We start from the raw sequence: 72089 nt of genomic DNA, 5'->3' as shown, positions 1-72089 counted from the left end.
GGATCAACTTCATGTACATGTAATGTTTGTGGACTATGAAAAGCCTGATAGGTAAGATTTTCGAGTCATAGGCACTGAACAATACATAATTTTTTGGTGCTGTCTATAAGCCTGTTCAAATCCCATTTGCCTTAAATATTGATCCACCAAATGAGTTCTGTAAGGTTTTGTTGTTTTCCTTCTTTTTTTCCACGAAATTTTATCTTGCACTACTTAATGTTTTTTTGCCAGATGGAGACGAGGAGTATAGGCTTCCAAGGAGAGATAATCCAGTTGTCCAATGAGTGTTATAAAGCTTTGTTCAGGTGTGTTGAGATTATCAACATTATTTTGGGTTGAAATGCTGGCTGTTTATTTACGCCAAGTTTGGTGCTTTATTCAATGAAATGAAAGTATATATATGGCAAGCATGGTGCATTTATATAAAGGTTAGCAAGTTAGGGACCATGGAGCCCATCATGGGCTTCAAATATAAGGTTTATCCCTACTTATCCTTTGAAGATGAGCGTTTCTTTTTTTTTTTCAATTGTTTGGGATTAGAAAGTAAGAAAAAAAACACACCCATGCGTGCCATCGCTTTTGCAACAATGAGGACTTGCGACCTGTGATCTTGGGACTCTAGAGCAACACCTCTCTCTACTGCACTGATTTGTGATCGACAAATAAGAATACTCTTGCCCATTAGGAGCGGGCCACTAGTAAACCATAAAAAGGGCATTTAGCTAGTTGCCACCTTACAGCTGTCCAAAACGCCCAAAGGGAAAATAATAACTTTTGTTCCTAATATGATTAATTTTTCTTTTTTTGGAATATTTGGCATTTCCATTAGCTTGCATAGATAATATATCATAGCCTGGTCAAGCTCAACATTGAAGTGGTTTTGGACCACCTTTCGGCTCCTATGAGCAGCACAGTACATCTGTGCTAAGTGTAATCCCATCACTAAGTGCAAGTTCATATGACAAATGGAGGAGGCAGAGAGAGACCATTATTGAGGAGAATGACTCAGAGAGAAAGAATAGTGTTGCATTGAATGAAGATATTAATAGAACACCCCTTGACATTCCTAGAACAAGGGCACAAGTTGCACTACATAACAGTACATGATTACACTTTGCTAGACACATGTTCTCCTCTCTACTCTACCTAGTGAAATCATAGTTCATCCCTCATTCTATCACCTCCTCTGCTGCGTCCACTTTCTCTTCATCACTTGGGTACAACCGGTTAGCTTCTAAACTTTGATAACATAAAGACAAGACTACAACTCATGATATGATTCCGTGACAAGGTGAAAGGCAACAAGAAGGTATGAAATAAGAAATCACATGGGCTGACATAAGTAGTGTGGACACAGTCGCCTCTGAGGAGATCGAAATCTGATCTCTAAATGAGGACACGGGGGGTGAAGCGTAGAGAGCTTTGGCCGTTAGTGACAAGCAGGTGCTGGTGACTTTTTTTGAGCAGAGAGTTGAGTAGCTCATAGTAGTGAAGCTGGAGAACCAGAGTGACATCATCATGAACCTATTCCATGGGATGTACTTTGTTTCGAAGATATTACTCAAGCTGGTGGTGAAGACCGTGATGCTGCCATAAGGAGCTAGTGAGCATGTCAAGTGACCGTTGTCGAGACAATAAGCAATCTTTCTATATTCAAGCTGGTAAAGACCGTGAAGTTGCTCGCTACTGCAAACTCAAGGCTATGGTATCTATTGTGTAGGAAAGCATCAGTTGATGCCCATCTCATCTCCACCCATTATATGTGATGTGGCGACCCACTAAATCTGATCCTGAAGCATGATTATTTCATGATGTGTGTTTGCTATGATGAATGTGTGTGTGAAATTGCAAGATGTCTCTTCCAATTTGACCATTTTGGTTGTAGAGTTTTTTGTGGGTGTTGAGTTGTGGTGGATTGTGTGGTGTTGTGGTGGGGGGTATGTTCTCCTGATGTGATCATTCCCAACCATTGTACTTGGATTGGTGTGGGCCAGTAAGCCAAGGCCAATTTTTGGGAGTGTGGGGTTTGATAATTGTTGGAGTTGATGGGGTGTGTGATGTGTTGGGTTTGAGTCATTGTGCTATGCATGTGTTATCAGTGTGGAAGTAAGAGAAGAAAAGAAATTTTACATACAAGGTGGAGTTACATCCTACTTATTTTATCATTGACTTGTAACCCCACTGAAATCTCATATATTGTGTGGGTGTGTGAAAGTGACCAAAGTGTTTGTATCATGATCTTATCCCTTGTATTAGAGCCATGGATACAACATATCTCAAGAGAGGGTTTTCCACTAGATATTTTATGTTCCTTCCGCACGGATTATGAATGGTTCATCTTACTCCAACTACCAGCAGGGTTGAATGATGTACAAATTCCTTGGGATCTACTATAGAATGGGTAATTGATGTAGAGATAGTGCGAGAAGAAGACATGGACTATAATTGACTCATGTGAATACCAATCTTCCTTTTTGTATATAATCATGTATCAAGTATGTTGACATATTCAGAAGTGGTTTTTGTATAAAACTAGGTTCTTTTGTCACATATTAGTAGTGTTTTTCCTTGTGATGGTTATGTTTATGTGTTGGGTTTTTTTTGGGAACTCATATGTGAGGCTTAGTGCAGTGGGATTGATTTCCATTGAAGTGTATTAGTGGCTTTGCTTGTCAATTGGGTGTGTGTTAACCCAATATCTAGCAAGATTACCATATCAACTTCTTGGAATGGAAAGGTTATTATGGGAGTTTCTTTGGGAGCGTATATTGTTCAAACTGGGATTGTCATAATTGGTGTTTAGAAAAGAGTCATAGAGTGCTTCTTGAGAATATTTTAAGGGTTGGGAGTTTGACAGGGCCTAGCTATAGAGGTAAAGACTGATTGCTACTCGTCTCACTTCCCATCCTTTTAGTGCCCCCATTTTAGGCACCTTTAGTTTGGCCAATTGTGTTTATATGGCTCAAGATTTTTCACTTTTTCATGGCTTGCCACATGAAGATGCCAAAAAATTCATGTAGTAGTTGGAGATCACTTGTTTAATCAAAAACAGGTAAGAGCCTATCCTTCTACTAAGGATTCTTTGTTGTTGCTATAGGATAAGGCTCGACAATGGGTGAAGGGCTATGAAGCTTCTCTCTGAAAGCAAGAGATCCTCCACAAGATCTCACTTATGAAGCTACAAAGCAAGAGTTCCTGCAACCTCATCAGAAGTTTAAAGATCCTAATTAGGTGTGGCATGAAATTTTGGGATTAACTCAGAAAGATAGAGTGGACATCTATGTGCAGCAATTCACAAAAATGTGGAATAGGTAGTGTGTTGCTTTAGGAAGTGAAACCCCTCCTACCATGTTAAAAAAAGATAGGTTTGTTATTGGTTTAAGAGGGAACTTAAGGTTGAAAGTGGAATTAAAAAATATTCAAACTTTTGAGGAAGCTGTGGAGTTAGCTAGGGAGCAAGAATGGAAGATGAATAGGTTGGAGGAAAGGTATTGTCAGGGTGCACTCTTAGAGGAGCTTCCTAATATATGCCCAGTTATTGATGCCTGGAACAAAGGTCAAGGTATGGGTGAAGCATACATTGATGGGGGTGCACAGATATGTGTGATTACATAGTCTTGTGTGGAGAGTCTTGGGTTAGAGACAAGTGGGGTTTCACAGTTTAGGATTCTACTTGAAAATCATGCTAAAGAAAGGTGCTTAGGTATTCTCAAGAATCTTGATGTAAAAGTATTTAGTGTAAATGTAAAAGTGAATTGTCAGATTTTGCCTGTAGGGTTGGGTGCTTTTCCTTTGATTTTAGGAAGGCCATGGCTTAGGTTAGTGGGTGCAATTCAAGACTAGGAAAAGGGTATAATTACACTTAATGATTTAAAAAAAAAGAATGAGGAAAAAGTATAGTATGATTGACCAAAAATTGGATTTTTGGTAGGGGAAGAAGATGAAGAGGAAGGGAAAAACACTAAGAGTGAGGATGAGAGTAAAAGGGATAGTGATAAGGAGAGCACAAGTTCATATTTAAGCGATGCTGGTGCCCATACTTGCTTTGGAACCCATGAATGAAGGGAACATAGGACAAGTGATGGGTAATAAGAGGAGGTCTTTTGAAGAAATTGAGGAGTTTCTTAAACCCAAAAAAAGATGCAAAGGAAGACTTTGTTAACAAAATGTTAAGTACTGATCATACCTTTGTTGGAACGGTATCAATACAAAATCATGTTACAAGAGTTTCCTAATATTTTCATTACATCTTATGAAGAGATGGGCTTCAAAGAAGAGGCTCTTCATATTAAACTCAAAGAAGGTGTCAAACCACTATGCCAAAGGCTAAGGTATTTGGGAAAAGGTGCACTAAAGGAAGAAGTGTAGAAGTTGTTGAAGGCTAGCTTCATCTACCCAGTCACCACTTCTGAATAGGTCAGTCAAGTTTTTATTCGACCAAAGAAGGATGGAAGGTGGAGAATTTGTGTGAATTACAAGCCACTTAATGCATTCACAAATTATCATCTTCCTCCCTATATATATGAAGTCTTGGATTCAGTAGTAGCAGGTCATGAAAGATACAACATTTGTGATGGTTATTAAGGGTACTTCCAACAACTCTAGATTGCCCCTGAAGATCAAAAGAAAACCACGTTCATAACACCTTAAGGTTGCTTCTACTACAAAGTGTTACCTTTCGGCTTGACCAATGGGCCTTCTTCTTTTCAAAGGGATTAATATTATGTTTGCACCTTATCTTGGGGAGTTCATTAAGGTCTTCATCATTTATAGTAGTATACTTTTGCATTGTGAAAAATTAAAGCTTGCATTTGTAAGATTGGATACGGGTGGTGGCTTAACCCAAAAAATGTGTTTCCTTGCTCAACATAAAGTCAAATTTCTTGGACATATCATTTTAGAGAATGGTATTGAAGCACTTGATGACAAGGTGAAAGCTTTGGTGCTTTTACCTCCTCCCACACAAGGACACAAAGCAATTAAGGGTCAAATATATGGGCAGGTTTATTGTCTCCAACAAGTTGTCAAGCATGATGCTCTTATGACCTATGAATGTGAAGAGGTCTTCAACAAAGTTAAGTAATTGCTTTGTAGCCTTTCTTCTATGTAAGCTCCTGATTGGGACAAAGAATTTTATGTAAACCCTTCAATAGGTGTTGATGTTGTGGGTGCAATTTTGCTTCAACAAGGAAAGGGGAGTCTCTACATGAGGCCCATCTACTATGCTGCAAGCAAGGTGAAATATCTGTGGTGGAAAGAAACTACAGTGAAGCCAAGCAAGTGATGATTAGTGTAATCTTTTCTTGTAGGAGATTTCAACCTTCCAAAGCCTTTTATGTTCTGGACTAGCTATGCTTTACTTCCTCAACTTATAAACAATGTAATTTTATCAAAAATAATGATAAAGTGGGTTGTGGAGTTACAAGAATTTCAATATTCTTTTCTAGTTGAGGAGTCAACTAGACCTACCCTTGCAGATATACTCACTTATACGGAGGGCCTTATTTATTGTAAACAGGTACAATCAAAGATGGAAGAAGTTGAAGATGCAAAGATGGAAGATGCTTTTACCATGTTTTTTGTTAGTTCTTACAAGAAGGCTCACTTTTCATTAACACAAGGAGAACAACAATCATGATGCTCATGCAAGTTTTTGGGTTATGCATAGTAGAGTGGTTTGTGCATGGCATTCATTGTCTAAAATCTCTTGATATGTATTCTCCTACATTGTCTGACGTGAGAACCTTAATTCTTCTACCTGTCATTTTCTTAACCATAACATGAAACTCTTTAAAAATTCCAAATACTTCAGCTTAGGATTTCATGAAGAAAACCCAAGTATATCGAGAGTAATCATCAATGCAATGAAACATGGTATGTATTACCACCTAGTGAAGGAGTGTGTGCTGATTCACATACATATGTAGTATGGATGATATCAAGAAGTCCTCTTGCTCTACTTGTGCTTCTAGAAAGTAGGGCTCTAGAGTTCTTGCCAATGCAACATGCTTCACATAATTTACCTACTTTTTGTGAGGATGGTATCCCAAAACCATGCCTTTTGATCTTAGCATACACATGCTATTGAAATTCAAGTGACCATACCTTTTATGCCATAATTATGAGGGAGGTAAAGGAGGCTGATCTTTTAACTTACATCAGGTTGGGATGGCATATCCATAGAGTTTTTTATAGCCTTTTGGCCTTCTTTGAAGGACTTTGTGGGTGATAGTTGTAAGAGAGATTTAAATATAGGGATGATGGATAAAGACTTCAAAGAAGCTCTAGTGAAGCATAGCCTGTAACACGTTTTGGTCATTGGAGGCCCATCACATTGCTGACTGTGATTGACAAAATCTTGGCCAAAGTGATTGCTATGAGAGTTACTCCAGTATTGCAAGAAGTGGTGTCAAAAAAATAGCATGGCTAGGTAGGTCAATATATGATAATATATTTGCTACATTGTTGGGAAGAGATGTGGCTATTAAAACCCATCAAAAATACATTATGTTACAACTAGATCTAGAGAAATCATATGACAAAGTTCATTGGTCCTTTGTTGCAAGGGTGATGGAAAAACTTGGTTTTGGAACCAAGATAGCAACTTGCATTTACACTCTTTCTTGGGGAGGTTACTCTAAGGTGCTACTGAATGGAAGAGTGGTAGGTGGGTTTGAAATTAATAGATCTATAAGACGAGGCTGTCCTTTAGCGCCACTTTTGTTTGCTATTGCTTCTCATCCTCTAGTAATCTCCTTAGTTGTGGCCTGTAGAGATGGAAACATCATTGGGCTAAATCTTAAGCATAGTGAACAACTGGTTATTCAATGTTTTGCAAATGATTCCCTATTTTTTCTAAGGGCTAAGAACAATAATGTTAGACTGGCTTTAGAGATGGTACAGGAATTTGCCAATGCCTCTGGTTCCAAATGTAATATTCTAAAGTCCAAAATTATCAGTTTGACTGAGGACAATGATTTTGTATGCAAATATGGGGCTGTGAAGTAGTGCAAAGGGCAATATTGTCAGATTACTTGGAGTCCCCTTCAGAGTTGGGGTAACCAATAAACAATTGGCAGAGTGGGTAAAAACTAGGTGTTTGGGAAAATTTTAAAAAAATGGGAGGGTATCAAAGTTCCTTTTCATAGTAGAGTGGATATCTGCAATGCAGTGCTGAATGCTTATTTTATGTTTCTCTGTCCTATGTTTGATCTGGGCAAGTGCCATTGGAAGAAAATTATTGAACTTGTCAGAGACTTCCTATGGAGGAATGGCAATTAAAAAAAAGCTTCTGCTTGGCTAGCATGGGATAAATTGACAGTTCCTAAAGAAGAAGGGGGCATTGGTATTATTCATATGCCAATTCATTGTACTGCAAGAACTACTATGTGGCTCCCTAGATGCTTATCTCATAATTCTACCTGGTCATTAATGAGTGATGAGGGAATTGGTTGAACTCTTTGATGTGGTAGCTCTAACGGTAAATGGACTGACTTGAACTGCGGAAGGACAAGCTCTTTCAATTTGCTCCTCTGAAGGTTACTAGTTTTGCAGTTTGAAAAATTTTATGTAAGAGATGGAAAGCTTGCCTAGATTTCATTTCTAGGGATGGGGGTGTTAGAGTTACTAGCAATTCAATGTTCGGTGTAGGTATTTGGTGGACTCATAAATACAAACCTTCTCTAGCCTTATTTGATATCTCCTCTGCAAAGAAACTCAATAACAAAGCCCCACCAAAAGCCTCTTGCATTTGCTCAATTTTGCCCTCCAAAGTTTGCTAATCACTATTTTTCAGCACTAATCACTATCATTAGTGCATCATTAGCAAAAATTAGGCCAAATTAATGTTAAAATTGGATAATTAGAGTATTAATTCACTATGGGAAGTTCTCTCTTACATCAAAATTCATTACATCCTCTTGCATTACTCAATTGAAGATATTTTTTCATTACCATTCTTTTACTGGGACTAGACATTGGCCATGAATCATTATCACGTGTAAAGATCTTCGCTGCTAACAAAGCAAAATAAAAGCTTGTTAGTTAAGACCTTCTCAGTATGGAGCATGTTGAAGTTTTTTCAAAATTTAATGGTGATGGGTTTTATACATGGCAAAGCAAGACCATGTACTTGCTTAAGCGTAAGGGGCTCTGGAACCTCATTGAGGATGAACAAGTGGAGGTTGAGCCACTTCAAAACAACAAATCATTGGGCCTAATCGCTCAAAATCTTGGTGATGATGTGATTAGTCACATTGCTAGCATCAAGGATGCCAAGTTTGCATGGGAGTAACTCAATAAGATTTTCGGCACTGACTCAAAGAGCTCATGCATGAAAAATAGGATTCCATGCAACTGCTAATGCACTCTAACTATCAATGAAAATGGTTGTACAAGATAGCTATCTAATACCAAGATCTGCCCCGATAGATGGCGAAGCCATACACACTCCACAGTAGCTATGAATGTTGCCCTGTACTCAACCTCACAACTAGAAGTGGCCACTGCTGGGGATGCTTCTTGCTGAGCCATGAAATGCATGAACTTCCAAGAAGGAAATAGTTACCACCACTGATTGACACCCCACTATCAATTAGGCGTGCCTTGAAGGTAACAAAAGGCAAGCTTCACTGCTTGCCATTGTCGAGTTTCAAGGTAATTCATAAATCTATTGAATTATGATACTGCATCTGAATATCAAGATGAGTAGAGCATAGATATATAAGGCATCTGACAACTTGCTCATAAGTGGCAACATAAAAAGCATGATGCCCCCTTCAACTAGTATAACCTGGATACCCAAATAATAATGCAAAAGCCCCATTTCTGTAGCATCAAATGCATACTATAATTTAGCATTGAAAGCTAAAATTTACCCCTCATTAGGGCTAGCCACACAAGCAAATCATCCACATAAAGGTTCATTGAATTGACATCCAACTGATGCACATTCCAACCTTTATGTGCAGCTAATTTTATCAATGGAGGCCAACTCCGAACACAAGGCTATAACCCAATTATCATGCCCACCAATGCATTAAAAGGAGAAAGTTGCTCCTCATCTAATACGGAAGAAACAATGGTAGAATCAACAAAATGAGATGCATTTCGAGAGGCAGCATGTGGCACAAAGCTAGGAACTCTCTGTGAGTCACAAATGGCTGCATATCCTCTTCAATTAATGCATCACCCATGGAATCTTGATCAAAGTGTGGTAGATCTAGAGCAATATGGGAAGGTTGGGATGTTGAATATGTTGATTGTCAGCAGCAACACGGAAGGCTAATTTGGAGCCAAAGAAGGCTCAACGGATTCAACAAAATAAGCATGAAGATGTAAGCATTGTGGACAATGCGCTATAGTCACAATTCCCAATAGCAATGCATAATATGTCAAGGTCCAATGAATGCCAATACATCAAGAAAGGAACCTTAATCAATGGTCAAGCCAACAAGGTGATAATAAAAAATGGAAATAGGTTGATATAACAAATCTATCAAGTGGGGGCTGCAAGGCATACATCTAGCCATTACTATGAGAGGATAAGGCAGCAATCTCTTAGTAACACCATGCTTGGTGGTGTGTATGGAAAAATAAAAGAGATGTGTCATCCCACATAGATTGATGTAGAGAAACTCCTGAATTATGCATAGTGATAAGGAAACCAAGCTGAAGACAATGTAACATTTTAACACCATTAGCATCCATGTAAATGAGCTTCAAAGGGGAGGCAACTCAAACAAAGAGCTAGGAAAGAAAGAAATACATCTCAACAAGTAAACATCACATCATAAAGTTGTTTCCAAGACATAGCATAATTGAGAGGTCAAATTCATAAGTGACCAAACGACATCACCAATAGCAATACACAACATGTGCCCCCCTCAAATGCAATAGCCATAGAGAAAACTCAGTTGACAATAACTAGAAAGCATAATTATCAAAGTATGAATCATCACCAAAATCTATTACTGGCACAGTAACATCGTGCAATGAAGATGTAGTGACTAAGGCACAATCATGATGAGCCCAATTAGCATCTTCCACTACATTAGATGAACCGAATCTAGCTCGCAATTTTGCATCTCAATCAAAGTACCCATGCTGAGGTGTTGTCTTTTATATGCTTTTTGACTGTTTGTCATGCCTCGGCTTGTAAACATGTAAGCACATTCAAGGGTACCGTGGACAATTGCCCGTTTTGTACACTTAAGATGTTAAGACTTGTATTTTGTGAGACAAGTTGCATTGAAGCAACTTGTATTTTGTGAGACAAGTTGCATTGAAGCAACTCGTCTTGGGCAATCTTGGAACATGTGATTAATGCCACATCGTTCACAGGCGGAAGGTGTCAGCGACTATGGGCAGCATGGAAGTATTCCAAACTATGCTATCTGCTGCCACCTTGTGAGGTCCACGGCAATAGAAACACTGAAGTGTCTGATTTCTACCATTTGGATTGTTTGTGTTTGGTGCATGGGAGATGGAGGTTTTAAGTCCATTGTGGATGAAGCAGGACACTTTTTAGTATCATGGTCAAAGGTTTTAAAATATATGCAGTATAGAAGGACAGGTGCCTTGTATGCACAATGAGGATTGGGATGGTCGTAGTGATTGCATTCGAACACAAGGCATTTCGCTCATCACTATTAGAGGCATTAAGGATGTCTGGTTTTGAAGGTTTTTATCATGTCTTAGAGATGTTTGCTGTAAGGTTTTAAGCAAGCCTGCATAAAATTTGGGGAATGTCAATTCCGAGATCGATCTTTCTTTTGCATTGTTTCACTTGGTTTAGATGAGGAACACCTCATAGCATGATCATCTTCTAGCATGTTGTCATCTAAACGTATTGCTTCTTTGCAACATTGATCGAATGTTTTCGGATTGGATACAATGATCAAGTTGTGTAAGCTGTTATTCTTCAAGCCCATCATGAAACATCTCCTCAATTGAACATCATTTAATTTTTCCCATGACTCACAACGTGAGTCCAAGAGTTTTACCCAAAGGATAAAATCTCTAATGGATTCATTGGGTTGACGCTCAATTGAATAGAGTTCTCTTACTGCACTCCATTGATCACCTTGTAGGAAAAGCCATGTATAAAGGCTGATTTCAAGATTTTGAAGTTGGTCTTGATCGCCGGCATCAATGTGATGAACCATCGACTAGCTTTTCTCTCTAAAAGCATAAGTTTAACGCATGTACCTTAGTGGGGAAGTTGTGATTTCCAAAGGCTTCACATCTCTGTTCAAACACTTGAATGAATTGAACAGGGTCTGTTGTTTCGTCATATTTACCCATCCGTATGGTCGTATTTCTGTAGGAATCACTAAGGCCTTATGTGAGTGCTCTTGTTGGGAGAGACTTGGTGAGTCCTTATGCCACCCCCTTCCTAGTTAGTATGTCCAAGGTGTGGGTATCTAGGAAAGGATTAGTACTTTAGGATTTGCTGGAATGTTAGGCAAGGGGCCAAAGCCCGATGGAATTGAAGTGACAGGGTGTGTAAAACCCGATGACACGCTTGTTATAGGCATGGCTAATGGCATTGGGAGGTGAATTTGCGACATAGATCTCAATGGCTCGAAGATGTCAGCCATTGGGTTTAGTCGTTGTTTAATCCTTAGTAATCCCTCTATTGTGGCCATGTCAGAGTGCCTAAATGCTCCTTAATGAGCAATCATTGTTTTTTTTTCTTTTTATACTTTTCCACAATCCATTATAGCCTCAAGAAGCTTGGCGTACTCTTCGTTGGATCAAATGGGTGTCTGTTTGCCCTAATTAACTTAGGCGCTATACGCACGCGTAAATGACCTATAAGATATTTTTGCGAAAAAAGCATATGCTAGGAACTTCCCAGATGGAAGGAGAGGTCCTAAAACCTATTTTCCATCACTGTCTCATGAAAATTTTTCCCGAGAATTTTTTCCTTGTTTCGTAGCATGTTTTTGAGGGTGTTCCAAAAAGAATTTTGAAAAACTCAGTATGAGAAAATTGTAGTAATTTTGGAGTACTACAACTTTGTTTCCTTGAGTTGTCCGTGATTTTGTCGTTCAGACCCTCAAAAAGTAGCCTGAATATGGCTCGTCGTCGTTTTCGCACTGTTTTTGTGATTTTTCATGGTTTTTTTAACTCAAATTTCGAGTCAAATTTTGAGGCTATTGGTTGGATGCCAAAATGGTTAATTTTGACTTCGGACGATCGGATCCAAAGTCGAAGAGCTCGATGTCAGCTTTTTGATGAGCCCTAGAGCGCCTTCATCAGATATACGGTTTAAGAGATACATGCCTCCAAACAAGGGTGTTTTCCAACTGGTGTTTCACGCGTGAACCAGGACTTCATGTGAAAAATTAAATTTTGATTTTTTATTTTTTTGGCCGCGTGAAACTAGTGTTTCACGCGTGAACCAAACTTCACGTGGAAATTAAATTTTATTTTTTTAATTTTTATTCTTGGCCACGTGAAACTACTAGTTTCATGTGGAAATTAAATTTCAAAAAAAAAATTGGTCGCATGAACTAGTGTTTCATGCCGTGAAACGGTTTTCACGCGTGAATCCGCTTCACGCAGAAATTAAATTTTGATTTTTTTTTTGCTGCGTGAAACTAGTGTTTCACATTGTGAAACGGTTTTCACGTGTGACTTGGACTTCACGCGAAAATTAAATTTTGATTATTTATTTATTATTATTTTTTGGCTGTATGAACTAGTGTTTCACGCGGTGAATCGGACTTCACGTAGAAATTAAATTTCGTTTTCTTTTTTTTGGTCTAGTGGAAAATACAAATTTTTCTTTTTTAGGGAAATATTTTTTGAATTTAAAATGAAAGAGATATGGGCATTTTTCCAAAAAAGGTAAGTGGAACAAAAAAAAGTCAACCTTTTAATGACACCCCTTACATCCTTCATAAATGACCCCCCTAACATCCTTTTAATGACACTCCTTACATGTTGAACCCCAAAATGGACAAATTAACAACTCATGAGCATCTTCTCATTGAATGCTCATTAGCCTTAATGAGTTATGTAAAAAAGTGATTAAGGATTAACCTAAGATTAATTCTTTCACTAATCTTTACCTCTTTTATACTAATCAAGGACTCTAATTAACCATCAATCCCTAATTAATTTAAACAATTGAGTATATCATTGGATAGAGCAAGGAAAAACTAATCTTTGTGTATCAACAATTGTGTAAAATAATATAAATTAGGAGATTGATTAGACTCTTGATTAAAGTCTCCTCTTTAAGGTAAAATTAAGCAAAGAGAGTCAAATTTCTCCATTGATCAGAAGATTGATGTAATTAGGTGTTTTGATGCATCTAGATGCTCTCAAAATACTCAAAAACCTCAATTTTGACTACTCATACGATCAATTTAGACCCCAATTAATACATTTTCTAAATTTTTGGCCTCTTGAACAAGATTAATCACCCTTAATGACAAAAAACCAGTCCATTAAGAGAAATTAGTCAAATTCAAAGGTTTTTTGATGGTTTTAAGAATTTTTTTAAAAGATTAAGCTAATCCTAATGCTTGTTAACACTTTAATCCAAACAATTTCAACAAAAAACACATAATTAAACTAGAATTAATGATCTTAGATCTATGTTTAAACTAAAGAGAGCTAACATTCACTAAGAAAATTGCACTCTCTTACATTGTTTGATGTAATGGATGCAAACTAAGCCTAATACAACTATCTGCAAGCCCTAAGAACATGAAAAGCCACAAAAACAACAAATTAAGCAAAAAATTAAGCAAAAAGCATTCTTTTTCAAAAACAAAAAGAGAGCTATTCTACACCAAATCTCACACAAATCACCATCAAATCCACATCTTTTTCATGGAAAACCACTAATCAAGATAATAGACAATCGGTCATGCGTAGATTAGAGACAAAACGATGGAAAAAGACAAGGGATGGCTCCCCGGCAGTGGTGCCAAAAATGTTATGGCTCACCCTAACCCTCCTTGAAACACATCCAAAAAGAGATTACTTGGTGAACTGTAACTGTCGTGAGAATCTTTTCAATGACCGAGCTCGTAACCCTTGAGGTCTCCAAGCTCTACAACTCCTTGAGAAGCAATTCCACCGTGTCTCCGGTGCAAGTGTTGTCACACCGCCGCGTTGCACTGCAGGTCCTTGTCCCTCCTCTCACCTCACTTCGCTCACACACACTCACTAGCATGCATTAGGGAGATAGATTAGCAAGCGAATTAGCAAGATCAAGACTCAATTGCACAATGGGAGAGTATGTTGTATTATAAGAGAAATTCACTTATATACATGGCCATAAGTATTCACACTTACTTAAATTATGGCCAACCGGGCACTTTAGGCTCATAAGAGGCCTAATGCTATTACAATGACTACTCTCATAATATATCCATGAATTACATCACTTAGGACTTCATCCTAACTTGCTACCACACAATCTTGAAGCGGGAATCACCATAAATACTCCGTCACACCATTATGGACGCCTGTCCAAGTTGTAGCTTTGGACACTATTGCTTCATATCTTGAATGTATGACCCTTTGGTGTATCTATCATGACTCCTTGATGTAAGATAATGGCGGTAGCTCTTGTTAATCCTAGAATTGGATTAACAAAGGTCAACCTTGCACACCCTCACCTTAAAGTCTATGATAGTCTCTCACATAAAGACTTGCACTCTCTTACACCTTCTTATAACTTCTTCTACATGCACATGTGAAAAGTACTCAAATTAGATATTTTTTTAATAGAGTATCTAATGTTATGTATAAGACAATTAAAGAGGGATTAGTCTTGGAGCCAAAATTTTTATGTTTTAATCCCTTCTTTAATTAAACTACCAAGATTTCCAAATTTAGGGATTTATTCAAACTAAATAATTAAGGATCCTTAATCCTTACGCTAATTAACTTACAAACTATCCAAATTTTGAATTTAATAATCTCTCGAATAGAGTGGAGTTTTGCAAATGGGGTTTAGCGGCGTGATGCTTGGCAATGGGATTGCTAAGCCAAGGGTGATTAAAATAAATTAATCACATGAATATTTTTCTCTAATTGAGACATTTGAATAAAGAAAAAAATAGTACTAATCACTTTAATATGAGCTAATAGGAGGATTATGGGAGTTCCCATGGATCATAACTAGTCTAAAGCCTTCCCTAATCACTCCAGAATGTTCATTTAGTGTCCATTAAGCCCACTTTTTAATTGTTTTAATTTTTTAGCTTTCGTAATAGTTTACTAATCCTCCTAACCACATGATTAAGAGTAATTAGAAAATATTAAGAGATCGTTTTCTATTTTTAAAACATTTTCAATAGATTAGGATTTTGAAATTAAAAGCTAACTAAACTATGCAATCAAACAACAAAAAGAAAACACAAAACAAGAAAAATTTAAGGATTTTTATAAGTGGGTTACTTAAAACAGAAAGAACAACTTACCTCTTATGCTCCATTTTCTTGTCTTTGACGATCAACTCTCTCCAGGCTCCAAAGTTGATAAAAAAGCAACAAAGGATTTCTATCCAACTGGGCTACTTGAGACACACCACTCACTAGATAATGCGAGTCCTAAGCTAGAGTGCCTCCCCTCTAACAACGGCACCAAAGTTGTTCACCTTTCGAGAACTCTCTGGTGCCTTTCACAAGTGGAAAGAAGGGAAAATGCAAGAATTTGTGGGAATACACTTCTAGCCACTTCATGGAAGACCCTCTCTTGTGGAGAAGCTAGAGTTCTCAAACCTTGCCTCCTAATGTGTTACTTAATATGAGTCATAATGAGCAAGAAGGAAAGAGATATAGAAAGCTCAATCTCTACTCCATGCCTTTGGTGCTATGTAGAGAAAAGAGAAGAGAAAGGTACCTAAAGAGTGAAGAAGAGAAAGCATACACAAGGAAGCATACAAAGCAAGCACCTGCAATCCACAACACACATGCAATCAAGAAGAGGAAAGCAAGCAAGTATGCCATAATCTCAAGAGCTCACAAAGAAAGAGTGCTTCAAGTTCAATCAAGATCAAATGATATTTTCCCTTTTCTCGTTACTAAAAATTTCTTATATACATGGCCTCATTTTTACAAGTTCCTGGCCATCCAAGGTATGTCCGGGTGCCCAAAAGCTACTGAAGCTTATTCCTAGGCTATGTATATACATGATCCATTTAAGCTGGCATTTACACATTTTGTAGGCTTATTTAGATCCCATGATCCATTTTCATTAAGCGCAACATGTGCATCGTTACAAAAGGTGATTTGCAAAAAGTAACAAAAGGTGATTTGCAAAAACATGAAGGCGACCATGTGATTGGAAGTAATGTTAACCAATTGTGGTTAACAATAAGGGTTGGCAATGGAATAGACAATATTTGGGTGGCTAGCTTATGTTGGCTCATGAATGTGTGTGTGTGTGTGTGTGTGTGTGAGAGAGAGAGAGAGAGAGAGAGAGAGATTTCAGCATCCACAAAGGACCCAAAGCATCTATGATACCAAAAGTAATACATGTGATCTATGGGTAATTGTATGCCAACAAAACGTGAAAGGAGGAAAACAATATTCCTAAAGAAGAAGACCCATGTAATATTTGAGTCTTTCATGTATAATGTTAACCCAACAAGCCATGTGACATCTTCATCAAATAATAATACTAACATCCCCCATGATAGAGTGTAGGGATGTGATGAAGTCCACCTCTTGTGGTCCATGTTTTTGACTACATCCTAGAATTGGGTATAGGAGCAACACATAGATTCTTTGACTAATAACCTTTGAACCTTTGCTCGATCTAATGATGATGGGATGATTATTTGTTTCTTTCAATATCTTTGTCCCTTCGTGAGTTTACTCTTAGCCCTCTATATCTTATGCGAGAAAACTACAACAGACTCTTAAGTTGACAAAGAGGACTGTCCTTCATGAGAAAACAATGTAAAAAACCTTTGATTTCGTACTATTATGGTTATTGAAGGATAGCATGCTATTCAATCTCAACCTCGTACTTATTACATACCTTGTATATTGGTTCCTCTTGATGCTCTTGCAAGGGAGTCACCCGCTACTCATATTTAAACTACACATATTAATTAATTAACCAAGGCTTGCCGGCCTTGGTTAATTAATCAATAGCTTAGTGTTCTCTAAGGTTTTAGAACCTTAGAGAACACTAAAACGTATGCCTAAAATACCGGCAACACCCCCCCTCTCTCTCTCTCTGTAACTCTCTCTCTCTGTCTCTCTTGCATATAACATATGAATTTTGTCTACCTACAACCATCGTCTATATACAAGCTCTTTGGGAGGGGAGTGTCTCTAAACATATACATGTCATATGAGTATAAAATTGAAAAATCTTCTCTATGATGACTTCTTTAGTTCATGCCTTAGTTGGGGCTACCTAGGGAATTCAAAAGGTGGCGATGCATATACAAAAGAGAATCCATGCAGTGTTATCTTGTTGTCTCAATGTACTAGTAGCTCTTTATGCCCTATAATGATAGAAGTGTATGGATGAAGAAATGGGTAGCCAACAAACCATTGTTTGCCTTCTAACATTGTACTGCCTTTATGTACATGATGAGGTGATGAGGCATTCAAAGAGAGGGAAAGAGAGAAGAAGAGTAATGATTGAAACTGAAGTGGAACCATGCCTTTATAAGGGCTCTCAATCTTACCACTTTTGCCCCACATGGATGGTAGAAGGGTTGTGTGAATGTCCTTTTATATTACACATGCACACAAACCTCTTAGAAGAGTTATTTTTATATTCTAGGAGACTATCGCATGTATCTTTAAAGGATTATTCGACTGAAGCTGAATTCGAATTGAAATGGATCCTTGCCTTTATAAGGTCTCTCAAACTAATCACTTCTACCCCACATGGCTGGCATAAGAGCCCTTTTTTTTATCACCCCCCCTCCCACCTTAGAAGAATTGTTTTTATGTCATAGGAGACTATCCCAAGAACCTTTGAAGGATTGTAAGACCAAATTTGAATTAAAATTAAGATAGAAAGGCTTGCACTAACCACTTCTTCTCCACATAGGTGCGGTAGCAGGGGATACAAGGGTCCTTTTTTATTACGCTCACTTCCCCCCTTAAAAGAATTGTCTTTATGTTATAGGAGATTATCCTATGAGACCAAACATTTTTACAATATCTTCATGAAAGCTACTAAGTCATGGAAAGAATTGAAAAAGAAACTAGATACCTAAGCTATAAAACATGTATCCGCACACGTCCATGAGAGCATAATATAAGTAGCCATGTGGATGATACAATGTACCAATATGTGTACCAAGATCATCTAATGATACAATCTTCCTTCAAAACATAGCATAAGGTAGTGAGATTATCTCCGTGTTGTGATGTGTGCTCTCTATGGCATCAAGGATGTCACTAACAAGTGATGGGTGGAGGGCTAGGATCCCTAGGGTCAAAGACATTTGGTTCTCAAAAGGGATCACATAATCCCTTCAGTAAAACCTCGATTTTGTGGAACTAGAGGATTGCGTGCCGCCTCTGTATGTGGGTGGTGGCCTTCCTATTCCTATCAAACTTGAGTGACAACCCCATGTGGGTGTGATTTAAAATATTATGTGATGATAGTTTTCAAGGCATCTAGATGGCTTCAATTCTAGGGTGGTGTCTCAACATGACCTATCAATGGCGTTGAAGCTCCAGTAGGTATAGGCCCAGGCATCTTTGGTCCTCACACTATATTGCTTGAGAAAGGGGACCAAATCCATCTAGGAAGACACAAAGGAATCTCCCTCAATCATCATACTAGCATTTTTATATCCATCCGAGTCCTAGATATCTATGCCTCTTAAGGGATGCTCTCTGTTATATGGTGAGATTGAAAACAACGTGAGAGTGAAGCATGAGAGAATCCATGAAAGATAAAGGCAAGCAGGGAGATTCAACATGTGTGAGAGAGAGCCCTTTATCCAACTCCACTTGTTAGATTTTCATTAAGGGTTTACACTACAATGTGTGACTCATCATTTTATACATAGATTAGGGTTCTTATCCACACACACACACACACACACACACACACACACACACACATTACATTGGTTGCCCTTACATACTTTGCAAGGCACTCACACACACATTACAAAGTCCTTCTTACATAGACAGAGAGGTTCCAACACCCCCTCTCAATGCAACATGTGGCACACCATGTTGAGCATTGCACACTCATCTTCTTACATAGACAGAGAGGTTCCAACACCCCCTCTCAATGCCAAAATGTGGCACACCATGTTGAGCATTGCACACTCATCTTCACTGCATACAAGACTACACTACATGTGTAGAGCACATGTGTCCATAGCCCAATGCTTCATAGAGGATTCCATCTCTGTTATCCTGTGAAGTGCTTGCATAATTGTTCACATCCCGAGGCTTCTTGCAATCTCGTGCAAGATGACCAATCTCTCCACAAGCGTGACACTTCCTGAGTGATGGATCTTTTAGAAAGCAATGAGCTTCATCGTGACCCTTCTTATTACAATATGTACACTTGATCAAACTTGAGACCTTCTTCTTCTTACCATGATCCATGGACAGAGCATGCCCTTGAGTGGATGTTAATGACAATGTTGTGTCTCCCCTGTTTACCTTGATGCTCCTCTCCTCATCAAGCAAGGAACTAATGATGCTATCCAATGTAGGCTTGGGATGATGCTTCAATGTCATGACTAGGCTCTCATATGGCTCAGGCATGCTTTTCAAAAGCACTGCAATTACATCATCCTCTTCCACCTTCGCATCAAGTGGTGATGCTATGTAGCTCACTAATGAAATCACTAAGCTTCTCCTCCTCAGAAAAACGTAGGCCAAACAACTTGACCTTGAGAGAAATCCGAGAGTGCTGGTCTCTTGCTCTATATAGCCGCTCCAACTCATCCCATGCCGCCTTCGAGGACATAGACCTTGTGAATAAGTTTGGGGTGCATATTCAAGGCTATGACAGTCGTTGCCTGCTCATTTGCATCCACTTCATCCGTATCACTCATGTCAATTTGCTTCCTGCCTTTCACATAAGGCCGCAATCCCTTGTACATGTCCGCCATGTGTGGAAACCCTCTCCATCAAAGGGCTTAATGCTAATGAGTGATAGCTCCTTTGACATGACTTATCACACAAAATAGTATCCAACATGATACTTATTGAGATTGTAGAGAGAGGATAGAAAGGGAGAGAGGATGTACAACTACACCTCTTCAAAAATCAAATAAACAAGGCTTCAAAATACCTCAATGATGTTCTTAAATTGATTATGCTGCTTCAGCTAACGTCAGGCGTACACAACTTCTTGCTTCTACACTTCGCTTTGCTTCTCTGTTGCTATACGTTTTGCTGTTGTTTTGCTTTCTTGCTAAAAATAGCAACTTACAGTGAGCTTCTACTACTGCACTCTGATGTTGCTGCTCTCGCTTTTCCTTACACTGCTGATGTTACGCTGCTCTAGTTTGCTGCTTGCTAATTTCCTCAGCCACCTCAAAGGCTGCTGCCATATGGGCCTCTCCCTCAGCCTTCGCACGGGCCTCTGCCTCAGCTATGTAGATCAACACTTACTACGTTGCTTTGCTTGGCTTCATTTGGCTGCTTCGACTGCTTTTGCACACGTCCAGACTGTTATGCACTCTGATGCTAGCTTTGCTACTGCGCTGTGCTTTGCTCTGCTACTCCGTTTATTGTTACTTGCTGGGCCTCTTGCTCAACCACTTCACGAACTTCAGCCACCTCAGCTCTCCAAGAACGCCTTGCGCACGAGAGGGCACTCGTCGCTCAGGTCTAGGGTCAACTGCTCCAGCCGTCTTCAGTAGGCACGAGACTCTAGGTCAATGCTACAGCTTCTCTAGCAGCTCTTCCTTCAAGGCTCCAGGTAGGTCGTTTGTCGACGACTTCGCACAGCTCCTCAAGTACATCGAAATTTCATCCACAGCTTCTACATCTCCTTCTCTCTTCACCAAGATTGCTGTGATACCATGAAAACAAAGTGAGAGTGAAGCATGAGAGAATCCATGAAAGACAAAGGCAAGCAGGGAGATTCAACGTGTGAGAGAGAGAGCCCCTTATCCAACTCCACTTGTTAGATGTTTATTAAGGGTTTACACTACAATGTGTGACTCATCATTTTATACATAGATTTAGGGTTCTCATCCCCAAATTCAAACATGCCCTGATTTAGGGTTCTCATCCCCAAATTCAAACATGCCCTCACTTTGCCACGCACTCACAGTCTCACACACATTACAAAGTCCTGCTTACATAGACATAGAGGTTCCAACAAAGACGATACCCTCACCTAGAGAATGGTTATAATCCACATGACGTGTGACGTGACTATGGAGATATCTTAGGATTCACAATGAATCCATTCTTTGAAGCTTGTGGGAAATACTCTCTATAGAAATGGACTCTTTATAGAAGCTTCAGTGACCCATGTATGGCTCTTATGAAGCCCTATCATATCAAGATGGATAAGGAAGTTGATCTCTTGATGGGAGAGATCTAGAGAGAAGAGGGAGTCAAGGTTGTACTAAAATGGAAGGACACAATACCGTTGAAGGCCATGGCCAATCAAAAACTAGTAAGCACCAAGACCTACTCTACCCCTCCCAAGTGAGCTACATGAAGAACTTGAGAGAGAGAGAGAGAGAGAGAGAGAGAGAGAAAGACGTGTTCACAAGACCCGAAGGGTTTATGAGACTAAAAAGGGAGTACAATGTATCCTTGATGGATACCGAACCATAGAAAATAAAAAAACAAAAAAAAACTCGCTACATATGCTAAAGTATACATGTGATGCTACATATGATAATGCTACATATGCTAAAGTATACATGTGATGCTACATTACTCGCTACATATGCTAAAGTATACATGTGATGCTACATTATGATAATGTGTGGTTAAGCATTGACACCATCCTCCTACCTAATAGACCGATACCATCCTCCTGCCTAATAGACTGGAAAGAAGCCTAAAGCATCTCTCCCTCTGATGGGAGTTTTCCATGTTGTTGAAGGATATCTTGAATGGATAGCTTGGACCTATAATTGATAAGTGGAGGAATAACACCTTTGAGCACCAGGGCATTTGGCTCTCAAAAGGGATTGCCCATACTCACCCTATGTACATTTAGCGATTGCATTATCACTCACCTATAAATTAGGCCCATGTATTTGTGTAAGCCATTATGGACCTAGATGGTCATGTTGCTACTCTTGTTTGGCCACTATGGTCAGCATGGCGATTGTGACCCAAATAAATCTATGACGCCTTATTGGTTTTGTCTCTCCAAGGGTTTCCTCATTGTGCCTCTTTGTAATGGAAAAGCTCCAATACATACATGCATAAACTCCTCTAATCCTCATAATACATCACTCGTGAGAGGGGATTAAATCCGTCTTGAAAGACATAGTGGAGTCTTCCGTGGATCTCATAGTAGGGTGAGCATCTGAATAATAGTGTTGCTCATCCTCCACCTCACTAATGAATACATTAAATGTACGTGCATCTTGTGGGATGCACTTAGCTTTGCCTGACTCAGCCCTAAGACGATTTACCCTCTACTAGCAATGGTTGTTATTTTCATGGTATATGACATGTGGATCCAAAATTACCCCAAGTCCTCAACAAACCCATCCTAAAAAAGTCTCAAAAATGCCTTTTGTACAACCAAGATTTTGTGAACAAGTGATGGTGTACAACCAAGGTTTTGTAAGATGAGCCGAACATGGTGGGGACACCCATGTCTGGCTCATTTGTGGCCCTAGAAAATTTAACGTGAGAGATCCAAAAATGGAGAATACTGGAAAGGAAGAAAGGAGGTCCATTTGAAGGTCATGCCCATTAAATCAATCAATCAACCACATGAGAAGATCATGATCTATCATATCTATGATGTAACTACATCAACAACGCAATGACCAATCTTGAGGGTGCTCAAACTCTAGTGTGTATACATGATAAATATAAGTACTAATTAGAAAGAGGGCATGTATGATCCAAGGGGAAGATCCAAACTCCACTAGCATAGTCTCATGTAGCATAGATGGCTTACACCTAATCATATGTGAGGTAACCATCATTCAATGGAGTTTCTCTATGCTCTTTTAGGTTGCCTCATTGAGATTTGGTCTCCAAAAGGTTGTTCCATATTCATTGTTTGGTGCACCAAGGTATCAAATAGCACATTTGGTGTGGGGTTCCTAGAAAGGGGCCTAGAAACATTACCTCTCTAGGTGATCTAGGGATGCATGTCCTCTTGCCAAACGTGCATTGGTAATTGGTCTCATGGAAAAGATTAGGCGTAAAAGTAATGATGTGATATACATAAGATGAAACAATCTCCACTTGGGCTGTCCTATATAAGGAAAATAGGCTATATGTAACTAAATACGAGAGAGAGAGAGAGAGAGAGAGAGAGAGAGAGAGAGAGAGAGAGAGAGAGAGAGAGAGAGAGAGAGAGAGAGAGAGAGAGAGAGAGAGAGAGATTTTACTGTGGACTACTAAAAATTCAATGGGTCTACGAGACCAAAAATGTGGTACATATGATTTATGTGTAAACTAAGATCATAAAACAAAAAAGATATATCCTCTAAATGAAAACAAACATGCTATGTGGGCTTTGCATATATAATGAGTTAATGAATTAAGGAGACCTTATTAAGTGTATTCTTCCCTAGCCTTACAATACATAGTATCAATGTTCACCTTTAGGAGGATGAACTCTCATAATGAGCATGTATGATGTCCATGATCTATTTTTCTCCTTGGATGGAGTTGGTGATGGACCACGAGCCGACGCCCCTCGAGAGGTATTGCTTTTTCTACTCAGAAATCTGGCGGGTATGAGGTTTTTTAGTGGGTGAGCCCCATGGCAAGTCCCATAATACCTGGACCCCTACTCAGGGTACTTGATCGCTGTCATGCCCTTACTACCTAATTAATGGGTCTCTCGAGGTGTTAGCCTTAAGGGAGTGGAACTAACCGGACCAGATTGCTCTAGTTTGTTGAAACTAGTGACAAAAGTGTTTGGCCTCTCGAGTTTAATGGGGCACTTCGATGCTTAGTTTACCCCGACTAAAAAAACAAAACAAAAAAGTTGGTGATGGATGTCTAGGTGGTATCGTGCGGATCTTGCCTCCTTGTGTATAGCCTCAACAAAGCCTCTTTGTGATGGCACAACTTTAGCAAGCAAAGGCTAAAAAATTACTGATCTTCACATTGCATCACCCATGATAGAAGATTGACCATTAGCTGGTGTCCCCAAGCCTATCAACCAACCCATCAACCCAAAATCATGGGCCGAGGGGAAGTGAAAAAGACCCATCGTGTGTTTTTCCCTTATAGGTCTTGTCCATGTAGCAAAAACAATGACTCGATCTTTAATACCAAGTCAGAGGTGGCTATCTTGACTGGCCAACACCATACAAGTGCATCCTCAGAAGGGGACCCTTCGTGTGCACAACATGTTGGTGTTGTAAACAAGGGTCCCCAAGTCCATGAACCAACCCCTCCCCAAAATCAGGAAGTGAAAGAAGCCCACTATGTCTTCCCACCACATGGGAAGTATTCAACTCGCCAGAAGTAGCGTGTGTGTAAAATGCACTCATCTATCCCACCCAAGTAGCAAGCCACAAGAGACGCTCACTTCTTTTTTCGACAGAGCTAGAGATGGGAGCGTTCCCTTGGGACCCCCGACCCACCCACTCACCCACTCGCCCCCAATCGCCTACCATCCTCCCCAGAGCACGCAACGACAGCAATCAAGCGCCTTAAAACGGCCCAGATTCAGCCCGGAGTAGCAGCCAAAAGACCTCATTTGTTCAGGAAGTGCTAAAGTTGGAGATGGCGCAGAGAGTTGCTCAGGTTCTTCTCTCTACGCAAAGAGAGGACGGTGAGGTATTTACAGTTTTCAGGAAGCTTGATTGTAGTTTCTTCATTCTCATATCAGGTAAAGCAAATGCTCCACAGAGAGAAGAAAGAGTTAATTTAGTTTGAGTATGATAAAATAATTGCTTCTGCCAGACTTCGTAGCATTGGCAACAGATCAAGGCTCAAAGACCAATTTTTAGTCTAAATATTCTTCTCATATGGGAAGATTTTTTCTGTATGATAGACTTTTCTCGACAGGATCCTCGCCCAATGACGAGATCCTATGAGTGGGGAGATACCCCAAGTTTTCCAGCAACTCTTGGTTATTATGTTAACTCTACCTGCCAGCACCAGTATCAGTTACTTGCTCTATGCAATGCTGCGGTCGATGTTTGCACCTGTCTGTAAATGATGTATCAAAATATTGACAAATAGAAAGACCATGAAGCAGAATGGGGGCATTGTGATTGAAGAAGAATGAGAATCCTGTAGTCCCAACAATTTCTATTTGAGCAAGAGAGGCTGAAATTGGCAAAACCAGAACAGGCCCCAAGATTATGTGCAAGATGTGTTGCATATGTCTCAAACGAGGAAAGGACCATGCTATTTTACGCAGGAAGCAGTCGGGTCGCACTGATTCAGGAACAACCCGGACGCTCTATGACACTTCTGATAAGAACTTCATATTTCTCTCTGTTTTTAGACAATGCTAAAAAAACTCTTGCAATTTGTGTAATGTAAAGATTTTTCTTACGATGTAAGAAAGCAAATTTTGTGTTATTCAATAAGAACGTCTATGAACTTCACAATGCTAACATCCATATAATGCTAAAGATAGATTTCACATATTCTTTTGTTTCTAGTGCTTAGTCAATCTTTTCTGTTATGCACCTTTTTTTCTATCTTTGCCAAGGTTCATTGGAACTCAGTTGCATTTAATTTTCTATGTCTGGTTATATCAACAATGTTCTCCATATGATTAGAAGTTCCTATAGACATTAGAATTTAGTAGACCAAAGAAAAGTTGTGGTTCAAGTGATGCAAAGGGTCTCTGATAAAGTGGCACGTGGGCTTGTTTGAACTTCAGATACCTAGGGGTTCTTTGGAAAGAGCTAGTTGTACATAAGAGGGTAGTTTTGCAGAAAAGCCATCATCACACATGCGATTGCCACTGCCTTCTGCTTGGCCCGTTCTTTATTGTGGCTGGTCATGTGGAGTAGAACCTTTACATTTTGGTGGATTTGCCTGTGGTAAGGGTGGTGGCCGTGGTGGCTGCCTGCATTGTGGAAGCTTCCGTCCTGGCATTTGACACGAGTTTACTGGCTTTGCACGGGAGTGATATCCTGGCTGTTGCAGAGAATCCGTGGGTGGAAAGTGTGGTAAACGTGTTCTCGAGTCATGACCCACGGAAGGGTTGGTTTTGCTTGGAAGCTTGTTGTCTCTTGCGCTTTGATGGATGAAGCTTGGGACCACCATGTGATTGTTGTCTCTTGCGCTTTGATGGATGAAGCTTTTTCTCGTTTCCAGGATCTGTAATACCTGCGTCAGTGCGTTGGCATTCTCTTTGTCATTTTCACAAGTTGGTAGCTTGTTTCTTCTCAGGAGGCAAATAGACAAATAAGTGAGACACTGTAGGCTCAGTGTAATAAAGGGATTTTAGTATGCACATACATATGGAGGATGTGCCTAGCATATGGGGGCTTAGAGGCATTTGCACATATGTTGTCTATGGCATATGGGGACGTTGGGACTATAAAAAGCACTGTAGGTTCTAGCAACCCCAACTTTATTATTCATTGTCTGAAGGCTACTTACTTGAGTCATCGCTGGCCTTTTCCTGGGGTCTTCATCAATGCAGAGGGATGCGGCATCTGCCATAGACCATAACTGCTCTACATTTATTGTATTAATAATGCGTTGATCCATCAATTTTTGTATCTCCCATTTTTCAAGAAGGGGTCTTGCCTGCAGCAAGTGCACTCATTCTCAAAATTCCATGTGTGCATGTGCATGTGTGTGTTTGGGAGAAGGGGGGTGGGGGTTTGATTGAAAGGTTTCTTGCTTACCCATTCTGCCAAGCATGCTTGTTGAGCTTGCTGTAAGATCGCTTTGCTCCCAGTAATCAACTCCAGCAGTATAACACCATAAGCAAAAACATCAGTCTTTAGAGTGTATATACCGCTACGACGATACTCAGGAGCCAGATATCTGCACCACAATTGTGTCCAAAAAGCAGTCTACATGTAATGTGCACGACAGACATCTTATCACATGCTCCACCCATGGATGCTTATATATAAGAAGGATCTGCTCGTAATCAATAAATGATGATGTGCAGGTTGATTTTCAGAGCGGGTAAGGGAGAAAACGGTCTAATTAAATGTAGTTTTTAGCTTTAATGTACTCTAGATGCGCTTTCTTACCCAGGTGCACCAAGGACACAAGTTTCAGTGCCAGCTTCATCTGGCCACACTTTCAGTCCTGCATCTGCAATCTGTTTGGAGTGGATATAATGCCAAAATTTTGTTAGGCTTCTAGACTGCAAGCCAGTCGCCACATTAAGGCTGCCTATATGCACAGGACCTGTTTTACGTTTCTCTCTCTCACTCTCTCTCTCACACACACACACACACACTCACTCACAAACACACACACTTGCTCTTAGGAAAAAGTTTTCTACAGGTATGACCTTTGGTTCATACTCATTGGTGAGAAGTATGTTTCTTGATGTTATGTCTCCGTGAATAATAGGAGGAAAGAAACTTCCTTCATGGAGAAAGCACAACCCTCTTGCTATACCCACAGCTACTTTTTGTCGCACACGCCAGTTCATTGTTACTGGGTTACTTACTGCATCATAAATGTTATGGTAAATTCAACATGGAAAAGAAGGGTAAGAAGCCAATGATTAGATTAACCATAAGAAGGGTATGGTGAAACTGGTAGTCCAACTTTCTTTGAGCTTACATGATAAATGCCAGTCAAGGGTATTGTTGGGGACGTGCTCGTAAACCAGTATGTGTTTTTCCATGCAGGCTCCGATGATGCTCACAATGTTTTGATGGCGTGCTGTACCAAGAAGCTTCACTTTATCAGCAAATAGCTCATCACTTCGAATGCTTGCAAGCTTGTTCCTTTTTACGACGACGCTCCGACCATCGGCTAGGGTGCCTTTATACACGGATTCAGTACTAGAATTGGCCAGTAAGTTTCTTCTTGAGAAGCTGTTGGTAGCTTTAATAAGCTCTGTGAATTCGAATGTTTGAGGTCCCTGAAGATTATCCATGCCATTGTGATTGGAAGCTGAAGCTCCTCCATCTTGAGTCTTAGTAGAACACAACGAGCTCGTATAATGCCCTTCATTAGTCTGCTGTTGAACTCTTTCATTATAACATCTGGTTGGTTGAAAGATGTGCATGGATTTGTAAGGCATGGCGTCGTTTGTCACACGATATAGTTCTACTGTCTCGCTGGCTTTTTCTAGTTTTGCAATGATCTGTAACACCTCAGCTTGCCGTGTTGGTCGGACTGAAATAACAGGGTACATGCCTGTGCTATTTGCATTGGTAGGTGTGCTGGAACAGCTGGCATTGCTGGACTTGGGTGTTGCTTGAGAATTGGTGCTGCTGCTTGAACATGGTCTGCTTGAAGAGCAAGCAGGCATATCGGTTAAATCAAGCTGGTTGGGGGATTGATCTCCCCAAGAAGGGACAGAATTCATACTGACTTCTGCCAGTTTGATAGAGAGAGTATCCTGGGCATCAAGTGATGGGGAGGATCTCGCAGAAGGTACACTTGATTGTTCGCATGAAGAATCAATGGCAATGTTGGCCTCATAATGTAGTGACCACACACTATGTGATAAGGAAGATCTTGCAGATGCAGGTGCACTTGATCCCCATGATGCTTCGGTAGGCAAGCTAGCAGCATTATCTAGTGCCCATACAGATTGTACAAAATCTTTCTCTTTTGTGATGGAGTGCATCAAACCTGCCACTTGCATGGAGTCAGAATGAACATCGCCAAATTTGCTAGCACAGAAGATGCGAAGATGTACTGTGGAGGTTCAATTATAGGAAAGGCATTTATTGCCTGGTAAGTAATCACCTTGACTTGTTGTGGAAGCAGCTGTTGCAGTCATTAGAGCCACCTGCAACTCTCCAGTGCTAGAATCATGTCCACCTTGGCCCTTATCCTGTTCTGGGCAGTTCATCACACTTTCTTTCTGCTCGAGTGCTCCATGGACTGAGAAGCTGGTTGAGAGGAAGCTTTCGTACTTTCCCATTGTCCTGCTACAGTATATTGTTACACGCAAGAGTGTTTGTATGAATCCCTTTGCACTGCAAGGTGTGTCTGCAAGACAAAAATTTGTAGCTGTGTACCTGTCTAGGATCACCAATGTAGTTTCGAGACCCACCATCTCCTCAAAGGTGGCTTTATTATCTAGAGGACCAGGCTTTACTAGGATCCGAAAATAGATCTACAGCAAGAAGGGGGAGCAAATCATCTTGCATGAGAGTGCACCATATATACACACGTGCGCACACACGAGAGAGAGAGAGAGAGAGAGACCTGTTTCTCTTGGCATAGTTTCTTTACATTCAAACTTTTCTGTTGATACACTTCAATTATAAGTTGAATCATTTTCTCCAGCATGGCTGTGCTTGTACCATTGAACACCTCAGAGTCCTCCAGCTTCGAATTGCAAACCACTACAAAAATTGCTTGTCATGTGTTAAAAAAAGGTGGCACAAATATTTTAAAATTTCTCATGTGGATTTGCCCGGAGCAGAAAATAGAAAATTTGGATCAACTGTAACTTGCTAACTTGCTTGTGTGACCCAACGGTTGTAAATTTTTGTCCTCTTACAGTTATTAGAGGGGTTTTGATTGATCCTCATTTTTCCATTGCAGCAACGTGTGTGGCCTGCTTGTGACCTAGAGTCTCGTATCGTAGAGGCAAGTAGAGTAGATTCTACGTGGGTATTTATAGGTCGTCTTGTTTATAGTCCATCATTTGCAATTGTGCCAACGTGCATTATACATACATGCTTGATGTATTACCTTGACCTTTTAAAGCCTTTCTTTTGTGTGTGTGTGTGTGTGAGAGAGAGAGAGTGTGTGTGAGAGAGAGAGAGAGAGAGACCTCTTCAAAGGACACGGTGTATGAGCCTTTCTTTTGTGTGTGTGTGTGTGTGTGTGTGAGAGAGAGAGAGAGAGAGAGAGAGAGAGAGACCTCTTCAAAGGACACGGTGTATGAGCCTTTCTTTTGTGTGTGTGTGTGTGTGTGAGAGAGAGAGAGAGAGAGAGAGAGAGACCTCTTCAAAGGACACGGTGTATGAGACCAAAAGCTAGTGCATCCATGATTAATCCAAACCATGGAAAAGTAAAACAACTATACCAAACTAGCTAAATCAGCTAAAGTATCGATGTGATGCACTTGATCACAATATGTGGTCATATAGTCATACATGAGAGAGAGAGAGAGTCTTTAAAAGATTCGGAGGGCTTATGAGACAGAAAAGTAGTGTGATCAATCCATGAGATTATTGAGTTATGTAAATTAAAAAAAAAGGAACTAGCTAACAATGTTGTGAGAGCTACATTGCCACATCATTATGTGGGGGTGAATGTGAGACTCATCTAATGATGTCATCCTTCTTCAACATAGATTAGAGGGTTGTTCCAATATCTCTTTCTTAGGATGGAAGCTCTCCATGTCATCAAATAATGTCTTATATCTATAGCTGATGGGTACAAGGTTGAGATGTGTACGGGCGGTGGAAGTCTGGCCTTTAGAATAGATCTAGCCGTCGCGTTGGTGATCCCTTGGGTGTGTGGGGTTGTGCACCAAAAAAAAATGTAATGAATATTTGCGAAAGGTCTCGTTGGCTGTGTCTTGAAGTGATTTCTTAGTATGACCTCTTTGTCTTCACAAATATAGGGTGATATCTCATTAATATATGAAGCAAAAGGTGTGGGAGCGAGTGGGGAGACGTATTTGACCTCAGTAGTGTTGTAAATATCTCCAAAGAGTCCTGTTGGTGTTTGTATTTTGCTTATCACTCATTTTCTTGTGTAAGATCAAGCTAGACATCAGCTTACTTACTATTGTCTTAAGGTTCTTTTCTTACTAGCCACAAGAGAATCATTGGAAGCAGGGATATGATTCATGGTACGCTAGCTTATGGCATTACCTACGCTAGAAGAAAAAGTTTATGGGCTTTTTGATTTAAATTGGGCTCGTGATTTACTTACTAGAAGCTCAATCATAGTTTGTTATTTTACGCTTGGTTCACAATTCATTTCTTAGATTGGCAAGAAGCAACATATTGTGGGCCGTTCTTTGACAAAGGCCAAGTATAGGTTTCTGCATAGCCTGTTTGTGAGGCATTAAGGATGAGGTAGATCTTGGAGATATGAGAGAAGTACACGAGTAATCAATGGTGTTGCATTGTGACAAGAAGATTTGTGTGGCCATTGCAAAGGATTAGTTTTTCATGATCTCACTAAGCACGTTGAGATTCAATATTATTTTTTGCATAAGATTATCATGTTTGAGGGGATGCACATGACATATTATCCCATTGTAGAGAAGTGTGCTACTATATTTACCAAAACTCTTGGCAAAGACTAGGTTGAGAGGAGGCGTTGGCAATGGCTAGACATTGGGCCTTGCACCTATTGATGTTCATTAGCGGGGAGGAGGGTTTAGTTATTAATGTCCCCCTTCACTCTATTTATACTAGCTTATGTTTTGTAAGGCTTCCATTTTGAAGAGAAACCATGGTTAATAAACTTGGCACATAGGTGTGGTTTGGGCAGAAGATAATATGTTTGGCATATTGCCATATAGGCTATACATAGATATAGACCGTTAGTTAAAAACATGGGATGCACCTAGGCATATGGACTTTAATCTTAAGACACCATGTTTAAACATTGTGGGACACATGGGCCTTACACTTAGACATCCTGTTTTAACATTGTGGGACCCAAGATGTGTTGGAATGAGTGATGCTAGAGTACCAAGTCACCTAGCCAAGTTATCCCACATGAGCTATTATAGCCTTGTTGTACTCTCCTCATATAAAAGAGGACCATTTTCAAGCAATGAAAAATGTAGCAAGCTCTCAAGCCTTTCTATGAGTACAAGTCTCAATCTTGTAACCTAATTGAGCTCGAGTCTTAAAATAAATTAGCTTAGTTCATTCATTATGTTTGTTTTTAGGTATCACCCACCCTAGCTTAGCTTAGCACTAAATGTTAATTAGATTAAGATTAGGATCTAATTAAATAGTTGATTGTCATTAGAAAGCTTGATCCATGAATTTCAACATGGTATCAGAGCTTGGTTTAAGCTCCTCATTAGCTTAGCTTTAACTCATATTAGTCTAATCTCTTCATTAATCACTTAATTAGCTACTAATCTCATCTTATCCTTTCTTCCTCTTTGTGGCCCAAATTGCCATCATTGACCATTCTCCTAGCCATTTGTCTCCAAACTTTGTGCACATGCGTAGCAACTAAAAGCTAAATAGTGGCTAAGAAGAATTAGTCAAAATCATCTCCTACAGTCCGAACATGACGCTAAAACGTCGACTAGTCTTTTGTTGATTTCTCTGCGGCGGCTACTAACAATTAGCCCAAGCCACTTTAGGGCTACCTTAGCAATAGTGTAAGCTACCCACAAATGCAATCTTGACTCATTTCATCATCGGACGCGACCACAGCAAGCAAATAACCAAGCAGATTAAATCGACGATTTTTACCTATTGTATGAAGATTTGAGCTATCTTTTCTATATAGGAATCTTGCTCTCATCTAGGATAACCCCCTCATACAAAAAGCCCGTCTCAATGGTTGCTTCCACATGCCCAATTTCATCCTCCAAGATTTAGCTCACTTAATCATAAAAATTAAGCACTAATTACTGTCATTAGTGTTGTATCAACAAAAATTGGGCTTGGAGTGTACATTCATTGTGGAAAGTTCTCCTTTATATGAAAATTCACTGCATCCTCTTGCATTACTCAATTGAAGAGAATTTGTTTCATTATCATCCTTGTACTGGGACTAGACACTGGCCGTGAATCATTATCATGTGCAAAGACCTTCCCGACCTTCACATTACAAATTTGTATGAGATTAGACATTGCTAACAAAGAAAAATAAAATTTTGTTAGTAAGATCTTCTCAGTATGGAGCATGTTGAAGTTGTTTCAAGATTTAATGGTGATGGTTTTTTTTCACATGGCAAAGCAAGACCATGTACTTGCTTATGCGTAAGGGGCTTTGACAACTTATTGAGGATGAAGAAGTGGAGGTTGATCCACTTTAAAACAACAAAGCATTGGGCCTCATCGCTTAAAATCTTGATGATGATGTGATTAGTCACATTGCTAGCATCAAGGATGCCAAGTTGGCATGGCAGGAACTCAACAAGATTTTTTGCACTAGCTCAAAGAGCTCAAAGATCAACCTTCTCATGTAGTTTTACAAGCTTAACAAGAAGGATATCGAGACCAGGGTACAACACATCAGTAAATTCAAAGGTATCAAACAACAACTTAGTGCATTAAAGAAGGTCACTGAGGAAGATGGATCTATTGCTGTATTGCTAAAAAGTGTTGACAAAGAACCTTATGAATCAATTGTTGCTACACTTAAAAATGTGTCCAACACTAAACTTCAAACTGTAGAATCATCTCTACTTAAACAAGAATCCAAATTCAAAGATAAAGAATCATTCAAATCACATTCAAGTGAGCAAGCACTGTATTCAAAGGGTGGGAGATTTCAAAGGACAAATCAATCAACAACTAAACTTCCAAGATGCTATCACTGTGGAAAACTTGATTATACCAAGAATGAATGTCGCAATAAAGATAAACCAAAGCTTGCTTGTGACTATTGCGGAAGAATTGGTCACCTAGAGGAAGATTGCTATCAAAAAAAGAAGCAGGCAAACTACATCGAGGCTAAAGCTGTCCCAGTTGAAGACGTGCTCTTCGAGAGAAAGAACCATTGCACTTTTTCACCCCTCTTGTCTCTACAAAAAGTGTGATGTAATCAGCCTCTGAGGCCATATGATGTACTCAAGCTAAAATTCATAGCCAAAGTAGCTATAATGCCAAAGTAGCATAAAGGCCAAAGTAGCCTAGCATAAGGGGAGAGAGAGAAAGAGTGAAAGCCTAAAAATTGTACCCAATCTAGCATCAAGGGGGGGTGTTGAAATGAGTGATGCTAGAGTGCCAAGTCACCTAGCCAAGTTATCCCACATGAGCTATCATAGCTTTGTTATACTCTCCTCATATAAGAGAAGACCATTTTCAAGCAATGAAAAATGTAGCAAACTCTCAAGCCTCTCTATAAGTACAAGTCTCAATCTTGTAACCTAATTGAGCTCGAGTCTTAAGATAAATTAGCTTAGTTCATTTATTATGTTTGTTATTAGGTATCACCCACCCTAGCTTAGCGTAGCACTAATCACATGTTAATTAGATTAAGATTAGGATCTAATTAGATAGTTGATTTCCATTAGAGGGAGCTTGATCCATGAATTTCAACAAGATGAGCCCAAATGGCCATGGAAGATGGTAAAAGTGCACATGTGATTCTTCATGGATTTAGTTTACAATGTAGACAATGTTGTCAATATGACTCTAGACCTACATAATTTAGATAAAGATGCATGTGTCTCCATGTCTATGTAGATTTATAGATGTACTGTGAGGCCCATCTATATATAGTTTATTAGTCATCATTGTGTGCTTATTCCCTTACCTTACAACCATACTCTTAGCCCCTCTAATAGACATCTAGCCTCCCTCTAGCCCCCTTCTGTGGGAGTGCACGGATGTCGAACACATGCATATTTGTATCTTTGCTTATTGCCATATACTCTACCTGTCTCTATTAATGACTTTAATTGTGCTTAAGCTATGTTTTTGAAAAGGATCCTGCATTTTATGAGTGTTCTAAGTTTACACTACTATTGTAGTTTACCTTTCATTTTATTTACTCATGTTTGTGATTGTTATATCAAGGTTGTCTTTGTCTTAGTTATTGCTAAAAAGATCTTATGTATCTATAGGGCACCTAGAATTAAAGAAAATGGTTGTTTTATCATGTTGAGCTTTTGATGTCCAAGATCATGCCTTGATACTAGAGGGATTTATGTATTTGGGAAGAGATATGAGGGCTTTGAAATGTAGGCTTATCATGATCACTCAGCACACTACAAGTTCTATACCCTTAGAGAATCAATTATGATAGCAAACATAAAGAGGATAGAATTCTTTGTTTATTTGTGGACTTTCACAAGTATTTTACAATGTCTCAAGAGCAAGGCTAATTAGAAGGTTGAGATAAATCGAGGTGGAAGTTGAAGTCAAGTTGATCAACACACGAAAGCAAATAGAGGAGTATGATGGCTCAGAATAGTACTATACAAGCAAGTGACACATCTACTTTAAATAGAGCAACAATTCTCAGGTAATGTGTAGAGCACTATTGGTGAAATTTAGATGATCTTGTTAATTGTATTGGTAGATTAGTAAAGAGAATCTACAATGTCGAGACATGGTATTGACTTTTTGTCTCACATTGATGTTGTACTTTTGCAACACTAAGCATAGGGATTGTAGAAACACCTTGAACCTCAAACTCAATCTTAGTAAGTAAAAGGTCAAACTTTCAACACAAGCTATGAGGAATGAAATAAGTATGTTTGACAAATTGAGGATGTCACTATGGAGATACTAAAACTTTATGCTTCGTGCACACGTATAATTTTCTATGTAACACGTAGCAGAAGGCTACTTAGGTAGAGGATATGCATCATAAGCATGACGAGAGAGATAGTCCTTTTTGTCAAACCTCTAGGAAGTGCACATGAAATGCCTTTGTTTTACCTTTATTAAAGCACTAGCAATGTATTGGGCATGTTCACAATCACTTCCACCTAAAATCGACAATTTTCTTCTCCTTACATTGGTAAAGCGTGGATTTATTTAGTTACTAGGTGACTAGAGAAACCACATCACATGGAATTAGAGACTCATCATACAAGCTTCACAATGAAACATAATTATAGGTAAATTTTGCATATGATAATCATGCATTATTATAGATATTCTTGATGTATGGCTTGGGCGAGATAGAGCTAAAAAAGTGCATGACATCCTTTGATGCCTCGCATACTACACAATTTGAAGGAAATTCCCTAGGTATTTTTTTAGCTTGAATGCAGCATCAAGTATTGAGGATCAAAGATGTGTGGCCCTATCTTGAGACAGAGACAAAATCACGAGACATACTTGGAGACAACATGATCATAGTTAGATGCATCTCACATTATTTTTTTAAGACTCAAGTTAAGATAGAGCTTGAGAGATAGATGAAGAGGTTGAGAATATACCAAAAAGATTCTAGATGAAAGTGTAACCAAGAGTGCCCTTGTTGTGCCAACATCCAAATGGCTAGCTACCTCTAGGTGCCCATAGGTGACAACCACTACACATAGGACACCTAACACATGGTAGAGAAATCCCAATTGTAAAAGCTTCTATTAGACATCCCAATATAAGTTGGGCACCCCATTAGCATAGAGGATATTTATTGACCTTGTTGGATTTCCAAAGAAGATTGTGAAATAACTTTATGAACACCTTATTGGTGTTTGATGTATCATTAGAATCTCTCATGCCAAAAAAGATTCTCGTAATTTTAGGGATTCCTCTTTAAAAAAATATTTTCTTCTTGAATTACAAATAAGCCTATCAAAATGGTACCACTTATCACGTTTCATCATGGTCTTATTGATAAATTTGGCCTTTGTAGATGTTAACAAAACTCTTTCTTGTGTGTAAAAAAGCGCACATGAGATCCATGATCTCAAATGTATTTCAATAGTGGTGTTGGGTTGAAACAAGGTCGTTTTCTCTTGCCTACTCTTTTTAGAATTCACATTGATTTGGATGCAAGGACCTGGGGCTTGATTAAGCTAGCCAAATGAAATTTATGGACTATGCATTGGATTGTCACTTATCTTCTCCTTTATGATGGTGTTGTTATTATCATAACCCATTCCATGAAAAATGCATAGAGATTTAAGACTATTGTGACATTATATATTATAGTTATTGGTCAAATTAAGTGATGGAATTGAGAATTATCCTATTATAAATTTGAGGTTTCCCTTCTTGGTATGGTTCATTGAAATAAAATAGAGGAGTTGATGAAAAGTTTTGAATAGCTTGGGATACAAGGGGAAAAATATATGCACTATATAGGATAACAATTAAAACATATGCATAAAATGATTTTGTGAATACATGCATTAAGTTTAAGATTAGGTTTTGACCCCTCAATAATTATCTCTTTCACACCTTGGTGATGTCAATCTTGTTTTTATGAGGTGGAAGTGTGTAACATTCTTTACAATCTCCTTCTAGTTAGATTCTAGAATCTTGGCCATATAAACTCTTTAAATTCCAAGGCTAATGAATATGTTCCTCAAAATTGAAATATGCCCTTGGGCAAGGTAAGCTCCTCAACTTTGCATTTGGGGGCAAAGCATTTATTTACTAGATGGGTGCCTTACCTCCTTGAGGATCCCTCAAAGGCCACTTTTGTCAATGACCTCAAAAAAAGAGAATGGATTTGAATACCCCCATGTTTAAACTCTTCTTTACGAAAAGGTGTTGTGGAGTTGTTCTCACTAACTTAATAAATCTAATACCTTATAATACTTGTCACTATATGAGTAAAATGAGAGTTTTTGAAGATGTGGAATGAAGAAGAGAGGCATGTATCACTATAGCAAAAAACAATGTGCCATAACATATTTTAGCATGCATTTTGCTTGTCTTTTAATTCACAAGGTAGAACAATGTTTTTATAACTTGCATTTCTTTTGTTATTTTTTTTGCTTGCCTTCAAGTCATAAGGTTTACACTAATACAATTCTTTCAAGGTGCATTTCATATTGAGTGAGCATTTATGTATTTTTTTAAATGATTAATGAAAGTAGAATTTGAAAAATACCACACTATCTAAATTACTAGAGTGAGAGATCCTTTTTTTTTGGCCATTACATGTTAATATCTTGTTTTCAACACAAACATGAACTCAAGTGGTGCCTTTTGGATTTTGGGTCTTCTGAAGTTATTTTTCACTTGTTGAAAATAGTGATGAATGCTTTAGGTCATTTTGCACAAGGGAAAGGGGGAAAAAAAGAGAGGTTGTTCTGGTGTATTTGTAATTATGAAAAAAATGGCAAGTTCTCACTCTAAGGTTCTACATGCTATATTGTAGCCTCAAATTCTTCCTCTCTATTTAGACCAAGAGTCATGCTATGGGATTGATGTCGCTATCATCTTGTTTACAACACATATTAAGTCAAGATCCTAGGATATATTAAGGCTTTCTCTCAAATGACTTTTTAAATGGATAAATTTGCTTGATTAAGAGTTTAAAATCGGAATGTAGAATGCAAAATCTAGTAGTAAACCAAAAGGGGACACATTTGCACTTACTTGGTTTTACTATAGTTTCTAGGACTCCAAAGAGAGTGAGAGAGTCGCCCTTCAGAAGCTTTTGAAGGCCCAATAACAGCAAGTCTTCCAATGTGTCCATAGTAGATCCAACATTTTGTAGAATGCAAGCATTGGTTGCATCCACCACCACCACCACATTGTGTGTGACTCCACCCCAACATGGAGAAAACGCTAATTCACTCTCCATGCTGAGAAGATTGTATAATCTGCACTAGTAATGTATAAGTTTGTATCAATTTGCACTTGAAACGTCTTCAATATCTTTGTGCCATCAGTAATAATAATAATATATTGGCCTTACAAGAATGGATTTCTTTGTACCGAAATATTATGTATAATATGGGTTTAGAAGAATGGGAGGGTAAATTTAGGTGGATGACCAGCGAGCATTGCTTGGCCCCTTGTCTTGCGTGAGCTACAATGCAATCTCATGTTTTCAATAGCAATATGCTACAACCATCAATGGAGTCAATGCAATTGGGCGCAAGCAGCACAAAGAGCTGCATGTTATCAAATTACGATAACGTGCAAATTAATCACGGGTCCAATTAGGATAGGATAATGATTAAATCACTCTTGCATGGCTTATTAATGAGAAGATATTGAGAAGCGAGAGAGAGAGAGATTTGGGGCGTCTCTGAAGGTTTCTGCTAGAGAGATTATTGAGGAAGGCTTGATAGGGCTGAGGCCCAGAGCTAGTGCTCTGAAGAAGGACGCCATGGCTGACAAGGAAAAGGAAGCACAGACCCTTGGGTGCAGCTATATTGGCAAGGTTAAGACAAAACAAGACCATTGTAGCTGAGAAGTCTATGCACTTTGACCCATGCAAACCTAAGGGCTTATTGATTCAATATTCAATAAAGAAGGGTGGCGGCAAGACCTAAAGCTTTGAGATTTCAGCAGTTTATGCAATGCATGAGAAGCATTATACTCACGTCCCAATCACGCTTAATCATGCTCTAGGATTAAGATTTGAAACGATTAAGGTTAAACGATAAGACTGGATTAAGGGGAAGTTGATTCGATTCGCCACAGAGAATCAAACCCCTTCATAATTAATGTTCATTGGGTTTGTTTAATTGGTCTCAATTGAATGAGGAGAAAGGACTAGGTTGGCTTCACATGGGGCTTTGGGCGGTGCGTGCAAGGTTTACTTCGTCTCTCCTTGGAAGCGCCCAACAAACCCCCTCGGTTGTTAGTTTCTCTCTCCTCGGAAGTGCCCACACCAAAGACAACCACCCACAAGAAAACAGAAAACTCACATGCACGACAAAGAAAAGTGAACTTAGGAGTAATCCTACACCCTTACAGTACACATTCCATTATATTATTCTACTTTGCCCTTCACACCCACCCCTCTAATTAATTGCATTTTCGAATAACATGCCAAACTCTTCTCATACTAAGAACACAAGTTTGATATTTTCTCTCTTTTTGAAAAACTCACAAGATATTGTCCTCTATTGATTTATCCAACGCTTTCCCAAGGCTTGTAATTTACTATTCCAGCACGTCCACACGGGTTGGACAAAGATTGCTCTAACAATTTTACAAAAGTTTGTAATTTATTGATTTAAATGTGCCAGTGATTGATCTTAAGCTTTTCATGCCATGTAACTAAAGGATCTACTTAAAGATCACAATGAACATAAAGAAATGTGCCAGCTTGATGTGAAGTTTATCAAAGATTTCTATTCAAACAATGGCATTAGAGGGCATAAGTTATTGTATGGTCATGCCCAAGGGTTTCAAGACCCCAAGCAACATCACACATTTCAATAAGTTGGTGCAACTAAGTATAAAAGAAAGGCTTAAGAACAACTTGTCTCCAAAGATCATTGTCTCCCTTTTGAGTCTCCTTTACGTAATCTAATACATAAATAAAAAAGCTACTAGGTACATTGGCAAGCTAATAATGCCATTTTTTAACTCTACTTAAACGTTTTCACTATATTATCATCTTGTCATTTGCACAAGGAGAGGCATCTAGTTCTTTAAAGTAATTTATTTTGACTATTCACATATTAAGTATGTTGGTAAGCACCCAACAAATGTGAGGAGATGTGAGTGGATGTGATGAGATGTGATGTGATGTGAATGGATGTGGATGTGAATGTGATGAGATGTGATGATATGTGAATGTGATGATATGTGGATGTGAATGTGATGAGATGCGAATGAGATGTGATGATATGTGAATGGGGGTGATGTGATGTAAATGGATGACAGTGACATGTGAAGTGATAGATGTGCATGTGAATGAATGGATGGATGTGGATAGATGTGAATGTGAATGCATGGATGGATGTGGATGAATGTGATGAGATGTGAATGGATAAGATGTGATGTGGATGTGGATGAGATGTGAAGTGATGTAAATGGATGTGGATGTGAATGTGATAAGATGTGAATGTGATGTGAGGAGATGTGAGTGGATGTGATGAGATGTGATTTGATGTGAATGGATGTGGATGTGAATGTGATGAGATGTGAATGAGATGTGAATGGGGTTGATGTGATGTAAATGGATGACAGTGACATGTGAAGTGATAGATGTGCATGTGAATGAATGGATGGATGTGGATAGATGTGAATGTGAGTGAATGGATGTGATGAGATTTGGATAGATGTGGATGTGATGTAATGTAGACGAAATGAATGAGATGTGATACGAATAGATGTGGATGGAATGTATGTGGATGTGATATAATGTGGATGGAATTAATGTGATGTGATATGGATGGAATGAATGTGATGTGATAAGGATAGATGTGGATGGAATGTATGTGATGTGATGAGGATGCAATGAATGTGATGGATGTGAATGGGTGTGATGGGTGTGATGGATGTGAATGGGTGTGATGAGATGTCGATGGATGTGATGAGATGTGAATGGATGCGATGAGATGTGAATGGATGTGAAAATGTGATATGATGATGTGATGTAATGTGAATGGATGGATGAGATATAAGGTGGATGAATATGGGTCTAGGTAGATATGAATGGATGAGATGTGATGTGGATCTAGATAGATGTGGATGGATGAGATGTAAGGTGAATGGATGTGATGTGATGTGGATCTAGATAGATGTGGATGGATGAGATGTAAGGTGAATGGATGTGATGTGATGTGATGTGGATCTAGATAGATGTGGATGGATGAGATGTAAGGTGAATGGATGTGATGTGATGTGGATCAGGGTAGATGTGAATGGATGAGATGTGATGTGAATGGATGTGATGTGAATGGATGTGATGTGATGTGATGTGGGTAGATGTGAATGGATGTGATGTGATGTGATGTGATGTGAGGTGAATGGATGTGATGTGATGTGATGTGGGTAGATGTGAATGGATGAGATGTGATGAGGATCTAAATAGATGTAATTTGATGTGATGAGATGTGATGTGGATGAATGTGATGTGATGTGGATAGATGTGATGAGATATAATATGATGTGATTGGATGAGAATGGATGAGATGTAATATGATATGATTGGATGAGAATGGATGAAGACGATGGGAATATATATAACTGGATGTGGAATAAGTAATGTGAATTGATGTAGAAGAATGTGGAATAACAAGAAATGATGTGATTGGATGAGAATGGATGAGATGTAATATGATATGATTGGATGAGAATGGATGAGATGTAATATGATATGATTGGATGAGAATGGATGAAGACGATGGGAATATATATGACTGGATGTGGAACAATGTGGAAAGACGAGAGTTCATTAGAAACTCTATTTATAACCTATTTTTAAATGAATATTTTATGTCAAGAATGTTGGGGAAGCATTTTACCATCTTGTGAATGAGGTCGTGGAGACCTAAGTGATAAAGTTGCAACAGCTGACGGCGGAGGACGTCTCGCTTAGCAAAGCTGGCCAAGGTCTTGACCAGCCTCAGCTCGATTTAAATGGTGAGCTTCCGGTACGGTGGATGAGGGACCAAGGAAGTGGCCTATTGTTGAAATTACAGCAATGTGATGAGCTATGGTGGATCAAAACTAGAATCAATATCATTAACAAAGTGATTAGATGATAATTAAGATGTGATTATTGAGTAATTAACAAATAGCTTAATGTAGGCATGGATAATCAAAAACCAGCAAATTTTTGTTAGGCCAATGCCTCAATTTATAGAGTTTACATCCAAGCATCAAATCCCACTGATTTCTCCTTGATTTACTCCACCTCTCCCAAAATATCTCCACCTCTTTTGCTTGATTCTCTCCACCTCTCCCAGAATATCTCCACACTTCCTAAATCTTCTCATGCTACCCTTTATTCTCTCCCAGTAGATTCTTCTTACCTTTTCACAGGTTCTCTCATATTTACAGATTCTCTTTTACAGCCTCTAGCCAAGGGCTTGTTCCCGCACACACCCTATTCACTTGTATTTTCAACACCTCCCCTCAAGTGAATACTCCTAGAACACCTAGACCCTATACCAAGTTTCTCTCTTACTTGATAGCCTGCGACCAGTGTCTCAAGTCCCTAAACTCATAGTCCTTGACACTCTCTCTCTCTATGTGTCCAAGGCTTACTATAGTTGCCCGCGACCTTGACTAAAGTGCTCACACATACATCTATCTACCATGTGGCCTACATCATCGGTGGCTCAGAGGTGGTTTTACTTTGTTGGGGCAGGTTACATTGGGTTGTGGGGTCTCTCTCTCTCAGAGATTTTCACATGGCTCCTCACTCTTTGGAGCCTCACATCTTCTCTTTTCTTCAGTCTTCTTGTCGTGGCAGCTTCTCTCCATGTGTTTGTCTCTTCTTTCAGTCTTCTTGAGACAGCTTCTCTTCTCGTGTCCATGTCTTTCTTCAATGCTTCCTCTAGATCTTCTTGGTGTGGATCTTCTTCTTGGAAAGAGATGTGAATCTTCTTCTTTCATGGCTGGGGCCATGAGCTTGTCCGTCAGGTCTTCTTGCTCCATGTGAGCAGCATGTTTAAATGTTTTGTTGACAGTTCCTTTGGGTTTTTGATGTTTATCTTGTGTCATTATGCAATGCATGAAAAGATGCAGGGGGGAAGAGAGCTTGAGCTCTTTGCAAGCACACACACACACTCACAAAACCCTAATAGAGAACACACAAGGTGAGAGGCTGAAAATCTTCTTCTTCTCTACTCAACACTCAACACACCATATACAAGATAAGAGTACACATAATATGAAAGGTACTCAACCAATACATACACGGGTTCTCTATAGTGTGAACCCGACTAAATGAGCTGGTGCTATAACTATGCCAGTCTCTAGGATGGCTGCCATACAGCCTGTCATCCCACTGGCCGCATATCACCCAAGATCTCACCAACCATGCTAGTGGTGTAAGTGTGGGGCCTATCCCCCAGGCGGGTCATCAATGGCCATCGCCTCACTAGATGAGCTCGATATCTCAACACTCCCCCTCGAGCTCAACTCCATCTCATGTACACCAAGCGAAGCCCTTAATCTGCGGAGCTTCTCTGTACCCAATGCTTTGGTGAAGATGTCAGCTACCTGATCCTCTGTGCTGACATAAACAAGGTCAAGGTCTCCTGCCAAGACCTTCTCTCTGACGAAATGGTAGTGGACCTCTATATGCTTCGTACGAGCATGAAAGACTGGGTTCCTGGCCAACTGTATACTGCTAATGTTGTCACAGAAAATGACAACTTGTCTATCCACCACTGATAGACCCAAATCTATAAGTAGCTTCCTCAACCAAGCTACCTCACATGCTGCCATAGCAGCTCCTCTGTACTCGGCCTTTGTACTCGATAGAGCAACCGTAGGCTGCTTCTTGCTGCTCCAAGTCACAGCAGCACTCCCCAAAGAAAACATGAATCCACTGGTAGATCTTCTATCTGAGATACTACCAGCCCAATCAGCATCTGTGTACCCATGTACACATATCTCTATCCCAGTCTCATAGAATAGTCCACAATGCAAAGTAGACTTCACATACCTCAGTATGCGTCTCACTGCATCCAAATGCGGTTTCCGTGGAACCTGTATAAACTGACTCACCAACCCAACAGCATAGCTCAAATCTGGTCTGGTGATCGTCATGTAGATCAAACTTCCTACTATGCTCCTGTACATAGTAGGATCCTCCAAGATCTCTCCTGAATCTGCACTCAACTTGCCATTCTGATCCAATGGCACAGAAATAGGCTTACAGCCTGTCATACCATACTTGGACAACATGTCCAAGCCATACTGTCTCTGCAGTAATCCAATACCATGTGGTGACCTAATCACCTCAATGCCCAAGAAATATCTGAGCTCCCCCAGATCCTTCATCTCGAACTTGTGTCTAAGCAAGATCTTTACATCAAAGATCTCTGCATCATGGTCCCTCGTAATGATCAAGTCATCTACATAGATGACAACAAGCACAACCCCTCTATCACCATGTCTCACATACAATGAGAAATCTGCATTGGCTACATGAAAGCCAATAGTGACAAGATATTCAAAAATCTTGTCAAACCATGCTCTTGGTGCTTGCTTTAAGCCATACAAGGCTTTCTTCAACCTGCAAACATGCTCGGGGTGACCCACATCCTCATAACCAAGTGGCTGCAACATATACACCTCTTCTTGCAAATCCCCATGCAAGAATGCGTTCTTTACATCCATCTGATGTAAAGACCATTGCTTTGATGCAGCCACTGCTATCACAACTCTCACCGTTGCCATCTTGGCAACTAGGCTGAAAGTTTCCTCATAATCAATCCCATATGTCTGCGCATATCCTTTGGCTACCAATCTAGCCTTGTACCTGTTTATGCTTCCATCACTGTTATGTTTAACTTTGTACACCCACTTGCATCCAATGGCTTTCTTGCCTTCAGGCAATTGCACTAAATCCCAAGTTTCATTTCCATATAGTGCATCCATCTCCTCATCCATAGCTTTCTCCCAACACACATTTCCAATAGCCTCATCAATGCATGTGGGCTCTACAACCTGCACAACCTTTGCCATATATGCATAGTGCTGTGCCACATAACCATCATAGGTAAATCTCTGCACAGGATTTTTCACTCTCCCAGATCTTCGCAGCTTTTCATTCGTGGCTTCTATAGCCTTCTTTACACCAGGAGTTCTCATAGCTGGGATCCCAAGCTCCTCATCAAGGCTCATATCTGAGCCACTAGACTCTCCATCAACATGAGAATGCCCTGCAGAAATGTCAGGCATACCAAGGGGCTCAACCACTTTCTCTTTTCCTTTACGTGATGTAGTAATTACGTTTGCAGGGCTGGTATTATGAGGCAGCCTGCCACTCCATGGTCTATCAACAGACCCACTAGATGAGGACTCTCCTGGTCCACTCAAAGACTGTGATTGCTGACCTGCATTCTGTGCAACCACACTTCCACTCACATCAGCCCCGACAGCTTCTTTTTTAGCAGCATACCAGCTGCTCATCTCATCAAAGACAAAATCCCTGCTTACCCTCACGTGTAGCAGGGTTATAACACCTGTATTCCTTTTGCTCAAGGGAATATCCAATAAACACACATTTTTCAGCTTTTGGATCCAGCTTAGTTCTCAGCTCATCTGGCACATGCACATATGCAATGCATCCAAAAACTTTCAGATGAGACAAATCTGGTTTTCTGCCAGTAAACCTCTCCTCTGGAGTTACATCATGTATGGCTGCAGTTGGACTCCTGTTCATGATGTATACTGCTATGTGTAGAAACAGCCTCAGCCCAATAGCAATGCGGCATATTCTTCTCTTCCATCAATGCTCGCGCAATCTCAGCAATGTGCCTGTTTTTCCGCTTAGCAACTCCATTTTGCTGCGGAGTGTATCTGCATGTGAACTGTCTCTGAATACCATTCTTCTTCAAAAATTCAGAGAACTCATTGGAGAAGTATTCTCCCCCTCCATCTGACCTTAGGTACTTGACATATTTCCCTGTTTGCTTTTCAACCAAAACTCTGAAGTTCTGAAAGTGAGTGAACACCTCACTCTTCTCTTTCATGAGATATACCCACACTTTCCTTGTGTGGTCATCAATGAAAGTCACATAATACCTGCAGCCTCCCATAGATATGGTCTTCGTAGGACCCCATACATCTGAATGCACAACATCTAGTGCATTTCTGCTCACATATCTGTTACGTGGAAACACATGCTTTGTTTGCTTCCCAAATTGGCATGCTTCACATATTTTTTGCATACCTTCCACTTTAAATTTTGGCAACCCTGTCACAATTCCTTTTGTCTGCATAGACTTCAATCTCTGCACATTTACATGTCCAATTCTTTTATGCCATATGTCTGTGTTTGCAATAACTCCTGAACCATTTGCAAACATCGCAGCACTCATTTCAGGCATGTCTACATTCAATGTAAACATTCTGCCCACTCTGTTGCCTTTTGCAACCAACTTGCACTTGTCTTTGAAATCTTCAACATAACACCCATCAGGGTTAAACCAAACCTGCAAACCCTGCTCAATCATCTGGCCAACTGAAACCAGATTCTTTGTTATGTTCGGTACATGAAGTACATCTGCAAGGTACTTCACTTTGCCATCCTGCATAGACAATGGCACATCTCCAATGTGGGCAATTGGATGAGTAGTGTCATCCCCTGTTTCCACAAAACCTGGTCTTTCCGGGTTTTTCATCTCCTTGAACCACTCCCCATGACTCATCATGTGGTTTGAAGCGCCTGAATCCATATACCATACATTATCTTTTTGTGCTGCATTAACATTTTCAGACATGGCATTCACGACATGCTGCATAACAAACAACCTTTCATTATCCTCATTATTTCTGCTTGAGGATGCATAGTTGTTTTGCTGCACTTTTCCATTTTGCATATCAGCCTGCTTCTTATAACATTCTGCCTGCACATGTCCAGGCTTACCACAATAATAGCATTCACGTGCATCATTGTATTGCCTTTGCCAATTTCCACGGCCTCTTTGACTCCCCCTGCCTCTGAATTTGCCTCTTCCACCTGTGTGTTGTTGTTGTTGTTGATTCTGGGACTGTTGTTGTTGCTGCTATGCTGGCCATAATTTTGATTACCTATTCGGCCACCTCCTTGACCGCGTCCACGGCCTCCTCTACCTCATCCTCTTCTTGAACTCGTGTAGAAGGCCTGTTGCTCTGAACTGTTTTTGCTTTGTGAAGACAGTTGGTCTTCACCCAAGTTCTTCTCTTTGATAATCAGCATAGACACCAAATCTGTAAAGTTGGGAATGTTTTTCCGAGTCTGAATAGACGTCTTGAACGCCTTGTATTGTGGCCCGAGACCACGTAGACAGACTTCCACCTTGTCATCATCATCTACTGACACACCAATAGATGCAAGGGATTCCACAATACCCTTTATCTTCAGCGCATAGTCATTCATAGACATGCTCTTTTTCTCCACAGTATGAAGTTCATTCTTCAACTGTATCTTACGTGCCTTGGTATTTGTTTCATAGAGCTTTACCAAAGTGTCCCACGCCTCCTTGGGAGACTTGGCATCCTGAATATGCCCAATTATGGTGTCCTGTATACTAATGGATAGCCAATACATAACCTTCCTGGCTCCTTGGTTCCAGTCTTTAAACTCTTTCACATCTGCAGCAGTCGGATTTATATCCGGTATCTCCGGTGCCTCTTCATGCTCACCTTCTATGTAGTCCCAATAGCCTTTTCCCATCAGGAAGTTCGTCAACCTGAACCTCCAAGCATAGAAGTTATTCTTATCTAGCTTCTCAGCCACAATCTGTGTTATGCCATCATTAGACATCTTGCCAAACACACAATTTCACCAGAAACTGCACTCTGGTTTTTCTGCACAAACTGCTGTATTTTCTGCACAGCGGTACTGTAGTACTCTCAAATGTCACCAACAGTGACTTCAATGTGCATACATACACCCAATGGCAACTGTAGACCTCTTTGCAGCACCCACAGTGTCTGCACAGTCAATCTGTCTTCCTGCAGTTCTTAAAACAGAGTTCTGTAGAGAATCGATGACTTACCCGTAGTGCTCGAAATTGCCTGCTTTCTGAAAAATGGAGGTCCAGACGCGCCTGAAACGCGTTTTCGGCCCAAAAATTTTAGTCCGAAGGACTGTATGTAGTTGCCCTGTAGCTTTACTCCCGCGAAGAAAGCTCCTCAATCAGAGACCGTTTGCCGGTGCCTCCCGTAGAGCTCCCGACAAGGGTGTAGTCACCAACACAAATAGGGAAGAGTAGTTGCAGCTCTTACCCTCTCGTACCGCTTCCTGTGGTTCTCTTGCTTGCAGCTCAGCCCTTAGCACGAACCAGGCTCTGATACCATGAAAAGATGCAAGGGGGAAGAGAGCTTGAGCTCTTTGCAAGCACACACACACACTCACAAAACCCTAATAGAGAATACACAAGGTGAGAGGCTGAAAATCTTCTTCTTCTCTACTCAACACTCAACACACCATATACAAGATAAGAGTACACATAATATGAAAGGTACTCAACCAATACATACACGAGTTCTCTATAGTGTGAACCCGACTAAATGAACTGGCGCTATAACTATGCCAGTCTCTAGGATGGCTGTCATACAGCCTGTCATCCCACTGGCCGCATATCACCCAAGATCTCACCAACCATGCCAGTGGTGTAAGTGTGGGGCCTATCCCCCAGGCGGGTCATCAGTGACCATCGCCTCACTAGATGAGCTCGATATCTCAACAATGCAAACCCAAATCTATGTGGGAGGTCTTACCTCTTGCCTTATTCGGGACAAGGGCAGTGTCTGATCCCATTTTTACACAGATGCAATGTGCCCAATACATAATGCATATAGCATTCATTCTTATGCACATTCCCAAATGCAATTCTGGCTGTGAATAATCTTGAATTTGAGTGAGATTTACAGGCATTAACCAAGGGTTAAATGTAAAATGATAATTACCACAAATTTATCAACATAATTTTCCTAGAAATTACATTAAATCAAGGGATTAAATCAAGGGTAACCAATTTGTACGTAATGGTTGGAGTATCAAACCAACTCTGAATTGCAATATGAAGTTATAGGGATCTGTATCAAATACCTAATGGTTAATTTGAACCCTCAATTGCACCAAAATACAGCGATTAGCATTGATTAATCATTGATTAGCAAATTAATCCTCTATTTTGTGTGCAAAAAACAGAGTATGCGAGGACATCACATTCACATCTTATCACATTCACATCCACATCCATTTACATCACTTCACATCTCATCCACATCCACTCACATCTCCTCACATCACATTCACATCTTATCACATTCACATCCACATCCATTCACATCCACATCACATCCATTTACATCACATCACATCTCATCTACATCTCATCACATCCACTCACATCTTATCACATTCACATTCACATCCACATCCATTTACATCACATCACATCTCATCCACATCTCATCACATCCACTCACATCTCCTCACATCACATTCACATCTCATCTAATCATATCGCATCCATTTACATCCCGTCACATTTATTTACATTCATTCGGCTCTACATCACATCTTATCACATCCACCTTTAGTAATGTTTTCTACTTTCGATACCGATGGGTATTTTCTATGTTTCTGCCAATTGCTTGGCCTAGTTAAAGGTACTTTTTCTCGATGGATATTTTCCTATTCTTTCTCAAATTTCTCAAGTGAAATATATTCAATATTCTTCTTTTGAGTAAAATATTCATGGGATTTACAAAAATCAATTCTACCCATATTTTCCAATAAAATTAATAATGCTCAAAATTCAACTTTTGATAAATACTCATTATTTGAATTATGCCAAAAATTCCTCTTTTACCATTTAATTTCTAGGATCTCAATTATCATGGGAATTCCTCTTTTTGCGTAAAATAAATTTACCAAAAGTTCCTCTTTTTCCATTTAATTACTTGGATCTCAAATATCATGAAAATTCCTCTTTTTTGTATTGGTGTCTATGCTGATTATAGAAGAGAAGAGCTTGGGTGAAGACCATTCACAAAATAAAAACAGTTCAGAGCAACAGGCCTTCTACACAAGTTCAGGAAGAGGACGAGGTAGAGGAGGCCGTGGACGCGATCAAGGAGGTGGCCGAACAGGTAATCAGAATTATGGCCAGCAGCAACAACAACAGTCCTAGAATACACAACAACAACATCAACAACACACAGGTGGAAGAGGCAAATTCAGAGGCAGGGGGAGTCAAAGAGGACGTTGAAATTGGCAAAGGCAATATAATGATGCACGTGAATGCTTTTATTGTGGTAAGCTTGGACATGTGCAGGCAGAATGTTATAAGAAGTAGGCTGACATGCAAAATGGGAAAGTGCAACAGAACAACTATGCATCCTCAAGCAGAAACAATGAGGATAATGAAAGGTTGTTTGTTATGCAGCATGTCGTGAATGCCATGTCTGAAAATGTTGAAGCAGCACAAAAAGATGATGTATGGTATGTGGATTCAGGTGCTTCGAACCACATGACAAGTCATGGGGAGTGGTTCAAGGAGATGAAAAACCTTGAACGACCAGGTTTTGTGGAAACAGGGGATGACACTGCTCATCCAATTGCCCATGTTGGAGATGTGCCATTGTCTATGCAGGATGGCAAAGTGAAGTACCTTGCAGATGTACTTCACGTTCCGAACATAACAAAGAATCTGGTTTCAGCAGATGATTGAGCAGGGTTTGCAGGTTCGATTTAACCTTGATGGTTGTTATGTTGAAGACTAAAGTGCACTAGATGTTGTGCATTCAGATGTATGGGGTCCTACGAAGACCATGTCTATATGGGAGGCTGCAGGTATTATGTGACATTCATTGATGACCACACAAGGAAAGTGTGGGTATATTTCATGAATGAGAAGAGTGAGGTGTTCACTCACTTTCAGAATTTCAGAGCTTTGGTTGAAAAGCAAACAGGGAAATATGTAAAGTGCCTAAGGTCAGATGGAGGGGGAGAGTACTTCTCCAATGAGTTCTCTGAATTTTTGAAGAAGAATGGTATTCGGAGATAGTTTACATGCAGATACACTGCGCAGCAAAATGGAGTTGCTGTGAGCGGAAAAATAGGCACATTGCTGAGATTGCGCGAGCATTGATGGAAGAGAAGAATATGCCCGCATTGCTATTGGACTGAGGCTGTTTCTACAGCAGTATACATCATGAACAGAACTCCAACTGTAGCCATACATGATGTAACTCCAGAGGAGAGGTTTACTGGCAGAAAACCTGATTTGTCTCATCTGAAAGTTTTTGGATGCATTGCATATGTGCATGTTCCAGATGAGCTCAGAACTAAGCTGGATCCAAAAGCTGAAAAATGTGTGTTTATTGGATATTCCCTAGCCCTGCTACACGTGAGTTGAGGGTAAGCAGGGATGTTGTCTTTGATGAGATGAGCAGTTGGTATGCTGCTGAAAAAGAAGCTGTTGGGGCTAATGTGAGTGGAAGTGTGGTTGCACAGAATGCAGGTCAGCAATCACAGTCTTTGAGTGGACCAGGAGAGTCCTCATCTAGTGGGTCTGTTGATAGACCATGGAGTGGTAGGCTACGTCATAATACCAGTCGTGCAAATGTGATTAGTACATCACGTAAAGGAAAAGAGAAAGTGGTTGAGCCCCTTGGTATGCCTGACATTTCTGCAGGGCATTCTCATGTTGATGGAGAGTCTAGTGGCTCAGAGATGAGCCTTGATGAGGAGCTTGGGATCCCAGCTATGAGAACACCTGGTGTAAAGAAGGCTATGGAAGCCATGAATGAAAAGCTGCGAAGATCTGGGATAGTGAAAAACCCTGTGCAGAGGTTTACCTATGATGGTTATGTGGCACATCACTATGCATATATGGCAAAAGTTGTGCAGGTTGTTGAGCCCACATGCATTGATGAGGCTATTGGAAATGTGTGTTGGGAGAAAGCTATGGATGAGGAGATGGATGCACTATATGGAAATGAGACTTGGGATTTAGTGCAATTTCCTGAAGGCAAGAAAGTCATTGGATGCAAGTGGGTGTACAAAGTTAAACATAACAGTGATGGAAGCATAAAGAGTTACAAGGCTAGATTGGTAGCCAAAGGGTATGCATAGACATATGGCATTGATTATGAGGAAACTTTCAGCCCAGCTGCCAAGATGGCAATAGTGAGAGTTGTGATAGCAGTGGCTACGTCAAAGCAATGGTCTTTACATCAGATGGATGTAAAGAATGCATTCTTGCATGGGGATTTGTAAGAAGAGGTGTATATGTTGTAGCCACTTGGTTATGAGGATGTGAGTCACCCCGAGCATGTTTGCAGGTTGAAGAAAGCCTTGTATGGCTTAAAACAAGCACTGAGATCATGGTCTGACAAGATTTCTGAATATCTTGTCACTATTGGCTATCATGTAGCCAATGCAGATTTCTCGCTGTATGTGAGACATGGTGATAGAGGGGTTGTGCTTGTTGTCATCTATGATGACTTGATCATTACGGGGGAGCATGATGGAGAGATCTTTGATGTAAAGATCTTGCTTAGATAGAAGTTCGAGATAAAGGATCTGGGGGAGCTCAGATATTTCTTGGGCATTGAGGTGATTAGGTCACCACATGGTATTGGATTACTGCAGAGACAGTATGGCTTGGACATGTTGTCCAAGTATGGTATGACAGGCTGTAAGCCTATTTCCGTGCCATTGGATTAGAATGGCAAGTTGAGTGTAGATTCAGGAGAGATTTTGGAGGATCCTACTATGTATAGGCGCATAGTAGGAAGCTTGATCTATATGACGATCACCAGACTAGATTTGAGCTATGCTGTTGGGTTGGTGAGTTAGTTTATGCAGGTTCCACGGAAACCGCATTTGGATGCATTGAGACGCATACTGAGATATGTGAGGTCTACTTTGTATTGTGGACTATTCTGTGAGACTGGGACAGAGATATGTGTACATGGGTACACAGATGCTGATTGGGCTGGTAGTATCTCAGATAGAAGATCTACTAGTGGCTTCATGTTTTCTTTGGGGAGTGCTGCTGTGACTTGGAGCAGCAAGAAGCAGCCTATGGTTGCTCTCTATCCAGTACAGAGGCCGAGTACAGAGGAGCTACAATAAGCATCAAGATTGGCTGATGAAAGGTGAGCTTTGATATTTGTAAATTTGCGTTGCTTTGTGTTTTTGAATATGTTGTTTTATTTATTACACTTGAATTTCCTTGTTTAGATTGGAAGATGTTTGGAGAAGAGCTTAAAGGTTTGCAAAGACCGGAGTAATGGTGGATGCAAATTTTAACTTTAGAATTAGTGTCGCAAGTCATCGAGGGGCTATTTGCCTTTAAAAAAGAAATTAAGATGGTTTTGTATCAAACCTATTATAAAATGATGGTTCCTTGTGGTGTGAATGACCACTTGTGTTATGTCTTGTCGATTTAATTTATATTTTTATATAAATTTGGGGTTATTTGCTGGTGGTAACTTATGTTATAGTATGAAATGCCAATGTTTAATTTTGAGGTCTATAAATATAGGACCTCTCTCATTTTTTAACACTTTGTTTTGAAGTTCCTCTCTCTTTCACCACTCCTCTCTCCATTTCTAGCATTCGTCACTCCCTTCCAGCATGGACCCAAACATGGCATACGAGAGGTTTCTCAAGTTCTTGAAGAGGGACGAGTGGCCTGACAGAGAGGAACTTTTATTCATCTTCTCTTGCGAGGTTGACTTTGGAACGACCATCCTCCTGATGAAGAGGACTACAGAGATACTCTTGACTACATGGAGGAGTACATGAGACCCTGGACTGTTAAGCTACCACAGGAGGACAATGATTGGGTGCCATGCAATCTCCTACGATATATCAACAAGAATGACACGAATGTCCTCAAGAGGCTGCAAAAATTCCAAGATATTATGCTCCTTGATGGTCACTACAAGCAAATCACCAAGGAGGAGATGCTTTCACTTCAGAGGGGGAATATTGGCCTTGATTTCCTCTCTTGGGTTGCCACCTTCATATACCTTTGTGGTGAGCAAGACTCTGATGAAGAGGTAGAGGTGGAGGATGTCTCAATTGGAGGCATGTTACAAGGCAAGGAGGAGGATCCTAAACCTAGTAAGGTCCTGAACCAGCTTGTTGAGGCCGTTATGGCCAAAGATCTCATCCTCCAAATTGAGGCCCCTCAATCTGGTGAAGCATCCTTGTCAAAGGCATTGGTGCCATACTTTGGAGAGACAAGTGCCTTAGCCACAACAGAGGGTGGAGAAGAGGTGGGGGGGTTCCTATAGAGGGTACCCTAGATGTACCAGATGTGGGCAAGGGAAAGGAGGTTACACATGAGATGCCGGAGCTTGAGCTTAGTAAGCTCAGCTCTCTATGGTGATTGAAGGGGAGGAATTCCTCTTTTTACATGACCTAGAAAAGGTCTACAAACTCAACCAAGCAGAGTGCCTCTCCATTAGGACCTCAATGGAGTCTTCTTGGGCCCTTTTATTTGGTAGTTTAAGGGAGTCAAACCTTTTCTCTTAAGAAGAAACGTTTTCTAATTTGAAGCTTAAAAATGGGTACTTTATTCGAATTTGAATTTTAGGGAAAAAATAGAATTTAAAATCTAGCAGATAAAACCATATCATGTAACATATCTATGAAAAGCTCTTGATGCATAGATCACGGATCTCTAATCTTTGCTCAAATCGGAGTTTGTATGCAGAAGTTATGGAGGTCCGAAAATTGTAAAATTGCCCCCTCCCTTTTTGGGGGGAAAAGTGCACCCTTTGACCACTCTTACACCTCTCTTAATCACCAATGGTTTTTGCTTACATGGTGGGCTCCTATTTGTCAAAAAGTTAAACGTTTCCATAACCTCATGGCAAATTAAAGGGCCCAAAAAGCCTCCATTGAGTTCCTAATGCTTGTTAGCTGTGAATGATGAATTCCTCTTTTTACATGACCTAGAAAAGGTCTACAAGCTCAACCAAGCAGAGTGCCTCTCCTTGTTAGCTGTGAATGATGAATTTTCCATCGACAACAAGGGCTTGGAGGCTTTGCAACAACCAGGGATTGTTCCAGTGCTGCAGGGTGGTATGCATGAGTCGGTGATGATCCTGAAATCAGCAATTGCAGAGGCTAATTAAAGCGTTGTGACTAAGGAGGAGTTTAAAAAAGCTCAAGAACAATTGCCACCAACCACAGAGTGTGAGGATGCTACAATAGTGTCGTTGGAGGAACACAAGTCCTCCATTGACATTTGCAAGCCTGAGGTGGTTAGCTCTGATTTCAAACACATGGTAAGATAAATTATGTATGAATCTAATAAATATAATTGATAATACTACTAGAATTCCACTAATCCTCTTTCTTGTGTGCAACATATAGTCTCTATAGATGCTTGGGCTTAACGTAAAGGTGGCACATGCAAGGGTTTTGGAAGAGATGCTGCGTTTGGCCCATTACATGGGTCGTATTGCACCGCAACACCTTGTTGTGGTGCACAATCCATTCAGCCCCATGGCAAGTTTCTACATGTTAGCCCTCAAAGTACTTAGCAAGGTCCTATGCTTGTCAACGATTCCAAGAAACGTTGACAAGATAGTGCTCATCAAACGAGGCTACAGCGTACTCTGCCTTCCAAGGGGGTTACTCTTCTAAAGTTCTTGCACACATTGCATTTGCAGAGAGTATTGGTGAGAAGGACCCAGATTGTGTCGTCAATGCCATATTGTCAGGGACCCTTTCACTTAGCAAGAAGAGGTACAAGACTGTAGCTAGGCGTCTCAAGAACATTATGAGTTAGCTTGAAAATTTATCGTAGATACTGTGTTTGACAATCAATGCAAATACTTTTTATTAATACAAGTGGGTTTTTTAATACATAGTTTCTACATAAAGTTTGAATAGTGTAAGTTTTCATGATATGAGAGAGAGAGAGAGAGAGAGAGAGAGAGAGAGAGTGAGAGCTATTGTGGACAACATTAGATTGCATGAATGTTTAGTTTGTGGTATCAGTAGTGATTAATTTGGGCCAACTTACCATGATGTCCCCCCCTGTCCTCTCTGACCACAATGAGTATGTAGTTCGGTGTCTGATTTAGCCAACACCCAGCTCTAATTGATAGCAAGGTCTATGTGTATGTGAATGTGACTACTTGTAAATGCTTGTACATCACAACTGGAGGCCACCAAATATAAAAATAGCCCTAACCTGAATAGGGTGACTTTTGCCCAGACAGGCTTGCTGTCTGGGCAAAAGTCGCCCTATCATGTATAAGCATTCATATAAGATTTTTTATAAATAAGGTGCTCAAAATTAAAGATATATAGTGTCTTATAGAGTAATATTAAGATCATAAAAGATACTCTTTTATATGATGAGAAAATTCTTACACATGGAAAGAGAGAGTTCTTACATGAGTGTAGTTCTTACATGATTATAGTTTTATTTAATTTAGCCAATACTCAGCTTTAATTGATAGTAAGGCCTATGTATATGTGAATATGAATACATATATAAATATTTGTACATGACAATTAGAGGCCACCAAATACAAAAATAGCCCCAACCTGAACAGGGCGACTTTTGCCCACACAGGCTTGCTGTTTGGGCAAAAGTCACCCTGTTCAAGTTAGGGCTCTATTTGCATTTTTTAGCCTCCAATTGTCATGTACAAGCATTTATATAGACCTTATTATAAATTAAGAACTTAAAATTAAAGATATATACTGCCTTACAAAGTAATATTAAGATCATAAAAGATGTGGTGCCTTCACACTGGGCGTGATATCACTTAGTTATCATACATTGCAAGTTTTGCTATCACTAAGAAATTTATAACTAAATAATATTAAAATTAAAAAAATTAATACATATGGTTGAGAGGAAGTTTTACAAAGGCAGAAAGACCCCTAACCTGAACATGGCAACTTTTACCCAGACATGTTTCCTGTCTAGGCAAAAGTCACCCTGTTCAGGTTGGGGATTTTTTTTTACTTTTTTAAGCCTTCAAACTATACATACTAATAAGTGAAATATATAAATCACCCTTGTAAATGAAATATAAAAATCAAATACATTTAAACTTTTTTGATACAGATACACATGGAATCAAGGCCTTGATGGACAACTTGAGAAGCACTAAAAAGAGAATATATTAAGTGAAGTTTTACATTGTCCAATCATGTACATCATAAGGGAAAATATTCAGAGGTTATCACGTCAAATGGTGCGTGCGAGCTTCATATCTTTACACATGATTGTGACCTCCTTTGCATGGATTGCACACAGGTTAGAATCTTCAAACATGGTGACCAAAAATGCCTTCTTGGATATTGCAGCCAAGGCAAGGCTTTGTATCCTTTGTAGGCAAGGCTTTGTATTCTTTGTCTTGGCCCCCTAAATCGTATAGTATCTCTTTGACAAGAAGTGCAGAAGGAGATCTCGAGATGAGGAGGTCGACACTTTTTTGGAACCTCCAAATCTCCGTTAAAGTTGCTATGCCATTGCGTTGTTTCCTCCTGGGGGCACGAGGAGGAGGGTTTCTTGTGGGTGGTCGAGGAGGAGGGTTTCTTGTGGGTGGTCGAGGAGGACATGCATGCGCACTCCAATCTCATGCAAGTTTATGCCGAGAGGATGATGGAGCTCCTTCAGCTGATGCTTCTGTTGTTGCTGCTTTCGTTGCTACTACTACTGCCACCTCTTCTCGTGTTGGCAACGGATGCAAGCTCTTCCCCCCAATTGTGGAATGTATTGGGGGATAGGAATATCAGCCCATGGCACTCCATCAGGGTCAACATCACTCCCTATCTCTCGATCAGGGTCTGTGGTGGTGGTCAGGTCAGTGGTGTCCGGATGAGGGGGAGAGGGAGGTGGAGGTGGAGGATGATGGAGTGACGGTGGAAGCTTACGAGCAGTGTTTTTCATGCGAGCCATGGAAAAAAGTGAAGTCAAAATATAGAAATGAGAATGAATGAGACTATTACACCTTTATATAAAGTCATTTATAATGTGTCAGAAAGTCTGAAACCCGCCAAAAATTACAAAACCACCAAATTAGACACGTTTAACCCAATGTCCAAGTAAGAAATTATAAAGACAAATGTTTGTGGAATTTTAGTAAGCAATTGCAATGGTAATTAATGAGCGGCGATAATTAAGATGAGAATATCTTACCATGTAATATGTAATGGAGGTATCTCCCCAACTCTCACTAACAAGCTTGATGAATTATGTCACATATATTTTGAACACACTTTGTTCTTCCTCAGTTGTTGTGCTCTTTAACATAGTTGTCACAACCTTGTCAAAGTAAGCCCACACCTTCTTTCGCTTGTTTTGTAGAGTTGGATCCTTGTCGAGATCTGTGGTGCACGTCCAAAGATCTTTCCAATGCTCCTATTGTTGCAGGCTCCTCTTTTGATCATTCATAGGATGCAAGAATTGCCTCACCTTTGCACCGCTCATTGACAGTTCCAAAAAGCCATTTTTGATATTTCAAAAATAAAGATTTCAGTTATGATTAAGAGAGATGATAAGAATGAAAGGAGCGGGGTGGCATTAAATGAGATTAAAAAATTACATTCAATGAGGATAAGGATTTGAAAATGATATTAAAAATAAACTTTTCAATATATATATATATATTTGGGAGAAAAGTTTTAAATGAAAATACACTAAAATGTGAAAAGTATCAAAAAGTAATTATTTTAGTGGCCTCAAAAAATGCCCTTCTAGTTTGGGATATAAAATATTAGAATGCATCTTGTAATCATATTATCATTAGATAGCATAGCAGTTATATTAGGAAGATATGATAAGAGTGAAGATTCTGAGGAAGTTATGAAGATATGACAAGATTGTTATGAGGTAGTTATGAGGTAGTTATGACTAAGAAATGATAAAAAAAAATCATTTTTTGGATTTATATATGTATAAGGAAAGTTTTTTTGATGGAAAAACTCTAAAAAATCAAAATTTAAAAAAATTCAAATTTTGGGCCTCCCTTATGAGTGTGGTGATGCAACTTGCATTCTATTTTTGGTATAAAATATTAGAATGCACCTTGCAATCATTAGATATCATAGAAGTTAGAAAGATATGACAAGATTGTTATGAGGTAGTTATGACTAAGAAATGATATAAAAAAATTCACTTTTTGGGTTTATATATGTATACGAAAAGTTGTTTTGATGAAGAAACTCAAAAAAGTAAAATTTTGAAAAAGTCAATTTTTGGGCCCCCCTTATGGCCGAAAAATGAAACCTTGGGAATGGTGATGCAACTTGCATCTAAAAGTAATGGGTTAAAATATTCCAAAACTATAGCCTATAAAAGTACTAAAAGCTAGTGAGAGAGTGGATAAAATGTAGATGGTAGGACCTAAAAAGTCTATAAAAAATAGGGGAATCATTTGCTTTGTCTCCCACTATGGGGTCAAAATTAGCATTTTTAATCAAAAAATTACTAAAAATTAGGATTTCTTACAAGGCCCATTTCATAGTCCAAATTTCTCCTAATGTGTTGGGTAGAAAGTTCTGCCTCTAGTTTTTCAAGTAATTTATCTTTGTCACTTGGGCCTTCTTGTGCCTTTTGCGTTAGTTCTACCACCCAAGGCTGCAATTCCGCTGGTATGAGCAGCTTTGTTCTTGCAGGCATCTTCCCCTTTTGGGCTGCTTCTTCTTTATTTTTTTGCTATTTCCCTTCTCTCCTCTTCTCCTCTTCTTTCTCCTTTTTCTTTTCTGCTTCTTTAGATTTCTTTTTTCTCTTAGTTTCTGCAGGCAGCAGCAGCAGCTTCCTGTTTCTTTTTCTCTTCCAGTTCCCTTTTCCTTTCTTCTTATGTCCTCTTCTTCTTGGCCTCTTCTAGGTTGGGTAGTGTTTCTTCATCCACCATGTTCTTCCTCTTTTTGTTGGCTTTCTGGGTGACTTTTTGCCATTCTTCCTCATCATCCACATCATCCTTAAATGAACTGAAGGTTACTTTGGCAGATTTCAAGGATCCTGTGGCTTCTTTGCTTTGCTGCTTGTCAAAGATGTCTCCTATCCGTCAATCCACTGATCTTGCAGCTTGGGCTATTGCCCCCTCAGGTGTGCATGTACCACAGTGGACTATTTCTCTTTAGCCTAGGTGGCTTCTCTCTTGGCTAGATTTTCCTTGTAAATTGCAGCCCAATTTATCTTCTCTCCTGTCTCCGCTGCTCTGAGTAGTCTGTAATTTTTGTTAGACATGTCGTCCGGTTTTCCCGTGAACATGGTGTTCTGAAGAAGAAGATAAATTGTTCCCGTCGGGTTTCTTCTACCATTTCTTTTACTTGGCGTGCATGTTGCCTGCTTTAGGGATTTCTTCATCTACTCTTGGCTTCAAGTTAGTGTCAAGAGCTCCATCCGAGGAGGGCAATCCCAGTGCGTGGTGCATTGCATTTTCTGAGATCTTTATCAACTCCTTCCCCTCCACTTGCACAATGTTGGTTTCTAAAAAAATGATTAATCAATCTTCCCCCATCCTTTGGGTCTTACAATGTCGATTGAGAAATTTTCAAATCCACACCTCCTTGCCCACTCCTGATGATCCTTCTTCCTCATGTTTGGGAAGAACATGGGCATGCAGAGGCTTTTCTTTGGCTTTTGGTCGGGCTAAGCGTCCTGTTGATCTTCAGCATGGTGCTATTTTTTGAAAAAGGACTGCAGATGAGTGAGAGTGTGTTGAAAAAGAGCAGAATGTGAATGTGAGCATTTGTGTTCTCTTTTATGATGTTTTCTCCTTTTACATTCCTTTTTTGAGGTGTTTTTGGCTTCTTCATTTTCAATGTGATGTGACCCTCGATTTACATCAATGTGCCCGTGGCCTTAGTTTAATGCTATTAAAGATTTTTTGCCATTTTTCCTTCTTGCTGTTGTGAGTGGATTTTTAATGATGTCGTGACACGTGCCGGCAATGATAGTTATTATATCATATTGTATTACTAAAACTTTATGCTTTCAAAATTATTACAAATTATCAGTAATAGCAGCGGAGCTATGGTAAAATTTCTAAAAAATTAACACATAAATCAATTTCATGCATAATATGAAAAGAGGACTTCCTATCATATTCTAGGATTAATCATCCTAGGTTAATTGAGTATTTCTCATCTCACAACCATGGAAAAATTGATTTTAATGTTTATGCATAAATAGTTAATTAGGGAAAAGAAATTTCCATGACAATAGAAATCCATGTATTCCAATGAGGAAAGAGGAAAATTTGGAATACTAAAATAATGGATATTTTATTTAAATTAAAAGATAAATTTTAGATAAATTTATTTTATCTATGAGAAATATTTAAATGGTAAAAGAGGAAATCCTATGACATTTGGAATTCAATCATTTATATGGGAAAAGAGAAATTCCTAGCATATTGAATTAATGGATATTTTATTTAAATTCAAAGATGAATTTTAGGTGAATTTATTTTTTGCATGAGAATTATTTAAATGATAAAAGAGGAATTTCTATGACATTTGGAATTCAATCATTTAAATGAAAAAAGTGAAATTCCTAGTATATTGAATTAATGGATATTTTATGAATTTATTTTATGAGAAATTTTTGATGATAAAAGAGGAATTCCCATGACATTGGAATGCAAATAATCAAATGCAAAAAAAGGAATTTCCATGATATTTGAGGTCCAAGAAATTAAATGAGAAAAGAGAAATTTTTAGTATTATTTATCAAAAGTGAAAATATCGGTAGAATTGATTTTTGTAAATCCCATGAATTCTTTTATTCAAAAGAGGAATATCGAATATAATTAATTTTAGGAATTGAGAAAGAATATGGAAATAGTCATTGAGAAAAAGAACCTTTATTTGGGCCAAGCAATTGATAGAAATGTAGAAAAAGTCCCATTATCGGTATCAAAGTAGAAAAAGCTACTAAATGGAAATAGGATGTGGAATGGATGTGATAAGATGTAAATAGGGTGCGATGGGATGTGCATGGATGTGATAAGATGAAAATGGGATGTGAAGGGATGTAAACGGGATGCGATAGGATGTGGAATGGATGTGATAAGATGTAAATAGGGTACGATAGGATGTGAATGGATGTGATAAGATGAAAATGGGATGTGATAGGATGTGAAGGGATGTAAACGGGATGTGATAGGATGTGAATAGATGTGATAAGATAAAAATGGGATGTGATAGGATGTGAAGGGATGTGATAAGATGTAAACGGGATGTGATAGGATGTAAATGGGATGTGATAAGATGTAAATAGGATGTGATAGGATGTGGCGTAATGAAAATGAATGTGGATAAGATGTGAAGTAAATGGATGTGGATGTGAATGATGAGATGAGAGGATATGTGAAAGGGTGAGATGGGAAATAAATGGATGTGGATGTGGATGTGTATGTGAAAGAATGTGATGAAAATGGATGTGGATGTGTATGTGAAAGAATGGATGTGGATGTATGTGAAAGAATTTGATGGAAATGGACGTGGATGTGTATGTGAAAGAATGTGATGGAAATGGACGTGGATGTGTATGTGAAGAATGGATGTGGATGTATGTGAAAGAATGTGATGGAAATGGATGTGGATGTGTATGTGAAAGAATGGATGTGGATGTATGTGAAAGAATGTGATGGAAATGGACGTGGATGTGTATGTGAAGAATGGATGTGGATGTGTATGTGAAAGAATGGATGTGGATGTATATGAAAGAATGTGATGAAAATGGATGTGGATGTGTATGTGAAGAATGGATGTGGATGTGTATGTGAAGAATGGATGTGGATGTATGTGAAAGAATGGATGTGGATGTGTGTGAAAGAATGGATGTGGATGTGTATGTGAAAGAATGTGATGTGATGTAAAGAGATGTGATGTGACATGAATATGTGTGAATGTGAAGTGATAGATATGAATGTATGGATAGATGTGGGTAATCGTACATGTGAATGATTGGATGGATGTGGATGAATGAGATGAGATATGTATGAATGAGATATGATGTGGATGTGATGTAATGTGGATAGAATGTATGTGATGGGATGGTGATGAGAATGAATGTGATGGATATGAATGAATGGACTTTTTTTTTTGCTCTTTTTGGCTAGCTCCACCAGTTCCTTGATTTGTTCTTTAGTTTTCGCTTGTTTTGTGCTGACTGTTGCTGACTGTTGCGTGGATGTCTAGCTTAAGCCCTTGAACAGACCAATCGACAACTAATTGTATATCGAGGGTCCAGTTTGTTCCGCCACTCTCTGCCTCAAGCTTAACAATTTTGTTGCATAAGCTTCCATGTCCATGTCCATGTCCTCTTGTTGGAGCTCTCTCATTTGATCAGAGAGTTGAGTTGTAAACTTTATCTTGTGGAATCTCCCAAAAAGGAAATCATGACTTCTTTATAGGTCTGGAAATGGTTGTCCTGATATCTTGACACACCCACTCCATGGCTTTGTCTCCTTGAAGGTAATGAAGGCATCTCTGCGGATTTCACTCAGCTCTGGTTCTTATAAATACCGAGATATGGCCACTTTCCAATATTTCTCAAACCTCCTCACATGCAAATCTGCACCAGGAACTTTTTGGCTAATTATGCCATGGCTCCCTTGAACCATTTCTCAGGGTTCCCTTGTGGTTGTTCTTCTTGGTTTGGTTGCTCCACCCTTTCTAAATCTTCCGGACCTGGATTGTGCACTACTTCTCGCTCTTGGCAATCCTTTTCTTGGTCCAAGTTGTACTTAAGTGCTGATGCTACCTCTTCCTCATGCGGGTTAGCAAATTTTTCCGACTATCTTCTTGATTATGACGGTGCGAAGTACTCCCTTTGCGAGCTTCCTAGAGGGTCTCTTGGAAGGCATCACTTTTTACCCTCTTTATATTCATGAACACACGTGAAACAAGCTTGGTCGTGTGGTGAAAATCTCTTCATGTTGACTTTTTCAAAAATTCCTTTCATGTTGCGGTTTCATCGTGGTTTTGCTTGAAATGGATTTACACTCTCCCTTGCTTACTGGTGTAGAATGCTACCCAGCAGAGGTTTTAGGTCCCCACCAACAGGATCGCCAGGTGTTTCTCGCTATTTTCCCTAACAACAACGGAATGGCATGACAACAGTTTGGTGTATCAGACTAGTCAGGTAATGCCGTGGGAGACGCGTAGACTTCCGTCAAAATTTTTGGATTCAAAACACCAACCCTTACATGGTCATGAGGAACATTACAGACTTCGCTCAGTTGGACAGGCTCATGCACAGTGTTTCCCAGCTCTTATTTTGCATCACTCCTTTGCATGACACACTCACACTCTTTCTCTTACACATCATGTACCATTAAGTAGAAACACAATACACTTAGACATCCCAAAATAACATGTGACATAGAAGAGAGAAGCAATGGCAAGAGTGTTCTTGATTTCATTTCAGAAGAATTACAGAGTAACAGAGAACTAATACCTAGTACAGATTAACACTTGCCAGATTTTACATGCTAAAAGCTTCATAAAATAAGCGTAAACTAATAATGAGAGTTTACAAAGTTATACTTCATTACACATCACACCGACAATAGTAAGTCGGTACACACTTCTCTTAGCACACACTACTCTCAGCATTCCTTTACTCTCAGCATCATCCTCTCTGCAGTAGTTGGTCACCCTTTTTTGAACAGTACCTTATTGATCTCGCAACGGCTCTACGGTGGTTACAGTCCGCCACCTTCACACGTGTGTAACTGAGGTGGTGCTCACATCGTGCGTCATGGGTTCTGCTCTGCCTACTACCATTGATCCTTCTGCTACTACTACTACACTGTCAGGCGTAACATTCATGTACCCAACATGACAAAGAATTTGGTTTTAGTTGGATAGATGATTAAGTAGAATTTGCATAGGTTAGATTTAACCATGATGATTGTTATGTGGAAGATTACACTAACAAATGCCACTTAATTACAAAAGAGAAGAAAGTTGGTGATCTTAGGTTACTAAGTTTGCACATGGTGTATGAAGTATTGTAGATATTGAAAACTAGCATAAATGCATTAGACATGTACATGTGTATCATCTAAAGTCCATGCAAACTAGTGGGATTGTTATAGATTTTCCAAAATTTAAAGTCGAGGGAATGCATAAGGTATGTGAAGCATGGTAATTTGGAAAGCAAGAAAAGCACGCATTTCTACATGACATAAGAGATTACCACTTGCTCACCCTTTGAACGTTGAGCTCTCAAGTGGACTAATATCCTCTCTTCAATATCAAAGGTCTTGAAGTGATTAGGAACCTTCTGTAGGTTCTTCCTCATCTTCATCTTTTATGGCCAATGCCTGTTTTACTTTCCTCTCGGCCTTAGCCAATGCCTAATTTCTTCTCCTCCGTTATGATCTTGTTATTTTAGGTTCTTCTTAATTTTTTAGCAAGGCATGTGGTTCTTTTAGCATCCTCTTCCCAATTATTAAAGAATTCCTCATGGATTTTAGTGGCCTCTACATATCTAGGCCATTGAGCATCCATAGGTCCCCTTTAAGAATATTATTTCTAATGGCCTGATAATGCTTTCTTTTAATCCATCTTCAAAACCTTAGCCTTGTGACATGATTAAAAGTTTTCTCTCCACAGTTACTCTTAGAATTTTCCTTCATATGAAGAACTTTCCTTAGAGCTTAACACAATAGATGGTCTCATCATGCCTAATGTGGTGGTAATTCCTGCTGCCCTCACATATTTTGTTCCAATATTACTTGTGATATTAATGGTGGTTTCTAGCAAGTGCATCCAATTTTCACAGAAGTCATCACTTGTAAGTGAAGCATACAATATGTCCTCTCCCTATGGATCTTTTAATTTACCATTAGTTGCACACAGAGCTTGTCCTCTCTATGGTATCTGAATCATTACTGAATGGTCCCCCATCCATGGGATACATTTTCCAAGTCTGTATGTCTACCTTAAGGATCTATGAATCCTTACACAAATATGCATGATCTGATTCTCAATTGTGTACTAGCTTAGCATTGGACCTCATAAAAGGTATGCTAAGTATCACATTGTATGATTCAATTTAGCTTGCGAAATTCATGACCACAATGATAAGACAGTAGAGGAATGAGAAGACTTTCATCTTTAGGTCCCACAATGATAAGACAGTAGCGGAATGAGAAGACTTTCATCTTTAGGTCCCACAAGACCCCCATAGGTCGCGACATAGTTCCATCAGTCATTTTTACAATGAGTTTTGTTAAATGGCCAATTTTCCCCAATTTTCCTAGCACTATTTTGTGATTATACTCACTCCAGCCCCATCATTGAGGATTGCAATAGCTTGAGAACCCCTATGCACCCACTATAAGTATTGCATTAACATCAACACTCTTATAGTAATTCCCCATATGATTGACCAATATTTAAGCTAGTTTTGGCAATCCTCCCTCTCCTTCAACCAGGTCCAAATCTTCCTCAACTAGTGAGGGAAATGCTTCTTCAGTTCGAGATTCAACATGCATTCTCCCCTCCACCCAATCCTTTAAATAATTAGGGGGGTTTCCCTACAACCACATCCCAATTAACATTTGAATCTTTGCAAAGAGGAATGTTGCAAGTCCTATCACTTCTCTAGGCAGTTATTCTTGACCTAATGCCATGACTCTAGCACATATGTTCGGTACATTCAAATGCTTCTCCTTCTCCCAAGTGGTGTCTCTCCCATTGTAGACTTTTCTAGTGGCTCGTGTGGCATGGAGCCATTTACATCGAACTTATTTTGACTCTCTTGTACCAACCCATGCATAGCCTCAAGAGTTTCTATCTCCTTTTAAGCAAACCAAGCACCTAACATCTTTATATTCACATGGGATGGTGGCCTAGGAGGCAAATCATTTAGATAGGGCTTGGATCAAATTTTGTGTAGTGGCAAATAGACTGCATGCTATAGTTAACCATTATTCCATATATAAAATACTTTGTCTAGACATTATGGGGCCCAAATAGGGTCTAAGATGAGGATAGATGGCCATGGGAGATGGGGTACGTATGTAGTAATTTCTATTTCATCTTTTATGGTCTTATTCTACACTATAGATGATGGCACCAACTATGACCACAACCTACATGGTCATGTCACGACCACCCTCTTATGTAATATACATGCCAATATAGATACATGGCCAACCCCTTCTCTATACAATTTATGCACAATTATCATGAGTTTATGACCTAGCTTCTAATGCTATATAACCTAGTAATTTTGAGTCAACTGTTGAAGCTCCCTTCACTAAAGCACATGAGTGTGGGGGGCTCTGTTAAATATTATATCACTTTAACAATACAATATTCCTCCATATCTCTATTATTATATAATTTAAATTATATTATAATTTAAATTTAAATTTTAATGATGTAAATAATTCTACTTCTTGTGAGTGCTCTTGTTTACACCACACATTGTATGTTCTTACATGGTATCAAAGCTCAAGGTTGGTGTAAAACTTCTTTGCTAGTTATTATCTAATAGCCCCTTATGAGAAATAGCATCTTTTGCAAGACCCCACCAACCACTATTTGATGTTGATGGAAAGCTTAACTACACCAATTATCCTCTTTGAAAGTTCAAGTTTAAGGTAACTCCTATGAGATTGGGGATATCGTCATTGGTGTTGATGTTCCAACAACAACATAAGTGATGTAGATGGAAACTTTGCACTTGGTGTCAACCTTGTTCTAGCTTTGAGATGAAGAGATACAACTTCTCTCTATGCCATCATCACTAGCATAGAAGCTGTAACCATGGTTCACCATGTCTCCATAGCTGCTAAAGCATGTAGAGCTAGTTTGAGACCACACATCCCTTAAGAATTTAGAATCTCAAAAACTAATTTAATTAAGGGAAGCTAAATAAATAGGAAGTAATGTAAATTTTCCTCACCAAAATCAAACATCTCCATAATAAAATGATTTGAATTAATATGAGTAAAATGATGTTTGCTACTTTCTAAGGGTACTATTGCCTAAATATGATAGTTTTGATACATCTTTGAATACAATTGGTGTTGGGCCAACTCCTTTTACATTTGAGAAGTTCAACTCATTGCTTTGGGATTAGTAGATATACAAAAGGAGAGTCATAATAGTGGTGAGGCTTACTCTAGTAGTACAAAGAAGACTAAGGATTTTAACTCTTTAAATTAAAAGAAAAAGATTAAATGATTTTTTTGTAATAAGAAAGGGCACATAAGCCAAAGAATGCAGGAAAAAGCAGGTAGATTCCAAGAATGTAACTCTAAGACCAAGAGTAACAATAAAAAAATAGAGTTGTTTGTTGTCATTGAAGAAGTGTGAGTAGTGAGACAACTAATACTAATTCTTGGATCATTAACAACAAGGCTTCTAGACACATGATCGGTATTGGTATTCCTCTCTAAAGTTTATGGGAGATGACATCATGATGGTGGTAATGGGCAAGGATGCAAGGTGCCTCATCTAAGGTTATGTAAAAAATCTTTAAATGGTCTCTTGGCTCCATGTATAACAAAGAATCTTCCTTTTGTCTTGGCCATTATGAATCATGACCTACGGGTTCACTTTGGCAAGAACCAGGTAGTCATTCTTTAATGAGAATGAGAAGGTTGTTTCAAAGGGCAACAACCAAGTAGTCATTCTTAATAATGAGAATGAGAATGTCATGTTCACTTATTAGATGCACTATGTGTGGCACATTGACGAAATCAATGTCGAATGGAATCAAAGGGCAACAACCAAGTAGTCATTCTTAATAATGAGAATGAGAATGTCATTTCAAAGGGCATTCACATAAACAAATTGTATGCGCTCTCAAAATTTACAATCCAAGCCCATGTGAGAAGTATCAAACTATAGTGTAAGAGATTTAGCATCTCAATATGCAAAATTTTTCAAAGATGTTGAAAGCTAAGCTAGTTGAGCATTTGTTACCAATTTCTAATAATCTAAACATATTTAAAACTTGCATAATGGGTAAGTATCATGAAGAAACCTTTCCATAAGAGACTAATTTTAGGGCCAAGAACCCTCTTTGGAGCATTCACGTTAATCCCTATGGAAAGACGAATACACTTGCACTTGGAGGGTCTTCCTAATTTTTTGCATTATTTTTGAAAGAAAATTCTCAAGATTTTGGAAAGTATAAGGAATGGCTAGTACTCGTGAAAAGTATTATAGGAGCTAGATTGAAGCAGTTCATGATGTTTAAAAGAGTGTTCAATTAATTCTTAGGTTTCCATAAAGACAGAGACAAAAAGCAGTAGTTTACTAGTACTCACACTTCACAACATTATGCTACAAAGTGCAACAATCACCCTATCGTTGAGGTGGTAATAAGGAGTATTCTTGATGTAACATCTTCCTAAATCCTTTTGTACTAAGGAAGTTAACTTCGTTATAAACATTCTTAATAGCAATGCAACCAAATTTATCAAAGGGATGACTCTATGACATTCTACTCAAGTAATTAACATTCAAGAGTTTTAAAGTATAGAAACATTCAAGAGTTTTTAGGTGTGAGTGTTATGTAGATATTTGAAGTGCTTAGAGAATAAAATCACATACCAAAATATTAAAAAATGCATCTTCTGGGTTAGCATCGGGTCAAAGGGATATCATCACTATGCCCCCCAAAAAGATATGGACCTTATGACCCTCACAAAAAGAAGATCATATAATAAGCCATGATGTGGTATTTTAGGAGAAATCATGTTAAACAAAAGAGGAGAATCCTCCTTCTTCTTTATCATATGTAGTAAGAAAATAACCAAAGAAACCCAACTGTTAGGACAACAAGGGTAGGACTAGGGGGAGTCAGGTGGTTCAGGGGAGTTCAGACTAGTGTGGACAGCCAAGGCTTTAGTTAGCTGGCTAGGGTCCCTATATCCCCCTATTCTCTTCTAGGAGGTTTCATGGAGGTCTCATGGTGACCTCTCACTGGTATCAAAGCTAAGGGATCTACGCACTAGCCAATTGTGCCATATTTGCAATAGTCTCTTTTTTTCTCTCTTGTGTTTACACGGGAAGGGACACGCAACATCAGCCAAGTCAAAGAGGAAGCTCTCCCTCTTGCTTTGAAGGAGGCATTTTCTCTCATTTTCTCTACAACACATACACAAAGGGGACGACAGTGGTGTCAACAACAAGGCCGCTAGATAACATACTGTGGACGAGAGCAAGACGAGCCGATTTTGGTCAGGTACTAGTTTTCATTTTGCATTTGAATTTGATTTGTTACCATGACCTCATAAGATTCCGAGCACCCCGAGGGTCAACAGCATGGCGGTCATCCATCTTTGGATACCAATATGGCTGATCTGAATGTGGGGGATCACAGGTTTGTGGATTTACATGCACATACTTTATTAGAATCATGTGCACAATGTATTGAACAAAATTTACTTGTTATTTCTTAAATTTTAGAGACCACGCAAGAGACTGTTAAGTAGTTGGTCATTAGTTCAAGGGTTCAGAGTGTCCCGGTTTGATACTCCAAGGGCATCTACTCCTAAGGGGTCAACTCAAGACACTGAAATGCCCGAGAATAAGGAAGTGGCAGCTATGCTCAAGAGCATGAAGCGTCATGTGCTCTGCGGGGAAGAGAAGGAGTGTAATACAAATGCAGAGAACACTTTTTTTACAAAAAGTGGACGAACTTGCATTTTTTGAAGCCTTCACTTGATGCTGTTCATGCGCTCGAGGCAAGTCTCACGCTTGAGGGTAAGGCCTACAAGTGGTGGATGAGTCTTGGTGAGAGCAATCAACCTACAACAACATGTGCTGCTTTTGAGGTACTTTTTTGGAAAGAAATCTTACGTGAGAATGAGAAGGATCGCAACTGGGATGCTTGGAACAACTGTAAGAAGGTCTTACGTTGACCCAATATATTTCTAAGTATCGCGAGATCATTCTCAAGCTTGAGGGTTTGGATGATTTTCAGAAAGTACGAGGTTTTCTACATGGTCTAGATATTTCTAAGTATCGCGAGATCATTCTCAAGCTTGAGGGTTTGGATGATTTTCAGAAAGTACGAGGTTTTCTACATGGTCTAGATAATGAATATAATACTAAGGTTAAAACTCAATACCCTAAAACTTTAGAAGAGGCCATAAAAAGTGCACAGATCTTTGATTATAATATTGAGAAGAAATGCACGGCCAAGACACCTTGGGTTGGAGCATCTGACTTCCATAGTTCTAAGGGGAACAAACGGAAGGGGACCAAACAAGGTAGTGACGCAGTTAAGAAGGCTAAAGGGCTAAGGGGTCCCTTGTCTCTGCAAGATTATGAGCAAGCTAAAAAGAAAAAGTTATGTTTTATTTGCATGGTTACTTATTAGGATAAATAGAATTGTCCAAAGAATCATGGCAAAAATATTGATAAGAGCGGTAGCAAGGTAGTGTATACGGTGCAAGTCTTGCCACTTGAAGCTTCTCAAACATTTTTTGAAGCTCAAGTATGCCATACCGATACCATGCATGAGTTTTGTGTAACCTCTAAAATGTGGGTACTTACTTTCGGGCCATACGATCTGATTCAGATGAATGGACACATCAACGGACGAAGAGTTCGTGTCATGATTGACGATGGGGCTACACATAACTTTCTCAATTATCACTTGGTTAAAAAATTAAGATTGTC

The 72089-nt window shown here is 39.4% G+C and overlaps 1 protein-coding gene and 1 long non-coding RNA gene across 3 annotated transcripts; one reads left to right on the top strand and one right to left on the bottom strand.

Moving 5' to 3' along the window:
- Positions 1-24660: 24660 nt before the first annotated feature.
- On the top strand, positions 24661-29551 carry LOC147642047 (uncharacterized). The gene is made up of 3 exons (XR_015266591.1): positions 24661-24926; positions 27935-28103; positions 28470-29551. It is a non-coding gene; the product is annotated as an uncharacterized LOC147642047 (long non-coding RNA).
- On the bottom strand, positions 25688-39174 carry LOC147642046 (uncharacterized). 2 transcript variants are annotated; one of them, XM_086802197.1, is made up of 10 exons: positions 38441-39174; positions 29472-29611; positions 29282-29379; positions 29007-29191; positions 27867-28889; positions 27589-27749; positions 27323-27393; positions 26966-27107; positions 26715-26864; positions 25688-26438 (listed from the first exon to the last, which is right to left on the bottom strand). In XM_086802197.1, exons 1-10 carry the CDS (start codon positions 38646-38648, stop codon positions 26094-26096), a joined length of 2523 nt encoding a protein of 840 aa, XP_086658323.1. In that variant the 5' UTR covers positions 38649-39174; the 3' UTR covers positions 25688-26093. The 2 variants fall into 2 exon arrangements, with proteins under 2 accessions (XP_086658323.1, XP_086658329.1); XM_086802203.1 differs by having other exon boundaries at positions 29007-29188.
- Between the last annotated feature and the right edge of the window lie 32915 nt (positions 39175-72089).

The sequence above is a fragment of the Cibotium barometz genome, chromosome 1 (genome assembly GCF_041138505.1).
Source record: "Cibotium barometz isolate CiBa-2024 chromosome 1, ASM4113850v1, whole genome shotgun sequence".
Taxonomy (NCBI): Eukaryota; Viridiplantae; Streptophyta; class Polypodiopsida; order Cyatheales; family Cibotiaceae; genus Cibotium; species Cibotium barometz.
Note: the sequence above shows the minus strand (reverse complement) of the source record. Positions and strands in the feature narration are given on the sequence as shown.

Bases quoted from the DNA above. Each gene is read 5' to 3' on its own strand.
- LOC147642046 (XM_086802197.1), bottom strand. From the start codon at position 38,648: ATGGAGAGTGAATTAGCGTTTTCTCCATGTTGGGGTGGAGTCACACAC. The intron at 29,192-29,281 runs GTACACAGCTAC...AATATACTGTAG, and splicing joins ACATTGGTGATCCTAGACAG to CAGGACAATGGGAAAGTACG. The intron at 27,750-27,866 runs GTAAGCTCAAAG...TTTATGATGCAG, and splicing joins CCTTGACTGGCATTTATCAT to TAAGTAACCCAGTAACAATG.